Here is a 60,948-nt window from a genome sequence, read left to right as displayed (position 1 = left end):
TCTACCCCATCAGCAATGCTAGTATCCAGATGGCACAGACAGAATCCACAGAGATCACAGATCATTCCCTCAAAAGATTCAGTTGTTGTTCTGGCAATCATCCAGCCATGAACCCTGAGGTTCAAAAGTAAGAAAGCTGCATTACATATTCAGGCAAGTGAGCTGCTGTATTCTATTTACTCCACATCTCATCATTAGACTACTCATATATTCAGCAGACAGATTTGATACATCCAACAAACTGGTACTCTGTTGAAAGAAAGAAATCCAGGTCTGAATTGTAAGAAGGCAAAATGATGTGTGTGCGTGCTCTCAGTTCCCATAAAAGCTATGGACAATCTTTACTATTTTGTTCCTCAAGTACAATGCAGGGTTGCCCCAGAAACCTCCAAACACTTGAGTTACGCTGTACTGTTTTATGTTAAAGTGGAACCTGACATTTGTTTTGTACTTTCTATCTCATATCCCTGATGGAATAGCATGTCCTGCCCTACTTCCTCTGCTAAATAGGTCACTCTCGCCTTTACCTAAAGTTTGACTAACAGAATACAGCAGTTTCATGGAAGCAAATGCCCTCCCTGACTGGTACCCTTCAAACAGACTGTAATACAATGCCTATCATTCCCATGGAACCTTGGGGCAGATCTGGAAGGCACAGATTAAGGAAGCTTGTTGTATTAAAGTCAGATAAGGAACATGAAGAGTGCCAGATCTGGCCACCAAAAATGGCCTAGTGCCCTACCTAAGAACCTGATCCAAGATCTCCTGGCCGGTAGTGTAGCTTTGTCCTTGCTCTCAATCTGATAAACGGCAAATCGGTCTTTCAAGTGACTTCTGCCATGGTATGAATAGCAAGGGAGGATTGGGAGAGCTCTCCACACTGGGGTTTTATACTCCAGCCAAGTGAGCAATGGAAAGGTCAACTAGGAAGACTTTGCCTGTTGTTATTGACATGACTGGGGGAGAGCAAAAGAAGTTAAAAAGCCTGGTGTGATTAAGTTAATTCTCCATGTCTTTCAGTTCTTACTTAGTTCAAAGTCGGTCTCAAGTCGGTCTCAATTTGCTTAAAATGCTGAAGGAGATCTCATTCAGCAAAGGGAATATGAACCTCGCATTTATATTCAGCTGTATCAAAAAAAGCTTAAGATAACATTGCAGCATAAATTTCACAAACAGGATCTGGTGTCCTTCAAGATAAACAATAAACAATAATAAATGCTTCACCTCAGAGTAGCAACGTTCAACACACATAAAATACAATACATTTTTAGGAAAGCATCTTTTATCATATAGAAACGAATCATGCATCAAAAACTTCCTAGATACCCCCCCCCCAATATTTGGTCACATTTGCTGCAGAGTAGATCCATTTCCTTTTAAAATACTAAAGGTAGCGCTCTAGACTTTGTCATGGGTAATGCTTTCTTACAAAATTCACCTACTAAAGCTGAACTAAAATGGAGCTGAAGGGAGCTAAGGGGAAAGTTATAACCAAATTACTCAGAAAATATATTACAATATAAGAAGTAGACCAAGCTAAGACTGTAGCACAATGCACATACCTCAAAAAGTCCACTGAGTTTATCTTCCAGATATACCATTACAGCCTTAAGAATCCCCCAAACTAACTGAAATCTCAAAAGCAACCCTTCCTTTTGTATTTTTATGCTTATTTTTACATTGTTCATTAAAACTACTATCTTTATCTTTCTTTTTCAGAGTGGAGCCATATATAAAATCAGATCGAGTTAGTCTCAAAAACTTTTTAATGGGTTCCATTTTATTCAAGACAAAAAAAAATCAGACAATTTTACTTCTAAAAACAGTGGATGTAACATAAATTAGTAGGCATACAATTTAACGTTATGGACTTCTTTGTCTTCACATTCTCTTTCCTTATCATAATAGTAGAAAGTATTGTCCCTTCTTTGAAGCTTCTTCACAAATCCAGTTTCTGGCCACCTTTCCACCTGCATGCAAACAAGAAGAGGGAAACTGCCCATGTACTTTTTGAATGGCTGAGCACGCATTTATCTACAGGCCTTGCAAGTGAAACTACATATATGATGAAGAAAAGGTTATGTGTACCATACCACATATATGTGAATAGGGGACCAGGCATGCAAATGGATGCTGAGCATAGGATCCCAGCCCAATCCAAAGTTGACAATGCCAATAGAAGAAATCCAGGATTTCACAATCTCTCCTTTCCACATTCTCTGCCAAAGAGTTGGTTAGCAGCATTCCAACTAATTCTATTGGTATGGAATTCTGTTACTTTTGATTCTGTTGAACTGGGAACATTTTGAGTTTCTGGGCTCAGGTGAAGATGCTAATTTAAAGCTGGGTTTAAGCAAGAATTCTCCTATCCCAACTCCTATACAAACTGGTCAAGTACTATGATTCCTCAACAGTCTCTCTGAGTGCCCTTCCACCCCACACCCCCCGCCCTGAGTTTAAGGCATAGGGTGAGCTATGATCATTGTTTATTCAGTTGGAGTGTCCCAGTCCTGGCCTGCAGATGTATCTTCAATACCACATGAAGGTCTTTTAGATTGTGTTATTTTAATCTGCTATTTCATGCTGCTTAATGTTTTAATTTCATAGGAGTTCCTATCTGCGATGCAGGTTACAAATCCCCATAATCAAGTAATAAATTATAGTCTGCCTGTATATTAAATAGCCAACTCATTATCCGAGTGTAGAGCTTTATGCAACCCAGTAATAACTAATAATACTGACACAGGAGAATAAGCATTAGATAAAAAACAAACAAGAGGAAGGGAAACCAACACTGGAAAAAGATTGACTGTATTTTAACAAGGAATGTTAACTATTGAAAAGGAAGTTGGGACCCTGGTCTAACTTGTATTTTATTAATACTTGGGTAGATTTAATAAAATTACTTAATCTAACAAGCCATGCCATCAATCCAGTGCTAACTTCCTGATTAGATATGTCTATAAACCTTCTCATATTTGGGTCTTATTTATAAAATGACAGTTAAAATCTGTGTCTCTTCCTTTATAAAACCTTAGTTGTGTCACAAATTCTTGTAAAGGTTCAAACGATTCTAAGAATCTTGTATTACACAGTGTTTTATTGTTTTTATCAGTAGCTTCCATTCAAAAGACTTGGTGGCCACTGGTCTCAGTAAGCAATACTTTTAAGTGTTTTCAAAAGTAAATTTGAATGTTTTTCATGCTCTAAAAATCACACTGATCAGATAGGAAGAATTTGAGGATTCTATCAAATTTACCAGCATTGCAGGTTTGGCTGAAGGCAAGAACACAAAAAAGTAAAGTTTTCATTATGGTTGAAAACAGGAGGAAAAAAGCTTTTGGAGTAAGCGAAAAGGACCAACTCAGTCCTTATTTAAACCTCATCTTCAGCATTAAGTGATGGCAATTCCAGGGACTCCACTGATTGGGAAAAGAGCACCCACAAAAAATATGCTGCTTCAGAATAAAATGACCACCAGGGTGAATCTAGGTTTTCTGGAGCATTATTATATTCTCAGGAGAAAATATTTTCATTGCTCCCTCTGAATGAGGTAACAAAAACATAATCTCAGCAGCCTGATCAACCTCAAAACATCCTAATAATTGCCTCTTTGTAGGAAGACTGCCGCAGGCCCCCTCTGGAAGGAATCTCCGCCAGCAATCCTCTGGCTCAAAGCCATGTTGTGCTTACCCAGCCAGAGCATACAGGAGATGCAGCTGTAATCCCCAAATGCTCCTTTTTGTTATGTATGCAAGACCTATTGATTAGTCAAGGGTAGCATAACCCATTTGTTCTGTCCACAAATGCGTTATTCAGTATTCTTTAAGAGGCCAAGAACATCTATTTCTCACGGGTCCACTACACAAGGAATCACTTTTGCACTTTCTTATCATGATGGCTGAGATCCAATTCTTCCCAAGGCTTGGGCATAATGTAGTGGGATTCATGACTTTTGTTTCTTTGAACAGCTGATCACCATCCAACGCTGCCTGCCCATACCATGCCACCAACTGCTTCGGAAAGTTCAGAGAGATCAAAAAGTGGACTTGCTATGAGGTAGGTAGGTTGGCTGGGTTTCAGAAGCTCTGATCCAATACACAAATATACTGAATTAGCTATGCAGTCCTTTGGATCCCAGCCAATCACTGTACAAGTCATGCATTTCTTTACCCAAGTCAAGATCTGAAAAACAGTATGAGTGGTCAGATGGACACCTGCAGCCTGAATTTTTTTTTTGCCCCTCCCTCCCCCTGGACATACCAAATGTGCTTGGAAGGTGTTCCTCCTAAAATCTCCAGCAACGCCATGGCATACTTTCACCAATTTCAATGTTTTTCAATCCCTCACTTATATTTGCCACTGATGTACATATCTACATAATGGAAATCCAACTTTCCACTCTCTACTCCCACACAGCTCTCTACAACCATAAAATCACTACTCTGAAGATCAAGGAACTAACAGGAGATAACCCACCTCTCCCCTTGTGCTTCTTTCCATGGAAGCAGAGGGCAAAGAATAAACAGAGAACAGCTCTTTTGATGCCAGCACTCCAGTCCCATGAAGTAACCATGGAGTTAAGACAGGGACTATAGAGAGATGGCCAGGAGTAAAAGTTAGCTCAACTGTGTTTGCAGTCCCCCCAAATTTTTTCTATGTACATGAAATTAACATTAATGTTACTGTTATACAATTGGTTTAAAAGTTACGTATTTGTTTGATGGAATCAAGCCAGAGTTCAACCAACTCAGGGATTCCCTCCAGGCCTAAAGCAACATTTTGCTAATGCTGTTCAACTTTAACTTACAGTAATACTGAAATTGTTTATTTGCTGATTCTTTCAGAAACTAGGAGACAAGAGGGCTCTTCCACATATCTTGCTTGCCCTGGCATAAAGACAGCCCACAGTTTGTTGAGGATATGAACACACGTCACCCTCAACTGGGCCACAGCTGACTGCCAAGTCGGCCTCTGCCCGTCTTTCTTTGTTCCACTTTTAAATGTAGCGTTGTTCAGCTTCTGCCACAAGCCACATCTGTGGTAAATCTTTCTAAGGCAGGTCTATGGGTGGGCACCTAAATTCAGGAGGTCACCCAAAGCTTCTGTGGACAACCCCTCTCTGAACCCTGGCCATTGACTTTAGAGCCTTTTGCCAGAGAAAAGTCAGGGCTCTCCCACTGTGCAAAAAAACATTTCTACCACTTATTTTGCCAAACTGTTTTGGGCCAAGGGGAGGACCAAGTAGGAAAAGTGGGTCTGACTGCCAATTCTTCCAATACCCCAAAGGCCCACTCCTCCCAATGGAAGGGAGAAGGGAGGGAAGCGGATCATCTGTTGGTCAATATCTGCATTACGCAATTGACAAGGTTACTCTACCCCAATCAGGCTCTGGGCTGTTTCCATATAAGAGTAATTCATTCTGTGTTAGTTTCCAGGTTGACTGGGCTATGGAATTCACTCTCAACCTTCCCACCCAAATTCCACTAAACATATCATGTTAATAGAACAAAACTATTATTTTGTCTCTTCATGATCAACTGGCAAAACTGCAAATCTTTGTAAATTACCTGAAGACCTTTAAGGGCTATGTGATTGTTTTCAGAAGCCGTAGGCACAAGGTACAGCAAACATACAGTATCCTTCTGAAGGAATGATATCCTGTAGATCAGTTCTAAATTGATTTAAATGTTAATTTGCCAATTTTAAGGCAAGATAAAAGAGGACAGATGAAGCCATTTCAAAAACAAAACAGCATGAGAGAGTAAATCCTAATGTAATGTTTTTCTATTCGTTTGAAAACAATGTGATTATTTCCATAATAAGCCCAACTGTATGTCAATTCCAGCCAAACCAACACCAAATTATAAAGCCCTGTCATCACACATTTATGTAAAATTGTGTTTACAGGTAACAACTTTGAGATATGAACAACACATAGCTTTGCACACATTTTTTTTTCCAATAGAAGAATAAGCAAATCATTGTTCACTGCAGGCCATAAATTGTATTTCAGTGAGCGCTGAGATATAGTTCAGAAGCTAATGGACTGTAATAATTTGGCATTTCATTTAGACATAGGATTAGTATTTTATGGATCTTATGCAAGTTTATTAGGCAGCATGTCCAACATTGCTCATCAGGATTCACAGAAATCGTTTATAGGGATGCATTCCAAAATATTTGAATGGATTTTCATACACCCAATTATGTTAACAACTGGAAGGCTTCCTATCCCCACGTTAGTTAATCAAGTGCTACAATATTATGTCTTTGTTTGGAGTGCGGGACTGGGACTGGGGCAATCAGATCATAAATTGTGGACCAAAAACAATAGCTTACTGGAGATATTTAACGTTAGCAATGAAAATCTTTCTAGATAAACAGATATGCTAAAAGCAAACCTGGCCGAAAGATAGCTATGTCAGCTTTTTAAACAAACAACCATCTGGAGCCCAGCATGGTATAGTTAAGGTTCATATCCACCATTAGTACTGAAACTGACAGGTATCTTTCAGTCATTCACTCTCAGCTGAACCTACTTCACAGAATTGATGCTGAACTCTTGGAGAAAAGGTGGGATACAAACCTCATGGATGCCCAAGTTGCAAACTGTCCAACAGTGTCATGTTGCTGACAGAGCAGTACCCACCAGTGGAACACGTTGCCCATTCTCTGAAAGAAGTTTTATTTTTTTGAGGGAGGAATAAAGGGAATGTTATTAAAAGAGGAGGGTTTATTTCCTAGCTAATTTGCAATGGCAAGCTGTCCAGGGTGTGTCACAAAATCCCTTTATATCACTCTGGCACTGTGTCAGAACCTGTCACCACAAGGTTAGCCTATGTTATTGCTTACTGATAATGTGATGTCTCATGGAACTACATCCTGCCTCCTATGCTGTTCCACATCTACATCAAACCACTGACAGAGGTCATCTCAAACATGGACTGAATGAGAGTGAAAGAACTAGAATTAATAACAGGCAAGACACAGATGCTGTTAGTCAACTAACAGACTAAATTTCAGACCATTCCTGATAGGGGGACGCTCCATATGGAAGAGCAGGTCTGCAGTCTGGGAATGCCTCGTGAACCCCTTTGTCTCTGGATTCCCCATTGGCAATTTTGGGAAGCATTTGCACAATCACATCTAATATACCACCTAGAAACATTCCTGAGTCAGTCAGACCTAACAGCAGTTGCCCAGGCCTTGGCTACATCCCCACTTGACTTCTGCAATGCATTATATGTGGGCCTATCCTTTGAGGAATGTCTGAAAGCTTTTATTGGTATAAACTAGAACAGTGAGACTTCAAAGCAGTGCACAGTACTGGAGGAGTTGAATGACCTACACTAGGTACCAGTTATTTTCTGAACCCAAATGCAAGTTTAAAGCTCTAAATGGCTTGGGACTTAACTAGTGACATCACTGAATCAACATAAAAGCATTTGGCATAAGCAAACGAACTGACTGCAGGGCCATCTAGTTCAATATGAATGCATCTGGACATCAGAACCAGCAAGATACTCTCACTTTCCAAAGTCCACTTTTCGGCTGCACAGAAAAAGTATCTTCTGTGTTGTTCCTAAGCTATGAAATGTGCTCAGCCTGTTTTCTGATTTTGTCTTTCACCAGGTCTTTTCAGTCTGAATTCACTGACAGTGGTTTTAACTGTTCTTATTCAGATTTTGTGTAGTGTAGTTTGTCTTCTTAGCCATCGCAAAAGCCCTCTGAGCTAAAAGACATCATGTAAATTAAATAAATGATCATCATCCCCTCCGGTGATCAATAGTAAAAAGGAAAACAAAAGTAACGTAATGCCTAATATATGTTGCAATAGGTTTCTATTAATTATCAGACATGAATTCAGCTACTATTATTATTAGCAAAATACCCTGGAACTGGACAGCAAAGGGAAGCACATCCTGAACTCTACAAGAACTATTACCCTGCCAGATTTCCAGAAGGACATCAGGACAACAACTGGAGAGGGCAAAGGGCTGAGCGTTTGTTTCCCAGCCAGCTCTCCCTTTCCAAATGTAACACGCCTCATCGGTTACTCTAGGAAAGCAAAGTCAAAGAAAACCTGCTTAGTTAATCAGACTAAGGCCTACAATCCTGTGTGCATGTGTCTCGTACAGTATTGGTGAGTTTGGATTGCTATTATTTTTAAGTGAATTTCTCTGCAACTTTTCAGTTCCTTCAAAAATCAGGCAGCTTATTATGTAGACACACACACACACATTCACAAAATTTAAACTAAAACAACATTAGTATACTTAGAATTAAACACAGAAATCACAACGCATGCTGGTTGCCTGACAGGTAAACATACATGTGTGATAGTGGCACTTCAGTTAAGTGCTAAACGTATGACCAGGAAATGCTTTTGAGAGAAGTGTCTGTGCGAAATAGTCTTCCCCCCTCATTGGGGGTGGGGACAGCTTTTATTGGCTTAAGGATACACCGGGCACTGCAGGGCATTTGAAAGGCCCCCACCACGCCCAATGGGAACCAGAGGAGGACCCAAAAATGTGCAAGTTTAGCCATCTGGATTTATAACCGATGTTTGCCATGTTGCACAAACTGAGTTACTTATAATTTATTTGTGAAACCCTCACTAAACAAATCGTGGCTTTGTGAAATGTGAATTTTATTCCATTCTCTGATGGTGCATTTTTCACCAACGGTAGCAAATCATTCCAGGAGACAAGACAGATGAAAAAGTACCGCAAATCTAAGGAGGTTATTATACAGAATGGTGTTAATCTTTAAAATACGCAGTTCTTAAAAATTATGAAGTCTTACCACATCAACATGCTTTACTTGTTTATATTCAATTTCATCCCTGTAGCCAGCTTGCTGAAATCTGTATAGATTTTCAACTTCATCTGACCATGTTTTGGCCCGTTGTATGAACTTTGGCTTCATGCTGGCTGCTGCTCCAGAGACATCACCGCTTAATTTGCTGAAAGTGCTTTTTTAATTGCAATGACATGCATAAAAAATGGTAACAGAAGAAATGTCAGCAAAATATTCAAACAATTTACTTTCTCGAATGAATAAAATTCTTAATCAACAGGCTGTTACCCTGAAGGCCCTGCATGGTCACCACTTACGTGTCTTCAGGTCTATCTGCTTCTCTACTGAAGGACGTACCAGGCTTATCTGTCACATGTCCTTCTCCAGAGGAGAAAGATGCACAAGCTATATCCTTACTGTCCATGAACAAAGCTGAATTTTCCATAAGAGCTTCTGCAAAAACAACAAACATGATATCAGGAATATAAAAGGCAGTCTAGCTAAAAAATGCCTTAAAATCGTCATGGTTTTGCTTATGTTCATATGCAGTTTTTACTAGACCTTATTTTTTTCATTCCACTGAGGAAGAAGGTATACATAGGCTTTCTGTACTAGTTGTGAATAAATATATACTGTTGCCTGCACTTTTCATCGACCACCACCATCTGTAATTTGAAGTCATCATTTAAGCTAATTAGAGGAGACAAGTCAAGTTTAGTTATCAAAACATTAATTTGTGAATGATCTGGAATAGAAAAGATAATCCGAATATTTTACAAATTTCTTAGGACAGGTGAAAATGGTAAGGCCATCTTCAAATGGCATTACCAACAGCAATTGATTGGATGTTCATAAAAATGCTTTCTGTTAGATGAACTGGGAAAATTTCTATACATCAAATCTAGACAAACTATGGGTCACATGCAACATATAGCAACCCTAATACATATACCCATTTGCCCTTCAAAAGCCCTAAAAGGCCCCATCAAAAGTCTGAAATGTTTGGTCCCATTCACTACAATGACAGGAAATGTCAATGGCCACCCGCTCTGAGGCCTCCACATAGCTCAGAGAACGTACAGCTCTGAAACCAAAACATCCGCCACTTGGATATCTTCATTGTCAGTTCTAAGGCTGGTTGTTCTATCTGATGTCATTAGTAAACTGGAAATGGTTTCAGAAAGGGATGGCTTTGTTCCATCTTGGATGAATTATCTAATAATCCATTTCCATATCTGTGCTTCCTAAATAATTTTATTTTTATTTTATTTATGATTTCAATTTCTATGGCTGCCCACACATACAAGATTCTGGATGGCTTACACAGATTTGAAAACCAACAGTACAGTCAATCATCCTGGCCCAGTGCCTGGAGGCCCCACAAAATAGAACATTTAATACCAAAAGAACACTTTTCCCTTTCATACGTCACTTTCATATAGTGAAGGGGCTTGTGCATCCCAGTGACGCATGCCAGGATGGGGGAAGATATTTTCAATGTCTGTGTCTCCCACCTTTTCTTCTCCTCTGATCTGACCCCTCTTTTTCTTTCCTCTAGAATAGTGTTTCTCAATCTTGGCAACTTTTATGAGGTGTGGACTTCAACTTCCAGAATTATCCCAACCAGCATGGGAGGCATTTTGAGAGGTGAAGTCTACCCCTCTTAAAGTTACCCAGGTTGAGAAACATTGCTCCAGAAACACCAGGCAGCGTGCACAGCACTTCTTCCTGTAATGACCCTTCCACAACCGGGCAGGTTGGGCTGAGAGATGGGATTCCTCCCTGCGCCCACTCCCAGGTTAGATTTCCTCCAAAGGGCAGGGAGAAAGACCACAATCCACCTCCTTCAAATCAAGCAGGTCCAGAGAAGGGCCAACCTGCTAAGCTGGTGCATATCATTCCTTCAATTTAACATCCATTGTCCTCGCTCTCCTCCACAACAGCCCCGCGAGGTAGGCTGAACGGGGAGAGAGCTTTTGGCCCGAAGCCACTCTCCATGCCTGAACCCGGGTTTCTCCGCTCCTTCCACTACCGCAGAGTTTCTCAACCTTGGCCATTTTAAGAAGGGTGGACATGAACTCCCAGAATTCCCTAGCCAGCCATCTTAACACTGCCAAGATTGAGAAAAACCGCACTAACAGGTGGCCAAACACGTGCAACCCTTATTCCCGCCACGCCAGTTCAAATATCGCGATAATCCGTCACGGGAGCGGAGTTGCCACCCAAAAGGGGCGGAGCTTCTGTACCAGCCAATCACAAAGGCTGTTTCTGAGGGAAGGGAAGGTGAGGGAAACTCCTTATTTACCTATATCTCCATCCTCGATCTCCTCCCCCAGCGGGCCTGTAGCGCTTTGCTCCGCCAAAGGGGAGCTTCGCCTCACCTCACCCCACCGCCGCACGACGGTCCTGACTTACCGCCGAGAACAGTTCCTCCTCGCACGCCGCGGACAAGCCCCGCCCCCGCAGCGGTTACGCGGTTGCTGAGCAACCCCGACGTTCCGCGGCGTTGAGCCAATCGGAGCTGCGGGTGGGAAGTAGTCACCGTCTCCAGGAAGGCGGGCTCTTCGTCTCTCCTGGCCAATCAGCAGGATATAATCTCTAGGTCAAAGGAATACAGCTCCCAGAAGCTCAGGCAGGCGTGAGCAACGCTATGGAATTCTGGAAATTGTAGTCCAAAACAGTCTGGACTGCGTAGTTCCTTCATAGGTTTATCATCATTACCACTGAGGGCTTCAGGTTGGGGAAGGCCGGATCGAGAGCCCCATCCAGCAATTGTTGCATACAAGCAAAGGGGAACGAAGACACGCGTCTTGTACATGAAGGCACCTTTGGCTGGGGCAGCCTTCCCCTTCTTTGTTTTTCAGAGGTGGGCTAATTTTCAGTCAGAATAGAAGGAGAGAGCGCTAGGATACTAAAGCTCCACACACCTGAGAAAGGCTGTGCCAGGAGCCAACCGGTGGCAGACCCGCAGCACATGTGAAGCTATACCTACCCTCTCCCTCTGTGATCAAGACGGCTCCACCCCCAACCGAGCGCCACGCCCCCCCGCGTTCCGTGGGCGCATGCGTCTACCGAGGCTTCCTTGTGATTGGGCGTCGCCTCAGCCAATGAGAGGGCGGCGGGAAGGGCCTGGCGGAAGTCTGGGCGCGTCGCCGGGGCGGAAGGGTGGCCGGGCTCCGCGGGCGGCGGCGGCGGCGGCATGAGCCGCTTCGGCGGGGTGATGCGGGAGTACCCGCTCCTCTCCATCGACCGCTTCGACCGGGAGAACCTGCGCGCCCGCGCGTATTTCCTCTCCCACTGCCATAAGGGTGAGCCGGGGGCCCGGTGCCTTTTCAAGCGGTCCTGGTTGGGGAGGGTGCCTGTCGTGGCTGGACGGGAGACCACCAGGAAATCCCTAGCTAGAGCGGCAAAAACTCCCAAAGAAGGCAAGCCCGATGGGGTGGGCTCTCCATAGCGCGAAATAAACGCATAAAGAAGGCTACCAAGAAGACTGTTGGTTTGAAATCATCCGAGAAGGGGAAAAACTGCCTTTGAAGCAAATCTGATCCTAACAGGGTCCTCCTGTGTCCTGTTGCTGCGAAGTCACCAGCAGTCGAGCTCAACTTGGAAGAGGCTGTTTTTGGTTATTTTTTAAATGAGAAATTTTAAATTTAAGTTTAAATTTTCCTGACTAGTAAAAAATGTTCACGCAGTCTGGTACAGACCTAGCAGATGCTAATCCCTGCTTTTCAGACTGGTACTGATATCTTACAAGAGGAAAACTTGTTGAAGGCTGTATTTAATGTGACAAATTTATATTTTTTATTTTAATTTTAATTTATCATCACATTGTTTTATGCATTTAGATCACATGCAAGGCCTCAGAGCCTCTTCTATGAAAAAACGGCTGGAGTGTAGGTAAATAACTGTTTCTGTTAAATTTTGCTAAAATGACAGACTTAGTAATGCCTTGCAAGAGCATCAAATTGCATTTACCTCTTTTCAAGCTTCTTTGAAAAGCGTATTATTTTCTTTGACCCATTTCTTTGACTTACTGTCTTGTCTCTACGTGTTTTTTTTTCCTTTGTACAAAAATCTTCCTCCAGAAGTGCCAGTTCCACTCAGTTCGTTGGGACGTTGTATTTGACTGGGGTTGTTGAAACTTTAAATGCAGTGGACGGAAGAGAAGAATATTGTGAAATAAAAAGTAATCAGAGCATATTCCTGCAGGCTTGTTGGAAAAATAAATTTGTGGTCCTGAAATGTATTTTTGAATGATAAACTATTAACAGCAGCAGTTTGTAGAAGAGATTGGGAATATTTTAGTAAAGTCCTTAATTATTTCACTAGTATGTCTGTATGTCTGATACTAATAGCAATTAATCTAAAAACATTGTGACTAAATAACTTTTATACAGTATGTATTTCTAAAAATAAATCTACTCTCTGCATAGTATAGAAAGCATGCTCAGTTACATCAAAATAGTTTTTTTTACTAGAATTTTCCTGACTAGTAACTAAATTGTGACTTAAATCTTTAAGCTGAATCTCCCTGGCTGATCATTTAAATGAAATTTATCCTGCTTGCAAATCACAGAGACCGAGTTCCCATGATATTTTAAGCCAAATCAAGCAAGTCACATTAGGGTGTAGCTCAGGCTGTGAACATGGTCTAAGTGTAGTTTAAAGAATCTGCAAGAAGCCTGAGATTTACTAAGGCTTATTTTGAGAGTTCAAATTCTGCAATGCCCAGTTTGACATATTTAGCAATTAGATGCAATCTTCTAATTTCTCTTGCCATTGTGGAGGACATTAGCTTTCATATCTTGGGAAATAAATAACTTGGATAAGAACTGACTAAGGTGTTGGAAAATTCTTTAAGAAGATGGAAATAGTTCTTCTGGATCAACCCAAGGCCCTTTCTCATCTATACAGTTCCTCTGAGTTGCTCACAAGCAAGAAATGAAGACATTTCCCATTATTGTTCCTTGTGACTGATCTATCCTCCCTGAATTTATCCAATCTCCTTTTAAAACCATCCAAATTAGTGGTCATCACTACACCTTGTGGTGATGTTACCTTTTATTCTCTATAGCAGTGTTTCTCAACCTTGGCAACTTTGGCATGGCTGGCTGGGGATGAAGTCTGGGAGATGAAGTCTGCCTGTCTTAAAGTTGCCAAGGTTGAGAAACACTGCTATAGAGAGCAGAAATGTTGAATACCTGCAACAAATGATATCTGGAATCCAAAATCCTACCTTAGTAGGATTTTTGAGTTTTAAATAACAGAACCTATGTCATATTCCAAAGGGCCGAATGCTGTGGAGGGAAGGCTATATTCTGGGACACTAATCCAAAGATTCTTGGGAAGTAGAATAAATGGTTAAGTTCTTTGGACCCTCTTCCCTGTAATTGCATTGTATATTTGTATTTTTTTTCTTCTATCTTGCAAGCTTGAAGGTTCGCCTGTATTGTTCACCTGTGACAAAAGAATTGCTACTGTCTAGTCAGCGATACAAATTTTGGGAAAATTACACTGTAAGTTACCCATTTCTTGCACATGTTTAATGCCTATAAGCACTACAGTGGCAATAATAAACTAGTAATTAACAAGGTATACTGAAGTATAAGAATAATAGTCTTAAGAGGTAGTTTTTGTCTTTTGGGGTTTTTTTAATTGAATTTTCTTAAATACAGCATTGAGAATTAGATGGCCAGGAACACAAAGGCATGATTGGGAAAAGAGAGTTTCTATTAAAAATATGGGATTAGAGCCTTCCTTGCTAATCAGGCAGACCGGACCTGTTCATTCTTTTACAAAAACAGAATGTTGGTTTTGTACCTTAATGGCATGGTATCCATACATCTGTGTTCTCCCCTAAATCATTCTGGTATAAAAATACGCATACTGGGGATGGCATAAATATATCTCATTTCTCAGAATTAATCTGTCTGTTGTGGTCTGTCTGGTTTAGGTTGCTCTGGAAGTTGAAACCCCGACTCAGATTTCCCTCATTGAGGAAGCATCAGGCGAGGTACTCAGCTGAAACTGAATGCTTAACCTTTTTGATCCAAATATTTGCCTATATGTATTCACTTTCTAATGTGAACCCACCCTCAATTCTTGCAAAGGCAATGGATTGTTGTTTGGTTTGTTTTTTTTTTGTAATTCCTTTTCTATTCACACTACTGAATATCTTGATTAATGAGAGGATGCAATTGCTTCTCTCCTCCTCCTTATGGCTGTTCCAACCATTAGCAGAAGGGATTGAACAAAAAACACTCAATTGAGAGGTCATGTTATTGTTGAGAAATTTGGAACCTCCCTGATAAGATCAGAAGGGGACATTTGGAAGGTGTTGACCTCAAATTGTTTTGCACACCTCTGTTTCCAACAAATGTGTGAATAATCCTAAATTGGTGACTCCGGTTATTTTATCCGTGACTGATAATTGGAGACCAGATTCTGGAATAAAAATAAAGGGCTTCCCATATTGTTTTCCACGTGTGTGTTATCTAATTCATTTGAATCTCTTTTCTCTCCTTTCCTTTCCAGAAGGAAGATATAGTGGTAACGCTTCTGCCGGCCGGCCATTGTCCAGGATCAGTTATGTATGCAGTTTCTTTTCCTATCAGATGGTTAATGGCAGTGATGAAATGTGTATATTTTGGGGTGTTTTTTTTTTTTTTTGGCCATAATTATTTTACATTTGTTGAGGATCTAAGTGTAGTTAGCCTAATTCATTCACATGTTTATGCTTTCTTCCTCTGATTCCTTTGTCTAATTCTGCTTAGGGGCATTAACACTGGAGAATTGAAGGCAGCCTGCTTGCCTTGTATATCTCTATGAAAAACATGTCTTAAAGTTGCCAAGGTTGAGAAATCCTAGAGGAGTCGAGCAGCAGTGAACGGAATGAATATGAATCATATATTGCATAATGGCATATAATAATATGAATGCATATGAATGACTTAAAATGTTCCCACCCAGGTTTCTCTTCCAAGGTGAAAATGGGACTGTGCTGTACACGGGGGATTTCAGACTCGCGAGAGGAGAAGTGGCTCGAATGGAGCTTTTGCATTCAGGAAGCAGGTGAGGCGAGCAAGCACATTCTTAATCTTGGAGCACCCATCGTAGGCCAATGAAGACACTGCGGACATTGGCCCTACTTTGGTCCTTGGCAACATGCATGGGAGCAATATTGATGAATGCTCTCAGCTCTTTAGCCCATTGGGAATTCAGGAACGTAGCAGGTGGACCTTGCTTGAAGATGCTACTTCCCCCCAATCCTATGATATGAGAAACCCAAAGCCCCTTTGCACCTTGCTGGCTGGGGAATTCTGGGAGTTGAAGTCCACACATCTTCAAGTTGCCAAGGTTGAGAAACACTGGTCTATTCCAATAACAAGGGACAAGTGGCAGCTGTCCCTCCTGCCCACAAGCATGAGGTGTGCAACCTGTTGCTTCAGGAAGGGGAGAAAGATGTGGGAGAAAGATATGTGAGAATGGACAATTGATTTTCCTATAAATAAGGCTAGCATTTTATAGTAGAATTCTTTCTTAATGGCTTTCCTGGGTCTTGCAATAAATTACTTATTAGAGATCTGTATCCTTCAACCAAGGTCCACATAGCTTTCAGTTCTCATCTCAGCTGAGAGCAGTTTGAAAATAAATGTCCTGCTTTTCCTCGCTAGGAAATGAAATTATTCTGTAAAAGCAAATAGAGTATTCCAGATCCTGACATCAGCCTTAACAATTAGCATGCAGCTGACATAATTATGCCAGATGCAATACCAATACTGCCATTCTCTTTTCAGGGTGAAAGACATCCAGAGTGTCTATTTAGATACCACATTCTGTGATCCCAAATTTTATCAAATACCAAGCCGGGTAAGTAACATGAAAAAATAAAATCACAGTTCTTTGCCGATGTGTATGTAATATGCAAATGAAAACATTCTACCAACTACTTATGCAGATAAAAGTAGGTGTACCTTGAAGCATGAATGTAGAAACCTTATGAAATAAATAAAATGGACACATTTTGTTCTAGCTATCATGGATCGCAATAAAGTTTTATCTGTCTTCCCATTTATGGTGTAGTTTTGCTTGTCTTGCGGCTAATTCTGAGAATTCCACTTGGAACTGCTGGCAATTCATACATTGTTTCAGCTACAAAAATTAATGATTTGGGCAGCCATATAGTCAGTTAAGAGCTTTTCTCCAATGTAACATAACTTATTCAGGCTTATTCTGTGTTAGATTGCTGGGTGTTCTAAGCAAGAAGTTTCTGAATTATGATTATAGTTTAATTTTGCTTTATTCTAGATCCTAGATTCTGCATTCTGTTCACATATCTTATTCTTTATTAACCACTTGGAAATTTCCCAGTAGATGTCAGGCTGTTTTTGCCTGCCCCTAGTTTAAAAGAAAGTTTTTACTGTTATCAAGTCATCAAAGGAGATTTTACTTATGTCCATGTTAAAGTGATTTCATATTAGAGAAGTAGGCATGCAGTGCTGATCTACATTAATGCAATGAAAAAAATAAGAGCTTGGACCAAAGGCAGGAAGAGGAAAAAAACAGACAATGACAGATCCTTACAGAGGCCAACACAGCCTGTACAAATCCGCCCCCCACGCCACAAGACTGCTTTGATCTCAGAGTGTTGCTTATTTCAAAACTTCATCTACTACTCCTTTTTACCTTGTTTAACTGGGAGCATCTGCTGTTTTCCTTGCAAGTTGAACACAAATCTTAGCAGGGTCTGTTGCAAACACTAGATGCCATAAATTAAGAGAACCCCCCTGGCTGAGGCTGAATCCAACAATTATTCAACCCACGCATGATCACATTTAAGTGAAAATCATCACATGTACTCATTTCCATATTAGGAAGAATGTATGAAGGGGATAATGGAATTAGTGCGAAGCTGGGTGGTTCAGAGTCCCTATCACGTGGTCTGGTTGACCTGCAAAGCAGCTTATGGATACGAGTATTTATTCACAAATCTCAGTGAAGAGCTTGGAATCAAGGTAAGATTGCATTCTTACGTAATTCTTTTCTGAACAGGAGTCAGATGCAGTTAAAATTTCTGAATTGGGAAAGGTCTGTTCTGCGGACTTGAAAGTTCTTCAGGGTTCAGCTGCCAATCAGGTCCCATCATTCCAACAATCTATTTAAGGATGTGGGATTGGGAAGCGAATCTGGAGGCAGAAATAGCCCAGGCAGGGGAGAATGAGCAGCAAGAGAGCACCAAGACCATTTCCTTTTGATCTTCCTTTGGCCATGCAGTTAATTCCTTAGATGCTATCCAGTCAAGCATAACTCCTGTGAATATGTGCCAAATGCACACCGTCTTTACCTGTCTTCCATCGTTTACTGAGCTCTTCCAAGGACATTCCTGTAATCTTGTTGAACCCATCTGCCTTGTCCATTGTCTTTTCCTTCTTCTGCCCTGAGCCTTGCCAAGCATCATCACTTTTTCTTTGTCCTTGCATCATGTGCCAGAAATAGGTGAGTTTCTGTTCGCTTTGTATGGGAAAATTTGAACAATTTTGACTTCTTGCTTTTGAAATAATAGAAAGTGTCCTGAGAAGCAGGAGAATTGTTGCCATTAGAAGGTCTCAACTGAGGTCTGGCTAACAGCATAACTGGTCTTGCTTCTTATACCCTACATGGTCAATCCGAGGCAGTCTTGAAACTCCCATGTAGAATATGAACACAGCAATCGTATTCCATGCTTTCTGCCTAGCAGTTGCTTTTTAAGGCATACTTCCTCTCTTCCTATGTGTTTTCCTCAAGTGTTCAAGGTGGCAATATTCTTCTTGGCATTAATGTGTCAGCACACCTTTTGCCTTGCAAGGATGAAGCCCTTAGCTTAAAGAACGGTCTGGATCAAGCTCACTTGCATTGGCCTGTATCACACATGGCAACGACCGTGAGATTGCTTGTTTTCTGAGTCAGTGGGATGAGAACAAAGTTGCGGCTGGTTCAGTAACCTGGCTGAGAGTTCTCCGTGACTCCAGCCATTAAGAGGTGGAGCCAGGGGATGTCTTGCAGGTGATGGACTTTTCAAAGGTTAATAAAAGAACTCCAAGCAGCTAACAGCAATCTTGCAGAGTAGAAGCGTGAACCAAAAAAGGAACTTGCACAATAAGCTTAATTATGTTCAGAAATAAATTCAGTCTTCACAATGTAGTTAGATGAAGAAAATAGAGATAGCTTACTTTTATTCAGTAGATCTGGATACAAGTAGGTTCACAGTAGAAAGCACTTAATCATCACTGCTTCTTGGTAGCAGAGGATGGTTGGAGGAGGGCTGCATTCCTGCAGCACCTCCTGCTTGCAGGTCTGCCAGAAGGGTAATGGAGATTGATAAACCCCAGGCCCAAGGAGGAGGAAGAAGTGGAAATCAGGTGACCCACGTGACATCCCACAAGCACATAGAGATGTGTTTGCTAGAGAGACCCCACTATGCTTATGAGACAATGCTGAGTTGACCCCTGATAATTCCAACAGCAGGGAGGGGCAGGAAGCACGACTTCATCCTCTTCCATGATTTTGCTGAAATTTACAAGCTTTTGTCTCTTTTCTGAGTTGTCTAAAATACTTTTTGTTGGCCCAGGTGCATGTCAACAAGTTGGACATGTTTAAAAACATGCCAGAAATCCTCTGCCATGTTACCACAAATCAGCACACCCAGATTCATGCATGTCGCCATCCAAGGGTATGTATCTTCTTTAAAAAGAATGTGGGTTGTTTTCGTATTGTTTTACTAAAGTGGTTCCTCTGGTTGAATATAACGTGCTAAAGTAAGATGAAATGAAAACCGTGCAGGACAGAATAATTAACAATAGCTATTAGGCTATTATTGTTGTAATAATACCTATCTGAATAAATAGGTGGAAGGCTTAGATTCTCTCTCTCTCTCTCTCTCTCTTTCTTTCCATTCAATCCAATGGTGTCTGATTCTTGGAGACTGCCTGGACTAGTCCCTGCAGTTTTCTTGGCAAGGTTTTTCAGAAGTGGTTTGCCATTGCCTCCTTCCTAGGGCTCAGAGGGAGGGGCTGGCCCAAGGTCACCCTAGCGGGACTAGAACTCACAGTCTCCCAGTTTCTAGCCTGGTGCCTTAACCACTACACCAAACTGGCTCTCATTAGATCTTTATAGGAAAGAGCTTTCACTAAGTGGATGCCAGACCAGGAAGAATCTGCTCTGAATTTCAGCTGGTCATACTGCTAAGGAAGAGGGGGCTGGTCTTGAAACACTGAGCAAGTTTAGGCCTGGCTAGTACTTGGATGAGAGACCATCAGAAAATCCCAGGGCTATAGGCTATACTCAGTTTGATGTGGTGGTTAAGGCACCAGGCTAGAATCCAGGAGTCTGAGAGATCTAGTCCTGCCTTAGGCACAAAGCCAGCTGGTGGACCTTGGGCCAGTCACCCTCTCTCAGCCCCAAGAAGAAGGTGGCGAGGACAATCCACTTCTGAAAGGGTTGCCCAAAAAAACGTAGGGACTTGTCCAGGCGGTCGCCAGGAGTCAAACCTGCCTCAAAGGAAGGCACGTGCACACACATACAGAAACAGCCATACTAAGGTGTTGAGAAATGTCCTAGAAAAGAACTGTGGCAAATCACTTCCCTATTGTGCTAAGAAAAATTATATGGAAAGGTCCATGAAATCAAGGGTAAAGCATGTCTCAAGGGCATCCTTAGCTTGATCTGCCTCGTGGGTCAAAAGTAATGCACACCTAGAGAGTGCCAGATGAGGGAAGGCTGCTTCCGATCTCAGGAAATATGTAACAAGTTCTCCTTTCCATTTGGAGCCATGCCTCCTAGCTTCAAGGATCAAGATGAATAATTTTTTTCCTGCATTTCTGCTGCCAAGTACATGTTGTCAGGGCCTTCTTCAGGCACATTCATTCAAGACAGGCCTCCAGCATTAAGCAACTGCTGTATTTCAGTGCCAGATGCTAATGTAGGTACCAGCATCCAGGCAACCTTGGCTAATCCTGAAGAGGCTTAGCAGGATCAGATCCAATTAGGACTTGGATGTCAGAGCTGCAGGGAAGTCCAGAATGGGAAGTCCAGAAACAAAACCAGAATCCCAGAGGAAGGAAGGAAATGGGCAACCACATCTGTCGTCTTCTTAGAAAATTACAGGGATGGAAGCTCACACAACTCACAAGTTGATTTATTTTACAGACATCCAAAATTTGTACTAGGCAATTCAAGGTTAAAAACTCCTTTGTTGCAATGAAAAAAACTACACATAGGTAGTCCTTGTTTAGCAACCACAATTGGGACCGGCAGCTTGGTCGTTAAGTGAAGGGTTCGCTAAGTGAAACTGGGACTTTGTTTATGATCTTACTTCAGCTGTCCTTTGCTTTACTGATCTGTGAAGGTTGTAAATACGAGGACTGGTCGCAAAGTTACTTTTTCATCACTGTTGTACCTGCAAACAGTTGCCAAATGAGACAATCGCTAAATGAGGACTACCTGTAGTCCACTTTCATACATACGAAAGGAGTTGTAGGCCAAAAAACTTGGAAGCAAATTCACATATTAAAATAAGGCCAGTATGTATGATCTGACAGGATGTTATCTGTCCATTAGGATGACGAAATGTTCCGAGGGAACCGATTGCCTTGTGGAATGACTTCCCAGAACGGAAATCAGCTTCGTGTTATTAGCATCAAGCCATCCACCATCTGGTTTGGAGAAAGGACACGGAAAACGAATGTAATCATGAGGTGAGGATAGGGTACGTTTTACTTTTCTAAAAATCATCATTTTATCTCTATTTTTGCCTCACTGGTTCTTTTCATAGCTTGCTCCCACAACTTAGAAACATTCATTTGGCACTTCTTTTAATGCATAAATTAATCTAATTAAGGTCTAGTTGAGATGATTGGGCCTGATTACCAGCTAATTTCCTTCAGTACTCCAGGATACAGTTCAGGGGGTCCCAGAAATTTAAACTGATTCAAAGTGAAAAGGTCTTCTGTGTTTTTCTTCTTTCATCCTGACCTTCACAATATATGCATAGATTTTTGCGTGCTGATTTTTTATTTCTGGAGAAGACGGAATGTAAAAGGGGATTCTTTGAATGAGTCACTTATATGAGTATTAATGTCTAGGGGCTTTATAGAATACTAACCATAAAAATTACCTTAATAAAGCAGAGTTTAGTCAAAAGATTAAAAAGATTCCAAGTGCAGGCAAGTGATGGATATTTTGCGTTGTCCGTCCTCTGCATCTTCTTGTTAGAAGCGCAGGATCCCTGACAGGGTTAAGCCTGTGAAAGACTTTTTCATCCAGAATCAAGTTCCTTTCGCTTGTGAAGGTCATAGATTGAGTAAGACTCCTTTAAAAGGTTGAGGTTTTAGAAGAACTTTCCCTAGCCTTGTGCCTTCCAGATGTGTTCAACTATCATGGTCTTCAGAGGACACCACATTCCTTCAGAAGGGCACTGGGTTCAGGGAGATGGCTGTAAAGAACGTTCTCTTATTCCTTACCACAGATTTGTCTCCGTGATTTGCAGCTTTTGTTTTTAAGCTGATGATGGTCTTGTTTTGATCAACAGCAGAGGAAATGAATTTAATTTATGCTTTGTGTTTAGGACTGGAATGAGTTCCTACAGGGCTTGCTTTTCATTTCACTCTTCTTATAGTGAGGTATGTAGCTCCAATTTGTTTTGTTAAATTAAACAATCACTTTTGGCACAGGTGTGAATACTTCTTTGAGATTTTTTGCCTGGTTGGTCATAGGAGCATTGGGATGGAAAGATTTTGGTAATAGATATTCAAAGCAGTTCATGCTTGCTGGGAAAGGAGCCATCTTTAATTCCACATTGCCACTGACAGGGCAAGGCAGGCTTAAGAAAACTGGTCTTTTTTGGATGACTGGTTTTATATAGGGTAACTGCAGCGAGGTTATTATATGCACAAAGGTGGAAGACTACGGAAACACCAACAACGGAGGAATGGATTGTGAAGATGGCTGAGTTTGCAGAAATGGCTAAATTGACTTGTTTGATTAAGGAGGGAACCACAATTACTTTTATAAAAGACTGGAAACCCTTTACAGACTTTTTACTGAAAATGGATTAAAATGAACTGCTGACTTCGGGATTTATTGATTAAAAGGTTGGTTTATGGGAAGAAGGGGACTATGATACGCAATATGGGAGGGTGGAGATGGTAATTGCTATGTTTGTTAACTGCTGCAAAGAAGATCGGAAGTCGCTCCTTTAGAGATCTTTCTTGCTTTTTTGTTACTCACTTTTTCTTTTACCCTTTTATAATCTTGTTCTGCTTCTATTTCTTTTTCTATGTTTCTGTAGTTTTTAAATCTTTGTAAAATCTTCTTTTAATGAAAAATATTTTTTTAAAAATTGGTCTTTTTAAATAAAAGAATTAAAAATATGAGGAAAAAAAATAAAATGGTGCTTTTCATGCCACAGTTGAATCATGAATATTATGGTTTGCTGCTCATTTTTTTACTTGAACATTCACTGATGGAACAAAGTGGAAAAAAACCAAAGGAAATATCCATGGATTTAATTTGTTCCCAGGATGGTGGTTTCTCTTTTCCAAGGTCTCCTGACTGGAATGTTCATCCTTCTTTTTTTATAGTATTGGGTGTTGGTGCCAATAATTTTATTGAGTATGCTTTGTGTAAGGCTGGGTTAATTCATTTTACTGAAAGAGATAGACAAAAAAAATTTAGCCCTGTAGAAAAGCATTATGTGCAAACTGTGAACTACTTACTTCTCAAGCTGTTGCAAATCATGATACAAGAAATTAAGGTGAGGCATTAAATACTAGCAATTAATAAATCTTTTTTTCCAATCTGCTATTCCAGATCCAAGATTTCTTGAGCTATATCTGTCCAGTGAATGTGTACCCCAATGTAGTTCCAGTGGGTACAGCGGAGGACAGAGTTAAAGAAACGTAAGCATCCATCTTTTTTCCTTTATGGTAATGGAATCAAAATCAAGCTGACCTTCGCTAAACTCTTAATTGGTTAGCTTTAGCAAAAATATTTTGATCATGGTTTGCCATCTTTGAACACAGGGTTAGAGAGTGTCTTCCAAGCCAAGTGGCTGGACTCCAAAGATTGGAGTATTCAGACAAAACCTAAATCTGATTTTGTTCACATTTTAATTTAACTAAAATAAAGTAAGGCAATGTGATCCGTTTCCAGTTCAGCATTTCATATTTTTCCTTTCCACCTCTTTAAGAATGACAATTGGTAAAGTTGTGCCATTTTTTACTCTCCTCAGCTTGAAGCCATTCTGCAGAAAGTACAGGAAGAATAACAGGCCAGCTTATAAACCACTTGGAGTGCTGAAGAGAGCAAGAACTTTGGACACAAGTAAGACAAAGCAATTCCCTCCTAATTTTTGGACCAGATAAAGGTGAAGATAGAAATCACTGTGGTTTGGGAGCAGTCAGTCATGCTGAGCGCCTCATGATATAATCTCCATTACTAAATTGAAGAAAACATTTAAGAAGGGACTGGCAAATTATTTCCAACTTGCGGCCATGAAAGCTGCGTGTCATGCGCTGCCTACCTCTGAATAATGCTCAGACACTGGTTTGGTGGAACAGGCTCTGGTTTATTCACAGCGCAGGTACAGCATCGGAAAAAAGCTGAGAGTGACAGGAGCGCGCCGGTGCGGGGTTTAAATACCCCGCGCCGGTCAGCGCCCCCTCACTCGCGGTCACATCACCCCCCTTTGTCCAATACGTTGACTTGCCGGTGGGTGAGAGGTTGCGAGGCCCCGCTGGCGTTCCGGGATCGCCCATCATCGGTTTCTCTATTCCTCCGGTGATTGCTGTCAGCTGGGCGATCTCCGTTGTATTAGCACTAATGGCTTGGGTGTGCTCCGCGATCCGTTTAGCTATTGTTTCTTGACCTTCGATCGTTGTGAGTTGATGGCTACTTATCTTGAGCCCCTTCCCCTGTTTCCTTGCTATTGTCATGTGTGCCATTGCGCTGATGACTTCAGCTCAACGGCACTCATGATACTGCGTCAGATTGCCAGGAGTTGAATTCTACTTGAAGGAGACCAACTATTTTCTCTTCAACAAACATTGTCTTCTGTAATTACTAATTACCACTTCCAGCCTGGAATTAAGAAATCAGCCTTCCTCTCATCAGCAGCCAACTGGAGAAGATTAATGTCTTTTACCATCCCCTCTTTCCTAGAACAAGCATACATGGCAAACAGTCCTTGTCTTCCCCATATTTCTTAGTGCCATATGACTCAGCCTCTGTCACCCTAGTCCAACGCGCTGCTCTAAACACTAACCGGTGTTGGCCTATCTGCTACCTCCTACGCATTTAATTAAGCATCGCATCTTCCATACAGTAGTTTCAAGCCTGTGAACTGGATAGACTATGAATTGTCTGAAGCAACTGCAGTTTCTGCAATAAAAGTAGCTTCCAAGATCTTGTGGCTTTTGGGGGGAAGTAGGATGGCTCCGTATATGATCGTGAGTTGTCTGGAGTCAGCTGAAAATTAATAGTCCATTTGTAGAATCAGTCATTCTGCTTGTGGCTTAGTTAGGACCAATGGAAGATGAGTTGATAAAAAGTGTCCAGACTGCATTGAGACTTCAGGTGATCAGTCGTGCTTCATAGAATATTCACCCAATAAAAAACAAACTTCTCCTCTGGGGAAAGGATTTTTACCTAGCTTTATTGGGACGAGGAAACCAATATAAAATATTGAAGTTTGTATACCTAGAATATTTCATTATCAACCTCCCTCCCCCATGCCATTTGATATGGTCTAGTCCAGTGTTTTTCAACCTTGGCAACTTTAAGATGTGTGGGCTTCAACTCCCAGAATTCCCCAGCCAGCATGCTGGCTGGGGAATTTTGGGAGCTGAAGTCCACACATCTTAAAGTTGCTAAGGTCGAAAAACACTGTTCTGAACTTATTTATTTCTTAGATTTTTGCCCCCACCTTTTCTCCAAGAGTTCAGAGTTCATACCAAGCACTCCAACTTCCACTTTTACCCCAACAACCCTGTCTGATGGAGCTAGGCTGAAATAGTGACTGGCCCGAAATCATCTAGTGAGTTTCGATAGCAGAGGCTGGACTAGAAACTGGGTTTCCCCAAGTCTTAAACCAATATTTTAGCTACCATGCCACCCATTACCAGATATCCAGGAGAATCCTGAGCTGTTGAATACAGAAAATTTGCAAACTGGAAAATTCCCTCCATGCAGAAAACTAACACACCTGAATGAGGGTTTTGAGCAACCTCTTCTCCAAGGTGTGGTTCTCTGCCTGAAAGGAGTTAATTTTTTTTTCAGATTAATTCGCCATTTTGTCTTGACAGATGGTGGTGGTGGTGATGATGATGATGATCTCTTTGATACTGAATTGATTCCTACAAAGTACAAGATTCCAAAGTTACTGTCAGAGATTGGACCATCAGAGAACAAACCTCTTCCCCCAAATCCTCAAGAAGATAACAGTTGTAAGGCATCTTCTATGCCTACCTCTTTAAAGCTTGATTTTGTGGAGTGTGAAGAATCTAATGGTGAGGATGAGGAAGAGGAAGAAGAGGAGGAGGAGACAGTTCTTCCTCAAATTCCATTACCGAGGACAGACTCCACTCCAAAGTTGCAGAATCCCAACAGCCTTGTCTGTTCAACAGGTACGGGAAAGCAAAATGAGGACCAACAGCAGTCTAACTTGGAACTGCCCAAATGGGATAATTTCTTTCGACGACACACAGAAGATTCAGAGACTTCTGACCACGAGGACCACCACCTGCCATACACAGACTCAACTGAGCAGCGTTCTCCCTACCTCGATGACGATCTTAGTGACTCAACTCATATCTCCTCTCAAAATTCTTCTCAGTCCACCCACATATCTGAACAGGGTAGCCAAGGATGGGACAGTCAAGCTGATACCGTACTTATTTCCTCACAAGAGCGAAGGAATTTTGAGCTTAGCCCTTTCATCAAGGGGGCAGCAGAAAGAATAATGACCTACGTGCCTCATCTCCTTGCAGGAGAAAAGAAAACGGACTTGCCAAGTAGCAAGCCTTTGGATCATGGTGCGCCTTCTACAGACAAAGTTAAGTTTGAATGCAAAACCAAAGATTGGGGCACAGCAGCTCCCAATCAAACTGAATCAGCCGATGAGAGGAGCAAACAAGAAGGAAGGTCAGAAAAGCTCAGTCCCGAGGTCCAAATTGACTCCCAGGGCTCTTCTGACTTTGAAGTCCCACCTACACCTGAGGCTGAGATTCCTAAGCCTGAGCAACTGTGCAGTCTGTACCAAAAGCTGGCAGCTGGAGAAACTCTACACTGACTGAGGAAACAACAGGAACTACATGCTCTTGTGGTATAGCGACATCAGCCTCCCTAAATATTGGTCCAGACTGTTGATTCGTGTCCAATTTTAAGTTTTAGCTTTTGAAAAACTGGCTGCAGTTGCAAATGCATAAAGTGCCTCTTTTTTGGTATTGTTTGCAATTAAACACTGAACAGGGGAAAGCATCAGTGCAATCAATAGATTACAACACCTATCCACTTGGAAATACCGAAAGCAAGTGGAAATCTAATGATAAAACGGGCTTTGTGTTTTGAGTTCCAAATTATGGAGACGTCATGGTGGTTTTTCTTCAGCTTATTAAAAAAGGAAGATCTGCAGGAGTGCCGACGTGAAGCGTTTGGGCGTATCTCAAGCCCGGCTTGTTGCAACCGCGAGGAAAGAAATGAGGTCAAGTGGACATTCTTGTTATTCCATCCTTTCATGGCACTTACAGAAGTATTTTTTTTTCCATTGCAAGAGGAGGATAAGCATTGTTTTTAAATTTTAATTAAAATTTTAATTATTACAACTTTTTAAAAACTATTTTTTAAATTTTATTGTAACTTTAATTTTCCTCCTGCAGAGTTGGAGCCCACCAGCCTGGGGCTAGAAACCCACCAATTTGATTAGCCTTGAACATACTGTTTTAGCTGTCCGCAGTTGTTGGGAGTCAGTTTTATCCCACTATGGATTTTGGGGTTTAGTTCCACGAGGTCTAATTATTTAGATTCTGTTCTTGACATACCTAAAAGTGTATCTTCCAGAGCTCTCCTCTTAGTTTGGTTTTTCTCCCACTGGCTGTTGGACTGCAGCTTTCAGATCCTGACTGAAGGTTGAATCCCAGGTTCCTCTTTGTGAGTGACCCCTGGCCTGCTGCCTTCCCCTCAGAATTGCTATGCTTAGGCCTTGGGGTTGAGTTCCTTCACCTGCAAGCAGGACTCGCTGTTTTAGTTCCACACAATGGATACTGTTTCCCAGTATTCCTTTGTTGTGGCTCATGAGACTGTTCTGTGTTCCTTTGGGGTCTTTAATAGTGGAAAAAGGATGTGCCTGCTGAATGGCTTCCCATACTTAATTTTCACTATGGTTTTTAAAGAGCTGGTTCTCTCCCTTCTGCTTCACTGATGGGTCAGGGAATACCATGATGATTCTCTCTGCCTGTGCTAGGTAGAAACTGGAATTGCTGCATTTTTGTTTTGCAGCTTCTATCACCTCAAAATTTGCTTCTCCTGCTCTTAAATCGCCGCACCAGACTGGGATCGAACTTCCCTATTAGCCAATGTTAACAGAAGCGTGACTCTGATTGCTGCCAAATTCTTTTGTACAGTGCTCTTACGTTTATCCATAAAAGGACTGTTAAGTTCTCTTCTTTGGGTTTTGTAGGCTTTTTACAGTTTTCATTTTTCCCTATCTTTCCTATTGAAGATTAACATCGTGTGGTTCCTATTGCTGTATAAAGGGAGACTGAGTGAACAAGCTCCTTGGGGCGTCCCTATAAAAAACTGGAAGGGAAGTGATTCTTAAGCTTATGAATAACCTTTTAACATACTGTACCAAGGGGCTTAATCATGCCCAAAACCCTAGTAACAAGGTGGGTGCAGTTCAGCCTATCTTCATGACTAATAGGCACTCAGGATACATAATGTCTGATTAGTTGTTTTTAACTTCAATTTCAGTCGCTGATGAAGGCTTCCTATTAAGTATGATGAATATAAAAACGTAATGTTTATTATTCACAAATAAGAGGTTAGATTCTCCAATATACATGGTTCACAAAACTGAAGCCAATTTGCCAAGTTTAATGCAACACGGTGAAGCCTCCCAGACTGATTTATGGGTCTGTGTGCACGTGTAGATCTCCAATGCACTAAACATTTTTTACAGTTCGTGCACATGCACAACTATTATCAGCTGCCTCTGAAGAATGAAACTCTCTCACTTATTTCAAAGCTGTATATGAAAATATTTACTGTAACTGAGAAAACAGGCTTTCAGACGATGCCTACGAGGCCACTTCCACAGTAATGGCTTCGGATTTTCCGGTATCTTGATCTGTGCAGGTTACGTGTAGTGACCCATCCCTGAGGGGAGAGAGAGAGATTTTATCGTTTCCTAATGTTTAGATGTTAGTGGCAGAAACGGTGTGTGATCAGCCTATGGGGCCTGAACCAACTATGGTGTCCCAGAAATTGGGGTGAGGGGGGTTAAAGAGTGAAGCTATATTCTACATATCTGTTTTATATGTTAATTCAGCAAGGGCCTTGCTGTTATTTCTTTCTTGGCTTGTAGTATAAGAAAAGACCCTCCTAGGAACTGTTCTTCCATTCAAGGACGCTACAGCTGACGGGAGGGCCACTACTGACTATTGTCAGTGTTTCTCAGCCTTGGCAGCTTAAAGATGGGTGGACTTCAACTCAGGGAATTCTGGGAGTCGAAGTCCACCCATCTTAGGGCGGTCAAGGTTGAGAAACGCTGCTCCAGACAGTAACGGCACTCAGGTACCCAACTGATGCAAGGCGGCTGCCTCCTTAAGGAAATTATTCAAAGGAACCTTTTTAATGAGGAACAATGAAAAGCTCCCAACAGACCCTTCAGACTGGAAGGAATGGGCAGCAGCACAGTGTAAATGGGTGGGAAGTGAAGGGGAGGGCAGGGATGTACAAAATTACGCAGATGAAAAGGAAGCTCCCCCCATCCTCCCTGTTACTGCAATCTGAAACCATCCAATGAAGCTGAACAGGGCAGAAGGACAAACACTGTTCAAAATCCTTCTTGGCCTCCAAGTCAAACTCAACTGCTGGTGGTTTCCTGGGTAAGTCCGTGCGGTTTTCTTGACAAGAAGGAAGCAGTCTGAGGCTGCCGCAGCCTTCTAGAAGCCTTTGTGGCTTCCCAGTCTGGTCCGTGCCTCCTAGACTTACTTGTTTTCCATTCATACATACTAGCCAGGTCTGTTCTTGTTCTGCTTTCTTCTGGATCAGCCAAAGTCTAATGGGTGCGGCTAACTTAGGCAGCTTGAATGGAGTTTTTAGAGAAATTCATGGTGGAAATAGCTATCAGTTATTCCTAGTTATGGCAGTTGTGTGCTACTTCTCAATACCCAATTCCTGGGTGGGGGGAGATTGACCAGTATCTAGATTAGTATCCATCCAACCTTTCCACAGGGGAAAAGAACTGCCATTCTAAATATAAGAGGAAGTGAAATCTGGAAAGAAAAAATAGAATTGCCCCATAAATCTATCCTACACTGTCCATAATATGTATGTGTAGAATCTGGTATCTTCCCCCCAAAATGCCAATATGATAATTATCAAGTTCTGAGATGTGAATTTCATATACAGTCACGGTTCTGACCCAAAGAATAAGATTTTGGTTTTCAGTACCTCTTCATCGTAAGGATGGTTAGTATATGATGCAGACCATCTTCTTTAACATCTAAATCCTGGAGTACAATCTGTTAAGAACAAGCAACCAAACATATAAAATTCAACTACAATGAAGTTTCAAGATTACTGTTAGGGAAACATTCTAAGGACGATGTTTGCTTTAATCTTGTTCGGACTAAATAACAAAAGACATCAGTTCTTTTCATACAGATATTAGATCAACAGTAATGGAATCTTAGCACCCTGTGGAGGAAAATCCCAGACCCCCCCTTTTTTTTTAATTTGGGGGGATTTGAGAAATTAAGAGTCAAATCCTAGCAGAAGGTTATGGTACACATGGCAAGCCTTAAAAATCCTCTTAATTTCTAAAAATCAGGCTATTTTTTTTCAAGACATATTTTACACCTTAAATTCTTTCCCCCAAAGTGGAAAAACAGCCTAAAATGTAAATCCGGACCTTCCTACTGTGATATAACAAGATTTCAACCTTTAAAAAAAACCTCTGCAACTAAACCCTAAACAGTAATGCTGAAATGTAAATAAATTTGAAGGACCCAAGCATGGATTTTTGTGTAGAATAGTTGTGAAGAGCACCCATTTCCTGAGCACACTTGTTTTCATTCTAAGTTGTGCCTTTTATACCAGATTCCTCAGGTTTCTAGTAAAAAAAAAACGACAAACATACCCAAGCATGAAGCCTGCCCATTTCTAACAGGTTCTATCAATAAAATGTTCACAGGCCTGCAATCTCAAAGTGAGCTATGCTGAAAACAGGAATTTCCCTCTGAACAGACATACAGATGATTGCACTGTAAGAATTAACAGCTTTTGGCTTACCTGTGCAAATCTGCCATTTTCTTTTACTGGGCTTTTTTCCAGAGACTCATATAATTCCAGACAGACAGAGGAAATTTCTCCTGGGGCCTGCAAAGTGTGTTGCCTTCGAGCTGGCAAAGGAGTTCCTGATGGGAACACCACCATGAATTTGTCATCCCCTGACTCATCCACTGCCTGGAAAACGAGAAATATTTTGCAGAAGTTCCATCACTGCTACTCATTTCAGGTGAATTTACTGCAACCAGAGACAGAAGTGGCAGCACCCAGCCGATCTTGGCAAATCTCAACAAACTGTGGATGGAGACAACCTGGATATCATTAAGAAGTCAAAAAGATCCTAGAAGGTGGCAGTGGCAGAGTTCCATATTTCTGCCAAGAAAGTTACACGGATCTGTCCATGAAGCTACCAGAAGTTCAACAAGGCTTGTTTACTTTTATTAAATTTTATTTAGTTATTAAAAAGGAGGTAACATTCTGATTAAGTATGCAGTATATACAGACTCGTGACACAATGATTCAACATTGCCTGTGCCCAAGTCCCTTGGAGGAAACAACCAACATCACACGTCCACCTTAGTTGCCTCTTTTATTCAAACTGCCACAAAGACTTCATTGCACCTCTTTTAACAACCTGTCATGGCAAAGCGGATGCCAATCTTATTCTCTCCCTCCAAGCAGATGCTTCTGAGATAACCACCATGCAAGTAGCTGAATTCATGTTAATTCCATTGCTATTTATTGCAGCAACATTTAGTTTTTCCTGTTTAGAAAATGTTATATTATAACGGTCCCTTATCTTTGTATCCTAATCGTTTTCAAATAGTATTTAATTTTGGTCAGGAACTGTGATGATCTTGGATTAGGGATGTGGAATTAGTACTGCAGACATTTCTGTAACCATCTTACCTTGACTAATATGTCCTTGGCAGAACATTCAACGGACAGCAGGTCGTCATCTGAAAAAGTGTGCTCTCTTCCTAGCAGGATCCCTGCTTCTATGGCCGCTCCAATAGGGATGACCTCATCTGGAGGGATGGAGTTTAGCAATTCAACAGTAGGGAAAAGTTCTCTGATCAGCTGTTGTAATTTTGGAATACGGGCTGATCCACCACAGAGGACCACCTAGAAGATATTGAAGCATTTCTTTAAGGGTACGAAGGTCAAGTGGGAAATAGATAGTTGTTAGACAAGGGCTAAGACTACCTTATCTGGGCAGCAAAAATTAGTTGGTACCAAAGAGGGGTTTTTTTCTGTATCACTTTGCTGCCATGTAGTGTTTGTCTAGATTTCTGCAATGCTGATACAGTAGCCCAACCATAAACATAAGTAGTCCATTTGCCAAGATATAAATACATGATTAAGTGATATATATTAGAAGCATCAAACCGAAACAGAAAACAACCACTTGTCTTGTAGATGTTGCTTGGTCATACAAAGATAATGTTTCACCAAGACAATCATGCAACAGTTACTGTATGAACATGTTACTCAATATTGTAATATTCCTCATTCTAATGACATTTACAGGTTCAGAAGGACAAATCCCTACACTTGTCTCTTATTTCAAAGTCGTACATTTTATAAACATTAGTTATTTATGCATAACAGCACAGCTTCAGCTATGAATGCAGAACTCTGCAAACAGTGGCCCAGTTTTGACATCTGTTCACCACCTGAAATTCAGCTGCTTATCAACTCTGGAACAAGTGTTAAGTCCAAAAACTTTTCTTTGGCTTTGATGTTAAATTCTACTTTATATTAAGCCAGAATTCCTCATTACATCCAAACCAAGGAACCCTGACTTCCCCAAACTGTTCAAGACTTAGAAATTAAATTAGAAAAAAATGAATAAAAGGACACCCTTACCTTACTAATATCATCCGTTGCAAGTCCAACGTGTTGCAACAATATTTTGATTGCTTCAATGCACTTACCAAAAAGTGCAGCACAGATAAGTTCAAATCTGGCCCTGTTACATAATACAAAATCCTAAGTAATAAAAGGAACATCCACACTCCTTTTTGCTCTCGTGCAGAGAAAGTTGGAGTACCAAATAGCATAGCACAATGCAACCGGTCCTGTGCCAAGTAAGTGAACGAGATCATTCTTCTCTACTCAGAATTAAAATTCAAATACCACTACAAAAAATGTTAGCGTGACATATATATCCTTCCTTCTCAAATGCTTCACAAAAGAATGCTTAAGATTGTGTTTATACTCGGTATATGCTGAATATAAGCACAATGCTGGCTGGGGAATTCTGGGAGTTGAAGTCCATGTATCTTAAAGTTGCCAAGGTTGAGAAACACTGCCCTAGATGGTTTGGTGCCTAGTTATCTGCAGGAATGCACCTTCCATTCCAGTTCAATCTACCTGGGAGAAATTGGAGTGATGCCCCAGTTTAGGGAGGTGAGGGGGCCAAGACTTGGGAACTGCTTTTCATGGCTGTGACAGCGCCCCCCCCCCCCAGGGACATTTGGTCAGCTCCCACCCTGACCACCTTCTGGGGGTCATTTGGGCCTAAACTGCATCTTGGTTGAGTTCTAGGTTGGTTTGGTTAGTCACCTATCTTTTCATTAGTTTGTTGAACTTTTCTTACACGCTTTCTTTTCATGTATATTGTTTCTTGTTTATTTTACCTAGTTAACCCCTAAATGTTCTTTAGGGATTCAGCAGTCTAGAAATGCAATTAATAAATAAATAAGACGAACCATCTGCAGGGGATAAGGAGTACTGTGTCCTATAGGTACTACTAACTCCTACCTAACCACGTGCCCTGTGTTCTGTAGGACCTAATGTTGAAAAATAGGGATGTGCAAAATATTTTGAACATTGGAAGAGTTTTGAATTTCAAAGACCATATTTTGAGTTCAAAACAGCCTTTCCTGACAATTCTAGAAGTGCCTCAACCTTGAAATAGCCATGCTTCCAGTTCAAAGCACTAACAAAATGATTGAAAAGGCCTGGTTTGAATGTCAACATGCTTCAAATTCAAGACATTTTACATGTGCCTGCTGAAAAGTTTCCTCAGTGAAAATGGAGGAGGAGGAGGATACACATCTAGAGAGTTGAACGTATTACCTGGAAACATTACAGTCAAAATCCAGACCATCGTAGAGGGAGTCAACAAAACAATTTGCCGTTCCCAGTGTGGATAACGAATGTTTTGCAACTTCAGCACTGTTCATTAACTTCATCATAGCCCTGGGATTTCCTCTCACATCATTTTTATAAGATCTGTTTTTTTAAAAAATAATCTAGTTATTAATCACAACAAAACATACACCGTGATGCCAGCAGCTATTTATTCTGGATGTTATGAAAATATATTGGTTCCAATCACTGCCTGAAATTCAATATAACTAAATGAAGTATGTTGCTTATATTGAAAGCTGAATAGATGTGCTTGTAAAGGGGAAAAAAAAGGTTCCACCTATCATACAAAGCCAAATATTAAGGAACTGAAAATTCCAAATTATCTTTCTCTTCAGTCTGTACTCCTGAAATGGACAGTTTCACATACGTGGCTAAGAACAGCTATAAAACACCTTTAATGTTCTCACAGAGGGGCACATGAGAAAATACAGGCTCTTTCAAGAATCCAAAATGAAACAAAGGAACTTTATCCTCCTGAGACCATTAAAGGCAATACTACTTAAACACATTCTTAGCTGACATGTTCTCCCGCGGTGATCTGAACAGTAAGAATGACAACAAAACCACCTCTAGGAAAAAATTCTGCCCGACTGCATGGAGGCAGTTTTTACACAAGCAAGTGGTTCTTTATAAAATTCAGATTTTTCTTCAGGGTGAATTAATAACCACCCTCAATTTGCAGTAATAACCTTTTCTTCTCCACAGTAATATTTTGACTCTATGTTGATGAGTCAATCGTTGAAATTTACCTTGCTCATGTCATTCCAAAAGGTCAGATGCTGTCAGTTTTGCTGATAACTGTATAAAACCTTATTTATTAGATTTATATCCCATCTTCCATTCAGGAGTTCAAGGTGACACACAAAGCATTCTCTCCTCCTAGCTGGGCTGAGAGTTACTGCCCCAAGTCACCCAGTGATCTTCCATGGCTGAGGACAGACTAGAACCTCTGTTTCCTGCTTCTAGTCTGACATGGTAACTGCTGCACCAAACTTTGTTCTAGATTCTATAGCACCTACCTCTGAAATTCCGAAGCCAAGTGTTGTGCTAATGCTTCAGTGAAACAGGTCCCACCTATGCTGTCATCGGTGTTGGTAGAAAGGACACGATACAGTCCACTGTTGACTACTATAACCGTGATGGAAAGCGACGTACCTCCAAGTTTATACACTAGGACGTTGCTTCCATTGGCAAAACAAAAATGAAAAATCATTATTTCTCAAAGGGTTAACAGCATACTCTCATAATGATACTGGTTCTGTTATGCATGCCATTAGAAATGCAATATAAAAGACAGGTTGAAGTGTGACCATTTCTGACCAGAGTTAGTTGCAGAGAAGCCTTACTTCATTTATTTGCAACATACAGAAAAAGATCAGAAGACAGCAGAACAAAGTATTGTATTTATTGATTTAAAATATTTGTATGCCACTTTGCTACCAAGCACCCAAAGCGGCTACTGTAACAATGTAATTTTTAACCAGCTGTTCCTACACACAAATCAGGAGCATTATCAAAATCAAACAAATTGAGAAGGCCAGAGTCATCCCCAGCCCCAGGAAATTCTTTGCGCATCTAGCAGCCAGAACCCGTGGCGGCAAACTCCTTCTGTACTCTGCTGGCACATCACCCCCGGCAGCCAAATCCAGAATCGGCAGGGCCTTGCTATTACGCTTTATTCAGGGGTGTTCCGTGGTCAGAAAGAGCTGGCTAGACGCAGACGCTCATTCCTGGTTTAGTACTGTGTCTATCCAGGGAACATGCTAAGTTCTTGCTCAGGACTACTGAAATGGTTTTTACGCAAAACACAACACATCACAGTCGCCTCTGGACTCCAGAAGTGGGGGGAATCTGCAAGCCCGAAACTACAGTATCCATGAAGTACTTAGTCTTTCCACAGCCAAACCGTTTAGAAAGGATATTACTATGGGTGTGCAGTAGATGTGCCCCCATCCCTGTGCTGTTTTTGCCATTTACAAATGAAAAGCTGTTAACCAAGGGTGTATTTTTATAATAAGGAAGCTGTTATTACTAAGCAGAAGAATGAGTTCCATTAAGTCTTACTTCAGTGTGAAAATTACCACAATTCCTGTAGTTGAGAAACGCTTAATCACCTTTTTCCGCTGGGTGAATCTTGTCCGATTCCATAGGCAAGCAGAGCTGCAGATGGTTCGTGAATTAGTCTAAGAACATTAAGTCCAGCTGCCTTAGCGGCTTCTCTGTAACAGACATGACAATAGAAATCAGTTTGTCAACATAACCCTAACAACCTTTTTCAGCAGAAAACAGCCAAGGTAGTTCTCATATAGGTAATAATTAAATCTATAGGTATACAGTAGGTAAATCTAAGCCAGCAGATTCCCAATCTTGAAAAGTTCTAAATGTATAAACTTCAGCTTCAGAGCTGCTGAGTGAGTGGAACGGCTATACACATTTAGTACAACAAACAAACAAACAATAAACTTCCAGAATTTCACAACCAACATAGCCATAGCTGAGAAGTCTGGGATTTGAAGTTCACAGAGCTTCATGTTACCAAGGTTGGGAAACACCATTCTGAACCACTCCAGGTATAAGTTGCCTAAATATCACCTTGCTGTAATATTATGCAATTAGGAGAATATTTCAAAAGTTACATCGGCTTGTAATAGAAAAAGAGGGGTAGCATAAATTTTGGGTTTATATTCACTTCTACATCAAGGCCAAGAAATTTCAAATTTGCATCTACTTTCAATACATTTGTATTTCAGTAATGTCATGACCGCTACAATAATGGCAGTATTTGAACACCAAATATGGAGAGCAGAAGTTGCTTTAGCAATAGATGAAAATGGGAATTTTAATGGTGTATCCATACTTGAAAATGATAGCCCAGCCAGGTGGAATATGCCCTTTGGGCTTCATTACAGGAAGCCAAGGGACGCGGTGGCACTGCGGGTTAAACCGCTGAGCTGTCGATCGGAAGGTTGGCGGTTCGAAACCGCGCGGCGGGGTGAGCTCCCGTTGTTAATCCCAGCTCCTGCTCACCTAGCAGTTCGAAAACATGCAAATGTGAGTAGATCAATAGGTACCGCTTCGGCGGGAAGGTAACGGTGTTCCGAGTCGTCATGCCGGCCACATGACCCGGAAGTGTCTATGACAATGCCGGCTCCAAGGCTTAGAAACGGAGATGAGCACCGCCCCCTAGAGTCGGACACGACTGGACTTTATGTCAAGGGAAACCTTTACCTTTACCTTTACTACAGGAAGCCAAGAAACTCAGTTTTTTGGCTTCCTGCAATGAACAGGAAGTACAGGGGTAGCTTATAGTGATGGGTGTAAAATAGTTTGGCATTTCTGTTTTTCTCATGGAAAAATTCAAGATGATCTGTTGCTTTATGTTTGTGCCTTCTGTTCCCAAGATGCAAAGAACTGAAGAGAAACCAGAGTTATCACCTCTTGACATTTTGTGTGGCTGAGCTGGGGTTTTGAACCGAAATATGGTCCAGGCAAAATACCCAGTCCCCAGGATCTCACATCACTGACTTCTGCAAATGTATCCAGGGCAAGCAAGCAAAAGGAACTGTACTCACCCAAGGGCATTTTTCTGCTTCTCTCCAAAATCAAATGGCACGGTAATAACGGTGTCATTGACATCAGTACCCAAAGCAAACTGAGCAGTTTCTAGATAAACATATAATCCATGATGAGTGAAAGCTAGTTCATTTTCTAGAACTTAACTTTTGTTTTTCAACTGAAGCACGTTTGAATACGGTACCTTTCATTTTCCTGAAGATTAACTTCGCCACATCTTCTGGAGAAACAAACTTGCCATCTATTTCATAATTCAGTTTTCCATTCTTGTCAATGACCTACAAATGAATCAACACACCAAGTATTTCTCAGCTCAGTTGTATTATCAGAGATTATCAATGCTTCCTTTGCTTAAGAAAACAATCATGGCATTTCTGATCCAAGCAATTATGCCAGTTATTTTATATTATAAAGACACCAAGAAGTCACTTTACAGTAGCCTTTCTGAACTAGCATCTCCAAGTGTTGGCCACAAGGCTAGGAATTAAGAAAACTGAAGTCCACATGGCTGGACCACAACAACCATGTGAAAAATCTACAAACATCACTACTCCAACAAAACAAAACAGTGAGCATTCCTCTGAAAATTTTGCAACTCAATCTCATGTATTATTTTTTTACCATATGGAAAATTTTCTCATTCATCCACTTCATTGCTTGATTGCAGAAGAATGTTGCGCAGTGATAGCTAAAGATAACATAACATCTGCATTTTGATCCCACAGTGAAAAACTCCCATTCTAGGGAGGCTCCTCATTGTACACTTAACATTATCTCCATTCTATCAAACTTCTGAAGTTAAGAAAACAGTGATTGTTTTGTTTAACTTGGCTTTACTGATGTGCTAGTTCACTTGCCCATGCCCTGAATACTGGGTTTCTGGAACACGAATCAAATAAGTGGAGGGGGGAAATACTGCTCTGGGAATACTCCCTTTGCCCTTGTTAATGGTCTTGTATCATCCAAACGGGTATATAAATCAAATACAAGGCAGAAACATTGGTAGTCTTAAAAAATGTGCCTCTTTGGCATGTATTTGTATCCTTTGTATAGCACATATTTGTAAGAAGTGGATTGTAAAATTGTAGTAGATGACTTCATAAATACAGGCGAACATCCTTAGAGGAAAAAATTGCAAAGCATGCTCCTACTTACTGGACATTTACTTTCTGCAATGTACTTCTCAGCCTGTGGTTCTCCAGAGCTGAGAAAACAAGCAAATTGGAAGGTACTTTAAATATTTAGTTTAAATATTAAACTAAAAAAAATGCATTATTTATGTTTTCATTGTATGGGAGTCAAGTTCCATGAATTCAATTTTCATTCCTGGTTTAAGCAGTATAATAATTTCTGTACTTCTTTTAATAATGGGGAAAAACCAAACAGGTGAAAAACCAAATCAAAATCTGCTACTTTCTACACAGCAGCACTGGCAGTTTGTAATGTGCTTAACAGCACCGCCAAAGAAAGATCAGCTCATAATTACATTTTAAAAGGTAAGATGTTTATTCAGATTTACACTAATAGCTTACAAAACTAATCTTTAACACAACATTTTATGGCATAATCCATACCTTCTTCCAAGAATCTGTTTCACTTTCACTACAGTATTTGAGAGATTTCTTACTCGGTTTTGCTTTGCTGCCAGACCAACAACCTGAGAAAAACATTTAAAAGCTTTTTAGGAAAAAAAATAACATGGCTCTGGCTTGAAATGTTTACTGAAAAAGGAAATTTACCTCTTCCTTTTCTGAAAACGCAACAACAGCAGGAGTTACTCGGTCACCAGCATCATTAGCCACAACATCTGCACGGCCATCCTGCAACACAACCACACTCATTACGAAGACCAGAAACAGATCCTTACATTGTGTAAACTTACAAAAGAAAGCTCAGTGGTATATCCAGGTTTTTCATATCTTTAAAAATAGACATAAGGTATAAGGGAACAAATTTAGATCTCTGTTCAAAAAGACACTGAGACTGAAGTTTTTACTTTGGCAGGGGAAAAAAGTAAGAGATCCTTACAGACCATTCTGATTCAAATTTAGTAAGTCAATCTTGGATTTAATGAGTACATATAAGATCCTACAAGTCTAACTCAATGTAGCAGAAATAAACTCAGTGAGCACAGATGCAGTAAAGTGGCATCACTTCAGTTAGTAATTGTCCAATACTCTCTATTCTTCAATCATAAAAAAATATAGTTTATGTTAACTGATAATAGGCTGTTTTGTAACAAAGAGACTAAATATTTTCTTTTCTGGAAAGCGTTTTACACACAGTTCCCAAGAAAACCCACCAGAAATCAGATTTTTTCCCCCCGACTTAAAACAATTCCTAGGATAGGCCTCATTTTTTTTATCTTAATAAGAGAAACAATCTCCGAGGTGCTGAAGGATGAAAGGAAAGCAGCATCCACATCAAAGCATAGCAAAGATTGAACAATATTCCAGGCGCATTAAAACCGGATTAAAAATATGCACCCTTCCCTAAAAAGCTGACTTGAATTATGAACCATCTCACACTAAGTGTGTGTGGACATGTGTGGACAATTTGTAAGTTGTACTTTTATTGGTTTTCTGCTTTTAATCACTTTAAAATGTACAGATTAAAAGTATTATAATAAATATTTTTATTTTTATGGGATTTTAATGTTTATTGTTGTAGCTTGATTTTATTGTAAGCCGCTCACAGTCCCTCTTTTGGGGGAGATGGGCAGTAATAAAATTTGAATAATAAATAAATAAAATATAATGAAAGAGGGTGCAGTTCACCAAAGTGGGGCAAATTACCAAAAAGCATAGTTGCAACCCCCCCCAAACCCCAAACTTTACCTAATCAATTTATGAGATCTCATAAAACCGAATTCAAAGCCTCCAGCTTCAAAATGCAACGCCCCCCTCCCAGCGAAAGATCTCCCCCGAGGCAGAAAACTAGCATCTCAGCCTAACCCTCTGCTAACGCTGCCGCTCTTCTTGCAAGACGTACTCTCCTTATTCGCTTTGACGCAGAGGAGCCATGCGCATCCCCAGGAGAGAGCCCGCATCCCAGGGGCCTGGGTCGCTTCCTGCCCCTTTCGCGTAGAAAGCTAGCATCTCACGGTCTCTGCTCCGAGGACCCTCCTTCTCCTTGCAAACAAGGTTCTGGCCCCGTTTCATTCTCTTTTAGGAAAACGAGCCTCCAGAGGCGCCCCCCCACTCCGTCCCCAGGCGACCGGGAAGCCCCCTCCCCACCTTAAAAACGGCCGCGCAGGCGCAGCTGCTCCCCAAGTGGATCCCAATCGCCGCCATGGCTGCCGCGCTCGCCTACCCACAGTGCACCGGGAGAGCCCCGTCTTCTCCTCCTCCTCTGGCTCCCGGGCCCTCCGTGGCCAATCGAAATCGAGCTGGGCGTGACGTCACCCCTCCCGCCCGCTGGCACGGCAGCTGCTAGTTTTCCCTCGCGAGGAGGCGGCGCGGCGCTGCCTCGCGAGCATGTGGCGGCGAGGGGGGCTCGGCCGGGCGCCGCGCGGTTGCCTCTTAGCAGCCCTGCTGGTGGCGGCGCTCTGCGTAAGCCCCGGGGCTGCGGGGGCGCCTCCTGCGGCCGGGGGCGCCGAAGCTCGGTGCGAAGGTGAGGACGACCCTGGCGCGGGTAGCGCCGCGTGCTGTGCGCAAGATGGCCTCCCTTCTGCTGCTATAATTAGCCGGCCGGCGTGTGGTTAATTAGCGCATGGCATGCATGCACCCGCCGCCTCCTGTGCTGGAGGTCCCGGGTCCGCCTGTGTGCACGGGGGCTCCTCTCCCCAGCTGAAGACGAGAGGCCGTTTTTGCAAATTGCGTGGAAGTGTAGTGTGTGGTGTTGGGTTTTTAATTTAACCTTGCATACGCATTCACACGATAAATTGCTGTCTTGCAGAGGTAGTTATTCGTACAGCCTTTGTTTCCTGCGCACTTGCAAATACTGATTCACGTAATCTTTGTATGCAGCGCCCGGCCCTCTAGATCAGTCTTCTTCAAACTTGGCAACTTCAAAGATGCGTGGACTTCAACTCCCAGAATTCCACTGGCTAGGGAATTCTGGGAGTTGAAGTCCACGCATCTTAAAAGTTGCCAAGTTTGAAAAACACTGCTCTAGCTTGCTGCACTAACGCTTATTTGCACAATAAGGGATTCTCACCAGACAGCCCTTCGCGCAGTACTTTTTCAAAACTAGTCCAGTATTCCTTCCACAAATAACTCACAATCTTGAAGGCATATTTACTCACACGCAGCCGTTCTTCATCTTGCAAAGCTTACGGCTCACACAACAGTTCTGTACCACAGGCAGCATTGCTTTTCATTGATCTTGGGAAAAACAGCTTCAGCCAGAGATGGCTGTAAATCTGAGCCCTCCTGACAGCTTCTTATTGCAAAATAGGTGTATTTCAGTGTCTTTCAAACTTGGCAACTTTTAAGATAGGTGGACTTTCTGAGTTAACGTAGATTTTACATTCTCTTCAAGGTCACAGAAGATAGCTGGGATTCCTTGGCTTGTCTGAGAATCAGTAGTTACCCATCTGAAAGTTGCTGAGGTTGAGAAACACTGCTGCAGGCACTGAGGCAGAATCTCATCCGCATCTCCTGTTCAGCCTAGAGTCAAGATACCTACTGGAATCAGCATGCCATGCTGGTGAATGGCATTCATGGTGGCTGTTAATTCATTGGAGAGCATGCCATGGCTGGCTCTTGCTGGAAGTCGCATTTGGATCATCTTTTGTTACCCCAAACTTCTTTGATACCCTGACAGAGCAAGAAGCTTTAGAAAGACGTGGAAAGGCACTTTTGGTGGGGCTTTGTGCCCATTTCCTAAATCCCTCTGTCGTGCTTTCTTGAGGAAAAGGGGGGGAACTCTCGTTACAGTTCTGTTTGGCAACATCATAAACCACCAACCAACTAAAATCACATCTTAATTTTGTGTATGATGCAGACTGAGTCCATGTACTTGGCTTAGGGTTCAGGAGTAGTGCAAACCCAGTTACGTCATGACTCTAGTAACCATGGATAAATGTATTACACAAACAATCTGCAAAGACGATGGGCCTGGGGGAAAGTTACTGTTATTAAAAAGTTTCCTTCTAAAGACAAGCTGAATCCAGTGACCTTAATGGCACGTCATACTAAGCCATGGCTTCTAGAATAAACCACAGTTACCTGAGTTCACCACTTTAATTGATAAACCATGGTTTGCAAGCCATAATTGCTGGATTCAGACAGCACATCAAGTCCAAAATGTAGGGGGCTTAGGGTAGTGTGTGAATCTAGTTCAATGCTAACCCAAGTTGCAAGGAAGGAACCCATTAAGACAGACTATTGAGAAAACATGCATGACCATGGATCAAGGAACTGTATTTTAGAAACACTAAGCCATAATGTGCATTGCTTGATGCCTGAGCCAGCTCTGCCAACTATTTATAACTACAAGCTTTGCAGTTCCAAAGAGCAATTGCATGCAACAATTAACCATTAACTATCAATTAACTATTGTATTTGGAAACGGGACAAGTGAAACTGTTTTGCATTTAAAAGCAGCCTGATTCACCAGGAAGTCCCTGCGTGCAGTGCCTGATGCAGAGGGGTTGGGTGACAAGAGGGCCCAGTGGGTGGTTCCCTGGAAAGCTGGAGAACCCCGACACAGTCTCCCCACATGCCTGCTGACACACCTTGTGGAGAATCTGGGAGGGCAGTGTAAGTGACTTCAAGCAGTCATATTCTCCCTTCCTAGGTGACCCACCCACCAGCCACTACCACCCACATGCAATCAGAAAAGGAAGGGGTGAGGTCCCTGCACCACCAAAAGTGCCCAATAGAAGCTAGGCAGATGCCACCCCTGTTCCCATTTTGCCCACCAATGAGTTTTGTTGGGTTCCTTTTTTGCCCTCCGTAATCACAACGAGGCTATCTTCAGTTGTGTTCTACATATCTCTGCAATATACATGTGATTGAGTTCTTGGTTAATAACAGTTTGCAGAACCTGCTCATGTTCTTCATTGCCTGTAGCAGGCAAAACCATTTGGGGCATGAGACTTTATCACTGGTTGCAGGCCAAAGAGGAACAAGGGTCCCCACCCCTGTTGCATCATCACTATTGTTAACCCCTCCGAGAACCACTTGTTGTGCCAACAGCAAGATGGAAAACACCAGGGGGGTCCACAGAGTATGGTCAAAAAAGTCAGGACAGTGGCTCTGGCTGTGATTGAAGCTGCCATACAAAACAGGCAGTGCTTCAATCACAATGTCACACCCTTGTGGTCACCACCTTGACTTTTTTGACTACACCCTGTGGATACTCATGAAAATACTTTTTTGTTGTTTATTCGTTTAGTCGCTTCCGACTCTTCGTGACTTCATGGACCAGCCCACGCCAGAGCTTCCTGTCGGTTGTCAACACCCCCAGCTCCCCCAGGGATGAGTCCGTCACCTCTAGAATATCATCCATCCATCTTGCCCTTGGTCGACCCCTCTTCCTTTTGCCCTCCACTCTCCCTAGCATCAGCATCTTCTCCAGGGTGTCCTGTCTTCTCATTATGTGGCCAAAGTATTTCGGTTTTGCCTTTAATATCGTTCCCTCAAGTGAGCCGTCTGGTTTTATTCTCTGGAGTACGGACTGGTTTGATCTTCTTGCAGTCCAAGGCACTCTCAGAATTTTCCTCCAACACCACAGTTCCAAAGCATCTATCTTCCTTCGCTCAGCCTTCCTTATGGTCCAGCTCTCGCAGCCATATGTTACTACGGGGAACACCATTGCATCAACTATGCAATAGTTGGATTAAACAAAGTAAATAAATGTTTAGGTTGACTGTACTGCCAAGAGGTCTTCTGAGGTTGTTGTTTATTCGTTTAGTTGCTTCCAACTCTTCGTGACTTCATGGACCAGCCCACGCCAGAGCTTCCTGTTGGTCGTCAACAACCCCAGCTCCCCCAGAGACAAGTCCGTCACCTCTAGAATATCATCTATCCATCTTGCCCTTGGTTGGCCCCTCTTCCTTTTGCCTTCCACTTTCCCTAGCATCCGTATCTTCTCCAGGGTGTCCTGTCTTCTCATTATGTGGCCAAAGTATTTCAGTTTTGCCTTTAATACATTCCCTCAAGTGAGCAGTCTGGCTTTATTTCCTGGAGTATGGACTGGTTTAATCTTCTTGCAGTCCAAGGAGCCCTCAGAATTTTCCTCCAACACCACAGTTCCAAAGCATCTATCTTCCTTCGCTCAACCTTCCTTATGGTCCAGCTCTTGCATCCATATGTTACTACTGGGAATACCATTGCTTTAACTATGCGGTGTAATGAATGCCTATTCTAAAACACTCTCAGTGAGCAGGAATGCAAAGATATCTGATTTATTAAAGAATAGTATGCAGGATCACAAAGAAAGCTGAGAATGATAAAAGCGCGCCAAATGCAAACTAAAAACCCTCGGTACAAATGAGATCCCTTCCCCCGTATAATCTTCCCAAGCTCACAATCCCAGGTGCTCCTAACGGCTTCTGATGGTCTGTGGGAAAAGTCCTTGAACAGAGCACATAACCCAAACATGTTCCATTGAAATGAACATAGATAACAGAGCTTGGTACAAGGTTTCACAGCAGCTCCCTCCCAAACAGAAACGTGCGTCAGCGCCATGGCATGTGAAACGTTACGATGTACAGTGCACATTGAAACAGTGAACATGACATACTGCCCCCCCCCCCAAAGAAAACACTAAACAGCAGGCTTTAAAGGGTACGCCAAATGGAAACGGCAAATTAAATCAGGGGCATTAACGTGGCGAGCAGGCACCCATTCAGGATGAGGAAAGTGTTTCCATCGGACCAGATACTGGAGGGTGCCGCGAAGCTTGCGAGAATCAACGACTTCCTTGACCTCAAAGTGCTGTTGGCCGTCAATCATGATCGGAGCAGGCGAAGGAGGTTGGGGATGCCAGCAGGAAGAGTGGTGGACAAGCTTGAGCAAGCTCCAATGGAAAACAGGGTGCAAGCGTTTCAAATTGTGAGGCAGATCCAACTTAACAGTAACTGGATTGATAAGACCAACAATAGGGAAAGGACCAATGAACTTGGGAGCAAGTTTTTTAGAGGGTTGTGGGGACTTGATGAATTTGGTAGATAGATACACTTGATCCCCAATCTTGAAATCGTGTTGCAAAGAACGATGCTTATCGGCTTGAAACTTGTAGGCAGCCTGGGCATCAGCCAAAGTCTGTTGAATCACCGGCCAGGAATCAGCAAGCTTAACAGCCCAGTCAGAGGCAGAACATGTTTGGGGAGCGGGTTGTGGCAGTTCAGGGATGGGAACAAAGTCGTGACCAGAAACCACACGAAAAAGGGTCTGCCCGGTGTTCTGATGGACAGCATTGTTGTAAGCCACCTCAGCAAAAGGCAGCAAGTCCACCCAATTGTCCTGATGGTAGTTAATGTATGCTCTAAGAAATTGTTCAAGGGCGGAGTTCAAAATCTCAGTATATCCGTCAGTCTCAGGATGGGATGAGGTGGACAGCGCCTGTTTGGTGCCAATCAATTTTAAGAATGATTTCCCAAACTGGGAAGTAAACTGTGTCCCGTGGTCGCTGACCAAACGGGAGGGGCTACCGTGGAGACGGTAGATGTGGATGAGAAATAGGCGCGCCAATTGCGGGGCCGATGGAATGGACACACATGGAATAAAATGGGCTTGTTTGGAAAAAAAATCTTTTACAACCCAAATGACAGTTTTCTTCTGATTGGGAGGAAGATCCACAAATCTAGATAAAATAGTTAAGAGCAGAGACATCACACTGACAACAAAGGTCCGCATGTCATGTTCACTGTTTCAATGTGCACTGTACATCGTAACGTTTCACATGCCATGGCGCTGACGCGCATTTCTGTTTGGGAGGGAGCTGCTGTGAAACCTTTGTTGTCAGTGTGATGTCTCTGCTCTTAACTATTTTATCTAGATTTGTCATTGCTCTTCTCCAAAGGATTAAACATCTTCTGATTTCCTGCCTGCAGTCAGCATCTGCAGTAATCTTTGCCCCTAGAAATACAAAGTCTTTCACTGCCTCTACATTTTCTCCCTCTATTTGCCAGTTATCAGTCAAGCTGGTTGCCATAATCTTGGTTTTTTTAGCTGCAAGCCAGCTTTTGCACTTTCTTCTTTCACCATCATAAGGCTCCTCAGTTCCTCTTCGCTTTCAGCTATCAAAGTGGTATCATCTGCATGAAAATACTACTTCAGCTTTAGTTCAGAAAAACATGAAGTTAGCTCGCCTTAGTTACAGGCAGAGGGAGCGAGAGGAAGGCTCTGATAAGCAGAGGTGGCCTTCAAGAATGGTTAGCTGGGCATCCCCAAACTGAAGTTAGGAGATATGTAAAGGTGGTCTCCCTGTTGTATCCTGAACTTTAAAATACATTTGTGTTTCCTGTGGGTGGGATAAAGGCATCATAACATTACCAGATTAAGAATGATAGCCTTGCACTTTTACTGCAAAAATTATTAGCATGGGTAGGAAAAGTCTGGGTCTTGAACAGCTCTCATGGAGCTGCTGTTTCTGATTACAGCAAGAATACACCAAATTGCCATGCCTCCAAATGTATATTATTGTATATCGTCTTTGAATATACATCTATTTGGGGTATGGGATCTGATTTCAGTCTCATGATTGCAGGAAATGCAACCATGTTCTGGGGTGTCTAAACATCTAAAAATATCTTGCAGCATAAATATGGCATTGAGCTCACTTTGGGAGATGGATAAATAAATAGTGACGGACATAAGTATGGACACCTGGAGAAAGAGAATTAGAGGAAGTTGATCACCTTTTTAGGTGGGCACTCATCTCCAGCTGGCTTGCCCACCTATTTCTCCATCTTCCCAGCCACTTCTTCTCATTGCAGTATCACTCTTGGCTACAGCTGATGGCCTTGCCTTATTCCCACTCTCCCCACAAAAGGCTTTTCCCAGGAAATGCCTGTTTAGATACATCGATGGATCTTCTGAAACTGCCCTGTGCATAGGACAGTTTGTGGCAGTTCTAATATTGTGGCCAAGAATACTGCAAGGACATGCCCATGAAGGTCACCAGAATTCCAACTCACTTTGAAGGAGCCCTTACTGTATAATATTTGAATATATTGCATCAAATTAAACAAATGATAACAGTGCAAGGCTTTCCCAGTATTTCTTCTGAAACTTAGCAGCTGCCACTGTCAATTGGTGACAGGCTCATGGACACCTTCCAAGGGAAACCATCCTCATTCCACTGTGAACCAGAACCCAACCAGCTTCTCCAGCTTTGTTAACTTATAACGAAAAGTCACCAACTGACTAGAAAGTTATTGCAAGGTATTTAAAAGACTCTTGCATTATGGATTTTGGGATTTTTGGTTGTTTTTGGTCTTCACCATGGGAGGAATGGAAATGTCTAATCACTGAGATCTCTCACATTTATGAAGAAAATGCTGAACTCAGTAGAGAGTTGATGGGATTAAACCATAATTTTAAAGAAAAAGGTTTATACGTGCTGGAAGACTGGAGTCATGTCATTTTATGAGGAACTGCATCCTTTTGACCATATTCCACAAACTGCTTTGAAAGGCTGGCCTTCAGTGGAACAACCACCTGTAAATATAAATACATTTTTAAAAAGGATTTCAGCCACTAAAGCACTTAAACCTCTACGCCTTAAAGATAAACATTTTTCAGACAACTCCCTCACTTGTTCCAGGGTTCTAAGAAATCATTTGATTGATCGGTTGTTTGACTGATTGTTTGCTTTACTTAGGTTTCTAGACTGCTCCAGTCACACTCTTCAGTGGCTAAGCATGCCTCCATACAGCCATTCAGTTAAAAACATATTCGATAGATCATGACAGAGTAAACCATCATCATAACCTTTCATCCGCAGCCAATATCCTAGCACCACTTCCCCTTGGGACAATAGTTTCCACTTCACTCCATCCCCAAAACAGCCCTGCAGAAGAGCCAGGTCTTCACTGTCTTTCGGGATGCTAAGAGGGATGGGGCCATCTTATTTCTGAGGATGGGCTATTCCAGTGGGTGAGAGGACCACCACAGGAAAGGCGTATCTCAGGGTCTCTGGTGTTAGGACTCCTTTGGAGGTGGGACCTATAGCATACATCCTAGATTTCACGCAATGGCCAGAATCTACCTGGAGCAGGTAGTCCTGAAGATAGCCAAGTTATAAATACTAAAAGTCTCTAAAGGTAACAACCAATGCCTTTAACTGCATCCAGAAGCTTTTGAGTAACCAGTTCTCACAACAGTCGTGTTACATGGGCAAACTGAACTGAGCCTATTACTACCCAGGCCACTTCAGCTTCTAGATGGTCTTCAAGGACAGTCCCATTAGATGAATTGCAGTAGTCCAGATATGAGGTGACAAGAGCATAAATGACTATTAACAAAGCCTCCTGGTCCAGGAGCAGCCACAATTCATGCACAAGATGAAAGCTGTACAAAAGCAGCTTTCACTTGCTCTTCCAGACTCCAGATTGTGAATTTGTTCTGTGCAGTGGAGCACAACCCTGACCAGAGCCAAAGATGGACTTTCTCCAGAATTTGCCCATTTGCCTATTTGGTTGTAGATTCATCAATTAGTATTACTGAAAGCAATGTTCAGTCTTGTCTCCCATGGTAATTGTAGAGTTGTCTCAAAGGAAAATAGACCCAGTTTCTACAGAGCTTTCCCCAGTGCTAAGGAGAAGTATTGTCCCCCAGCCTAGAAAATTATACTGGCATGAAACTTGCTGCTCCCACTGTCAATTCCTATCTTGCCTCTATTGTCTCTGTTTCAAGTCATTGCATTCAATCAACTTTCCTCCAAGGTCATGGGTGACAAGCTAAACATTTCTAGAAGCTGCCCTTGGAAGGTGCTGGAATAAGAGAGGAAGACTGCTGTGATCACCAGATGCAGCTATTATAAGCATGACTTATGCCTGTCTAATTCATGGACTCAGGAATGAGATGAAGGCAACATCTTGGGGACATGGCAGAAAAAGTTACCTGGATATCTTTGTGCTGCTGTTAGGTACAAATGGGGAAATGGCCTGTGCTTGTAGGTGTGTGATATAATACAACTGCAAGCATATGATAGTGTCTTGCCTATACACAGGCATTGAAAAAATTCTAGGAAGGAAGGAGTTTTGACATAAAATGAGTTCAGAATTTTATTCTTTAGGTGTGAAAATAGTGGTTTTCATTTTATGGAATACGAATGAGTTCTATCCCTCAAGTCAATGTTGGAGGATTTTGGTGATCCATTTGTTTAACTTACACATTTTGTGTGTGATGTGTGTTTACTTTTTCACTTATTCTTCTTTTTACAGTGTGTCAAGATTTTTTGGAAAGATTTTACAGTTCTTTGAAAGAAAAACATTCTGATTTCTCCATGGCATCTATAGAGGAAGAATTAATTAAGACTTGCATGAATACAAAAGGCAAAGAAAACCGCTTGGTATGACCCTCTCTCTCCTTTCCATAAGCATAGTTTAGATAAATGTTTGTGTCCTTCAAGTCAATTTTGACCCCTAATAAATTAATTGACACAACCCTGTAGTTTTCTTGACAATACTACAGAACTGATCTGCAATTTCCTCCAGAGTGTGTGTGGGTTTTTTTAACCCAATATTTTTGTTCGAACTCACACCCCTGGTCTTCCTAGTCTTCTGAAGTTGTCTCCTGTCCAACCACTAATAAGACTCATCCCTGTGTAGCTTCCAAGCACTTGAGATAATTTGGTTCAAAGACTTACAGCTATGAAACTTAGGGAAGAGAAGAGAGATGCTTTTGTCATGAAGCATTAACTTTACATTTGTGTTATTTTTCATAGTGCTATTACCTTGGGGCTACAGGAGACGCAGCCACCAAGATCATTAGTGAAGTCAGTCGTCCAATGAGTGGCCATGTCCCTGTGACAAAAATCTGCGAGAAGCTGAAGAAAGTAGATATTCAGATTTGTGAACTCAAACATGGTATGATGAAATCAACATGCAAAACAAATGTAGGCAGTTAAACATGTGATTAAGAACTTTTAAGCACTTTGCACAGTATTTGCTATTTGTTACTCCTCCTGGAAAGTCAGGGAATATCCTGATTTCCTAAAGACATGGGCTCTTACATGCACAGTCATGATTATATGTTTATGAGTAACACAGAGAACCATCATTTAATCATTCTTTGCCCTTTCTGGCCTGGACATGAGCCCAGAGAACTGCCAACTAAACAGTGTTCACAGGGATCTCCTCAAAAATGTTAACATGGTGGTCTCAACTGTGTGATCAATGCTCTACCTGTTTTTTTATGTGTGTCTAAGGCTTATCTTGCCCCTGTAAAGATAACTCTATCTTCATGAAGATCAATAGGATAATTTAAATGTTAATAACATGGTCAAACCATTAATAAGTAACAATAATTATTTACAGCAGTTCCTCTTTTAAACATTACCACTCTTTTCCAGCTGATACTAGCCGGATTCAAATTTCTAAATCCTTAAACAAACCACAAAACTTAGATCATTAGAGCCCCCTTGGATTCCACTGGGTTCATGCCTTCAACAACATCCCTTTCCCCTCACCCCATGGAAACAAAAACATTAATTACTAATGTCCCTTGTCTCCCATACTCCATATTTATAATTGTCCATTGTTTGGGAGGGGGGAAGAATGCCAGAGCTTGAATAGAAGGAGCATAAACAGAAGATCTGTTGTTTAAGAAAGGTGATCAAAGGCATTAAACACCCTTGAAAGTTTCCCACTTGCCATGGCAGTAGTTATGGCTTTCTGATCACCAGCAACCCATAAAGCTGCCACGCCACCAGTTCTCATTCAGGTACCTTCTAACTGGCATCATTACACATCCTTGCAATTGGAGCCCAGATGTCCCTAGGTAGGTAGCTAGATGTTATTCTAAGAGGGTGGGGATGGAACCAATGTAAAATCTGGTATGTTGGGGCATATTTTATTTATTTATCTATCTATTTATTTATCAGATTTGTCACCACCCATCTCCTCCCATCAGAGGGACTCTGGGTGGTTCACAATAATAAATAAAACAATAAATATACAATAAATTTACAATATATAAAAATACAATATTTAAAACATTTACCAATATACAATAATTATAGATAAAAACAGAGTCCAAATGGCAGATAATAACAGTCCTTGTATGCGATGAGTGCACTAGGGCACTAGCCATCCCCAAACATGATTACTCCCCTCCCCACCCCAAGCCCTGTGGCAGAGCCAGGTCTTCAAATTCCTCCAGAAGGCCAGGAGTGATGGGGCTAACCTCACCTCCAGGGGCAAGATGTTCCACAGGGCAGGAGCTACTGCAGAGAAGGCCTGCCTCTTGGACCCCACCAGATGGAATTCTCTTGCAGACAGGGTCCGCAGCATGCCCTCTCTGCACGATCGGGTGGGATGGGTTGACGTAACGGGGAAGAGGCAGTCCCTCAGGTAGCCTGGCCCCATGCCATGTAGGGCTTTAAAGGTGATAACCAACACCTTCAATTGGAACCGGAAGCAAACTGGTACCCAATGCAGCTCGCGAAGCAATGGTGTTATATGTGCCCTTCTAGAGGCACCAAAAATAGCCCACGCAGCTGCATTCTGGACCAGCTGTAGCTTCCGGATACTCTTCAAGGGTAGCCTTGAAGAGTAAAGTGCATTGCAATAGTCTATATGGGAGATGACCAGGGCATGAGTGAAGGGCCTCTCGCTCCAGGAAAGGGAGCACAACTGGCGCACAACACGAAGTTGTGCAAAGGCCCTCCTGGCCATGGCTGCCACCTGCTCTTCAAGCAGGAGCTGTGAGTCCAGGAGGACCCCCAGATTATGCACCAGGTCTGTCTGGGGCAGTGCAACCCCATCCAGAACCAAAGACGACAAGGTCCCAGATATGGAAGAGCCATTAACCCACAGCCACTCAGTCTTACCAGGGTTCAGCTGAAGCCTGTTGTTCCCCATCCAGACCCCTACAGCCCCCAGGCACCGAGAGAGGGCAGTCACTTACCTCATCTGGGATGGAGATGTACAATTGAGTATCATCAGCATCCCGTGGTGATGGATGATCTCACCCAGTGGTTTCATGTAGATGTTGAAAAGGAGTTGGGAGAGAACCAAATCCTGCAGCACCCCACAAAGGAGGGGCCGAGGGTCGGACCTCTCACTCCCTATCACCACCAATTGGGACTGGCCCTGGAGAAAGGAAGTGAACCAGTGCAAAACTACGCCTCCCACCCCCAACTCCCTGAGCCGCCCCAAAAGGATACCATGGTTGATGGTATCAAAGGCTGCTGAGAGGTCAAGAAGAGCCAGGGTGGATGCACTGCCACCATCCCGCTCCCACCAAAGATCATCCATAAGTGCAACCAATGCCGTTTCCGTCCCATATCCGGGCCATATCCCATATCATAAAGTAATGTCCATATCTCTTTGCTCTGAGAGCTTACAGGAAGATGGATTGTATAGACCAGTGTTTCTCAACCTCAGAAACATTAAGATGTGTGGACTTCGACTCCCAGAATTCTCCCAGCCATGCTGGCTAGGGGACTTCTGGGAGTCGAAGTCCACACACCTTAAAATGGTTAAGATGGAGAAACACTGGAATAGACCGTTCTGATAGTTGCATTCCTAACATTCCTTCCTTATTCAGCCACTAAACTACTCATGTAGATGGGCACTGTGGTTGCAAAGACACCATGACAGCATTATAAGACTGTGGTTGTGAAAGAGAGAACAGTGGCACACCTACATCACTGTCTGGGAGATTTCTATATCTGCTGTCACTGCGACCACATGGCAATCCTCAGCTGCCATGGATATGTTTCCTTTAGAAGCATACTATATATTTAGGACATCTTAGGTTTGCATTTTTTAGTGTGTGTGTGTGAGAGAGAGAGATTACTGATTCTACTTACTGTATTAGCAAAATTCTAAACAGCTGTACACAGCCTTGGGTCCAAATATTAGCCATGCTCACATTATCAGTCCAGAAACATAAACCTAAATAACTTTAAGGAGGGAATCCAAGTTTTCCACAGAATTTGGCATTTCACATTAAGAATGGTGACCAAACCGCATACAAAAAAGAAAAGGAGAATTAGAACAATTGGTGTGGCTGTGTGTCTATAGAGTCATATTATTAATTATTTCCATATTAGAAGACACCACATCATTTGAGGCTTTCTGCATTCAAAACATAGAAATGGAGTGACCAAAGGAAAAAAAGTTTACGAAGATGTGAACTAGTCAAAGAATGGGGACCAAAAAACTTTCTTCCCTATAATGCAAAAAGATACACAAAAAGAATTAGAAGCTGGGCCAATGAATTAAGGGAAGAAAACAGAATCTGTGCAGCCTTTTCCACTTGACCCTAAGGATGACACAAACATCCCCCAATTCCTTTTTTTCTGCTGTGTCCTCAGTCAATGTCCTCCAACCAGTCCATCAGTGTTGCTGTTAGGGGACCTCTGGGAGGGAGGGGTTGGTCATTGTAGGCCAATTCTTAAAGTTGGCTGGGGAATTCTGGGAGCTGAAGTCCACACATCTTAAAGTTGCCAAGGTTTTGAAACACTGCCCTAGGCTCATGCATCACCCCTCCCCCTTCCAACCTGATCACCAGCTGAGAGCCCTGATTCCTTGCTGATGAGTTCCTTGACTCAGTTGCTTTCTTGCAGATGGTTATTACCAGGCTAGGTAACCCCCTTAGCTGCAATGCACCATGATAACTAAGTGACACTTTTATGTTCAGAAAAAAATGTCAAATTCTGAGTGTGGGAAAAGTCCCCCACGGAATAAATTTGACAAAGTCTTGAGAAACAGCAAAAAAGTTTTATTAACGTTCTTGCAAGGATGGGTGCCCAGCCAAAATAGGCACACCCCTTCACACAAAGCATGCAGTTTTATTCCCTACCCCCGGCCGGTGGAATCCCTCCTCCTGTTCCCCATTGGATAGGTACTTGGGAGTTCACAGCCTATCCAAGATGCCTTAGATTTTGCAGGAAGTCCCTCCTTTGTTTATATCTCCCATTCCTCACTTTTTACCTCCCCCAGTTCCTTATTTATTCTTTTCCTTATAAGGCAGCTAACCCCCTTGGAGTAAGTAGGTCGGGGTTGTGTCTGACCACAAAGCTTGCTAGAACTGGTGTTGAGCATATTTTCAGCATCAGTTAGGCAGCTTCTTTCCTTAACACCTGTCAGCATAGAGGTATTATCTTCTGTTCCCCTGACCACATATTCCACATCCTTAATAATACGGTCAAGCAATTCTAGCTACTAGAAAGCAAGCTTCAGTTAGCAAGTTGCTGAGAAAGCAAGTCCCCCACCTGCAAAAACAACACCACTATCCCCACTTTCTCACATGAGGAAGTGCCATGGAGACTAGCTCCGTTGTTATCAGGCCTTGTGATATTCTCTGAGCATCTGTTGATCTCTACAGTATTCATGGCAGGCTGGTTTGGTATATAGATATAGATGTAGGTATATGACTTGGGTTGTCTGCTTTTACAGAAAGACAGCTTGATTTAACTTCGGTAGATCTATCCAAGATGAGAGTGGCTGAGTTGAGAAAGATCCTGGATAGCTGGGGAGAAATTTGCAGAGCTTGTGCTGAAAAAACAGACTTTGTGAACCTTATTAAGGAGCTTGCACCCAAACATACAGCTCCAGCTGCTAGAGCTGACCTTTGATGGATGCCACTTGCCGTGAGCACATGAATGCTTACTACACAGCCTAAAGAGTGACGTCATGACTGGATTTCATTCACTGGGACACTTCCGAAGAAACAGCTTTAAGAACTTGCTGCTAGAAGTTCACGGACCTCAAGGACCTCTGTAGTAAAGTAGAAGGAGAAAGAGTTCACTAGATGGAAAGATGGACATGATCAGTGACTAGACAAGAAAGACTTCCCAATCTTAAAAGCACAGAAAAAATTTGTAGAATCTTTTGCAGTTTGATTAACAGACCCAGACTTGAAGCACAGTAGAGGATTGCTGGGAGGGAAGCTCAAAATAAGAAGTGGTTTGTCTAGATTTCAGTCCCTGCCTCCACCTCGGCTAGGTGATGGCCTGGTGACCTGTTTGGATCGCAGTTAATGTGCCCCCGATTGGTGGAGTCCCCTGCTTACTTTCTCCTCCCATCCATGCAAGGAAATGGTGATCTTGGGGTGTCTGTGTGTGAGATCAAAATCATCAAGATGGCAGATGGTGCATTACAATGCAGGCCCTCCCCCTTTTGTGCATGTGTTGACATCACATGCATGTTTGAAGTGGGCAGGGCTTGCATCGTGACACTCCTTCTGCCACCTGGTTGATTTTGTCCCCTCCCCTGCAGGTGCCACTGCAGGAAAACAAGTGCCACCTGCTTTCCCTTCCATGGGTATGTCTTTTGTGGACTGGTAAAAAAGCAGTAACCACGACCACTGTTTTATAGTGCTTCCAGTCCCTTGGTCTCAAAGGGGAAACTTGGCAGAACTTTTTATCAGTTTCCCCCTGTATGAAAAAAGAAAACAGAGAAATGGCCAACATTTTACTTTTCAACGGCTGACTCTGTCAAAAGAGAAGGAAGCAAAGACCCAACCTTTCTGGGCAGGCAGCCAAGCTGCCCACTCTGAAATAGCCATCGAAGGCAAAGAGCAGGAGCGAGGGGGAATTGTGAATTTCTTCAGATCTTTGTCACTGAACATTATCCAGGTTTTCCATGAGTTCTACTAATACATAACTGAGGTCTGAACACCACAGTTGTGAAGATTTGGGGGCTACATGGATCTTTGGTCTGGTGGAAGCCAAACAGTGCATTCCACCACAAAACTCTCATGTCGTCAGGTGGGCTTTGGAGATCTGAATGATGATCCACTTTCTGATGCACATGACTCTCTTCATTTGCTTGCTCCGCTTTGGCCTCTTCTATGCGCAATCTCCAGGTGACTCTGCTGTTCAGTTTGATGCAGTTCTGTGACCATGCTTTGTGTCTGGGCGTTTAACATAGCTTGAAGCCTTCTAGCTTTGCTAAGTGCCTTGACTCATAGAAGGTTATCACTTGTTTTCCTTGTGGTTTGGTTTTCTGCCCACTTTCTCTGTTCTTTTGAGGTCCTTTTGATTTGGATTTATATAAGAGTTTTCTTTTCTTTTTCCCTTTGGGATTGGAAGCCCCCTGACCTAAAGGTTTAGATATACAGCCTCGTGACCCATGCCCATATGGGCTTGTGGAGAAGGCTCAACTCCTGAGCATATCCTAGTCTGTGTTTATCAGGACCTGAGCGGAACAGGTCATGCAAGAAGAATCTCCGGTATGATGCAGTTGAAGCAGTTTGCCACGAAGGAACGGGCCCTTAGCAGCGATGTGAAAGCCTGAAGCATTGGGCTGCAGTTAGTGAAGCTAAAGTTGGTACTGGGGTGTCTGCAGGAAGGGGGTCAAGATCAACATCAATCATTTGATCAAAGCCCCTGTTTTTACATGGATCACATTTATGTGTGTTAATGGGAAGGGGGTTGGCCGCGGCTTTACTCTGATGTATTCAGTCCATTTGTTCACACTAAAATTTTAATTGTACTTTCTCTTGTTTCAAAAACAACGTAAGTGGCTTTATGAGCATGCCTGTTGGAGTTGACATACCCCCTAATATATAAAGCAATAATTTTCCATTGTAAATAAATGTTTGACGTGTGTAGTTTTTTTATGTACATCCTACTCTACGGCTAAAATGCTCAAGGCAGCCTACGGTATGTGGTTCTTTTCCTGAGCCATTTTATTCTTTTTCAAAAATTCTACTGCAAGTTTTAAAAGAGAGATGTGAAGACAACTCTATACTGTGCCATTTTATTCTTTAAAAAATTCTATTTCAATTTTAAAAAGAGAAATCCAAGGAAAATAATATACCATGTGGTTTTATTCTGCCTACACACCTATGAGGTAAGTTAGGGAGCGTTCATGACTACTCAAAGCCGGGTGTTGACCACACAGTTGTAGTCACCAACTTGATTTTTTTCACCCCCTCCCCTAGTTACCCCTGTTTATGTCCAACATGGCCTCTGGGAACAGTAGTCCAACTTCTGAATGAACCCTGTGGAGTAATGTTCTGACCACTTGGTAGTACTGCTCCAGTAACTCTTAAAACAATCCAACTATATGAAATCAGGTTCAAAAGGTAATTTATTTATTTAACCCAGAGCATTCCCATGTGGATTTACCAGCCAACAAAGGAAAAAGTAGTCTTAAGCTTGCAAGTACGTTGCAAGAAGAAACTTGGGTCAAAGTGGGTTGGTGATGTGGCCATCAATTTTAATTTTCTAATGCTGCTTTAAAGACTTGAATTAATTTTCTGGGTGCTCCTTTGTTCAGATGTAAATAGAAATGTAAAAATGGCAGTGCCTGTGAGAAAAATTACCCCTGCGAAGGGTAATTTTTCAATCCTCTGACAAGCTGAGGGAAGTAATAATGTGCAAGTTTATTTTCTGTAGCCCAAAGTCAAAGATAATTAACCTGTACTTTATGAAAAGTTCACAGTTCTCAGAGAGACAGAGAATGATTTAAAAATCATTTGAAAAAGATTTGGAAGAAATTAACAGCTGTTAAAATCCGTCTTTGAGAGCATCAATCTTAGAATCCCAGTTTGTGATTTGCCAGCTGGTGAGAAAACCTGGGTGCACCTGCAGTTTGGTCAGAGTTGAGTACATCATAAAAACTGAACAAGGAACCTCAGTCGAAAGAGGGTAAAGTCCATTCAGATTGCAGTAAATTTGTCATCTGTTGTGTCATCCAGAAGAAATGGGGCAATGTCTCTCAGGAGGCCCACCAGGTCGAAACTAGCAAAATGTTTTCATTACTATTACATTACTATGATGTTACATTAAAGGTAGCCCTTGACTTATGACCATTCATTTAGTGACTGTTGAAAGTTACGACAGCATTGAAAAAAGTGACTTACAACTGGTTCTTGCATATCACAGCGTCCCTGTGGTCGCATGATCAAAATTCATGTGCTTGGCAACCAACGTGTATTTGTGATCGTTGCAGCATTTCAGGGTAACATGACCGTCATTTGCAACCTTCCCAGGCAGCTTCCAACAAGCAAAGTCAAAGGGGGAAGTTGGATTCACTTACTGACCATGTGATTCACTTAACGACCATGACAAAAAGGTTGTGACTCACTTAACAACTTCCTTGCTTAGCAGCAGAAATTTTGGTCCCAATTGTGGCCGTAAGTTGAGGAGAGGACTACCTGTACTATGATGGGAGGGGAGATTTGCTGCAGTAGGTCATCAAGCCAGTGGGAGGCTTTGCCATCAGTTTAGGTATCCCACGCACAGCTCTTTCATTTTTTCTACAGTGCACATCACAGAGCCAGGATGCTCACTCTGCACTAAAGGGGAAATTTTAAATACTAGCGTACATTAAAAAGAGCTGAGGGCACCTCTCCACAGAGCCAGGATGCTGCTCCTGAAGTCACATCTGACTCCTTTGCCCCCACAACAGCATCATCCTTGGGTCAGACCAGTTCTCTTCAGCAAAGTCTCTGATGTGCAGTTTGAGGAGCTGAGCTCCTGCCAATGATCAATGAATGAACCCTCCTCACCCAAACATCAACCACAGGGTGAAGGAAGGATAGGCAGGGGTGTTTGGCCCTGACCGGTGGACATTTTGCTCTCAGAAAGCAGCGCTCTGCTTTTATGACCAAGGGGAGGAAGCTCAGCCAGTGTTCTGAGGGGCTGCGGGCAGACAATGGTGAGGCATCCTGGGACTGTTTCTGAGAGTCAGGGAAGTATTTCGGGAGTGAAAATCCTGGTTGGTATGGTAGATTGAACTAGGTCTGATCTAGATCCCAGTAGCTTGGACAGCTGTCCCTAATTTGGGGACTTTCAGAAATATTGGATCTACAGTTCCCAGGAAGGCATTAGACTAAAGAAGGCTATTGTGTGATAATAACTAACCCTTACTGAAATCAAGGATACTTTATTGTTCTATAGACTTGCAAATGGGCATTCATCAAACCTCACATTTTAACAATGCTACAGCATCAGGGACTCTGGAATAATTCTCCAAGCTTGATTACCATGGCTAACTGTCAGCCCTTCCAGGTAAACCAGACAGGAAACACAACTACAGGTAGTCCTCACTTAATGACCACAATTGAGTCCAGAATTTTGGTTGCTAAGCGAAGTGGTCATTAAGTGAATCTGACCCAATTTTATGACCTTTTTTGTGGTAGTCATTAAACAAATCACCGTGGTCATTAAGGGAATCACGCAGTTCCCCTTTGCTTGTCTCAGGCTGGCCGGGAAGGTAAAAAAATGGCGATCTCATGACCACAGGTTGCTGTGACAGTCATACATATGAATCAGTTGCCAAGTGCCCCAGTCATGATCATGTGACTGCGGGGGACACTGCAATGGTCATAAGCGTGAGCACCGGTTGTAAGTTGGTTTTTTCAGCATCATCATAAGTCTGAACCATCACTAAACGAATGGTCATTAAGTGAGGACTACCTGTAGATGAACTAATTCTACTTTATTGTCAGGCTACGTTAACAGAATCTTGCAAGTCTGAAAGTACAAATCTCCTGTCCTCCCTATTTATCACTTGAGTGATCAGAGTGGGTCTTTCCTAAGTTTCTTCCTTAACCCGTTACCCTCTCTCAGACTCCCTTTCCTTTTATCTGATCATTCCCTAGGCAGCATCTCTTTTCCATGGTCACCCTCACATTCCATCACACTAACATCATGATGGATGCCTCCCCATTTTCTTCCTGGGCAGGTGAAGACAGAGACTCTGTTGAGCTTCCAGGCTCAGAGAGAGTAGAGCTGGAGGCAATCTAGACTCCTGCATCTCCCATGAGTGTGCCAGATCCTCATCTCAAGGCA

The 60,948-nt window shown here is 42.1% G+C and overlaps 4 protein-coding genes across 6 annotated transcripts; 2 read left to right on the top strand and 2 right to left on the bottom strand.

The window, feature by feature from the left end:
- Positions 1-1,349: 1,349 nt before the first annotated feature.
- MEIG1 (meiosis/spermiogenesis associated 1) lies at positions 1,350-11,415 on the bottom strand. 2 transcript variants are annotated; one of them, XM_063309103.1, is made up of 4 exons: positions 11,218-11,415; positions 9,120-9,255; positions 8,809-8,968; positions 1,350-1,970 (listed from the first exon to the last, which is right to left on the bottom strand). In XM_063309103.1, the coding sequence occupies exons 2-4, from the start codon at positions 9,245-9,247 to the stop codon at positions 1,842-1,844; spliced, it is 417 nt and encodes a 138-aa protein (XP_063165173.1). In that variant the 5' UTR covers positions 9,248-9,255; positions 11,218-11,415; the 3' UTR covers positions 1,350-1,841. The 2 variants fall into 2 exon arrangements, with proteins under 2 accessions (XP_063165173.1, XP_063165172.1); XM_063309102.1 differs by lacking the exon at positions 11,218-11,415 and having other exon boundaries at positions 9,120-9,672.
- Positions 11,416-11,941: 526 nt separating this feature from the next.
- Positions 11,942-28,493, top strand: DCLRE1C (DNA cross-link repair 1C). Its single transcript, XM_063308215.1, has 14 exons — positions 11,942-12,110; positions 12,648-12,699; positions 14,234-14,318; positions 14,756-14,815; positions 15,337-15,392; positions 15,772-15,873; positions 16,599-16,671; positions 17,676-17,816; positions 19,409-19,510; positions 21,397-21,533; positions 22,403-22,457; positions 23,647-23,735; positions 24,068-24,159; positions 26,139-28,493. The coding sequence occupies exons 1-14, from the start codon at positions 12,002-12,004 to the stop codon at positions 27,122-27,124; spliced, it is 2,139 nt and encodes a 712-aa protein (XP_063164285.1). The 5' UTR covers positions 11,942-12,001; the 3' UTR covers positions 27,125-28,493.
- Positions 28,494-28,839: 346 nt separating this feature from the next.
- Positions 28,840-41,429, bottom strand: HSPA14 (heat shock protein family A (Hsp70) member 14). The gene is made up of 14 exons (XM_063308214.1): positions 41,313-41,429; positions 39,816-39,896; positions 39,651-39,733; positions 39,232-39,280; positions 38,261-38,354; positions 38,076-38,166; positions 36,618-36,722; positions 35,523-35,684; positions 34,429-34,584; positions 33,214-33,316; positions 32,254-32,469; positions 31,348-31,521; positions 30,508-30,578; positions 28,840-29,208 (listed from the first exon to the last, which is right to left on the bottom strand). Exons 1-14 carry the CDS (start codon positions 41,367-41,369, stop codon positions 29,130-29,132), a joined length of 1,521 nt encoding a protein of 506 aa, XP_063164284.1. The 5' UTR covers positions 41,370-41,429; the 3' UTR covers positions 28,840-29,129.
- Positions 41,430-41,535: 106 nt separating this feature from the next.
- On the top strand, positions 41,536-57,890 carry CDNF (cerebral dopamine neurotrophic factor). 2 transcript variants are annotated; one of them, XM_063308208.1, is made up of 4 exons: positions 41,536-41,688; positions 50,417-50,544; positions 50,920-51,061; positions 55,601-57,890. In XM_063308208.1, the coding sequence occupies exons 1-4, from the start codon at positions 41,553-41,555 to the stop codon at positions 55,777-55,779; spliced, it is 585 nt and encodes a 194-aa protein (XP_063164278.1). In that variant the 5' UTR covers positions 41,536-41,552; the 3' UTR covers positions 55,780-57,890. The 2 variants fall into 2 exon arrangements, with proteins under 2 accessions (XP_063164278.1, XP_063164279.1); XM_063308209.1 differs by lacking the exon at positions 41,536-41,688 and adding an exon at positions 49,969-50,118.
- The last annotated feature ends 3,058 nt before the right edge of the window (positions 57,891-60,948 follow it).

The sequence above is a fragment of the Candoia aspera genome, chromosome 7 (genome assembly GCF_035149785.1).
Source record: "Candoia aspera isolate rCanAsp1 chromosome 7, rCanAsp1.hap2, whole genome shotgun sequence".
Classification (NCBI taxonomy): Eukaryota; Metazoa; Chordata; class Lepidosauria; order Squamata; family Boidae; genus Candoia; species Candoia aspera.
The sequence above is the reverse complement of the archived record's forward strand: the minus strand, read 5'-3'. Positions and strand labels throughout refer to the sequence as shown.

Excerpts from the sequence above, each read along its gene's own strand:
- DCLRE1C (XM_063308215.1), top strand. The coding sequence starts at position 12,002 with ATGAGCCGCTTCGGCGGGGTGATGCGGGAGTACCCGCTCCTCTCCATC. Across the intron at positions 14,816-15,336 it reads TTGAGGAAGCATCAGGCGAG|AAGGAAGATATAGTGGTAAC; the intron begins GTACTCAGCTGA and ends TTTCCTTTCCAG. Across the intron at positions 21,534-22,402 it reads AAAACGAATGTAATCATGAG|GACTGGAATGAGTTCCTACA; the intron begins GTGAGGATAGGG and ends CTTTGTGTTTAG.
- MEIG1 (XM_063309102.1), bottom strand. The coding sequence starts at position 9,274 with ATGTTTGTTGTTTTTGCAGAAGCTCTTATGGAAAATTCAGCTTTGTTC. Across the intron at positions 8,969-9,119 it reads GCAGATAGACCTGAAGACAC|CAAATTAAGCGGTGATGTCT; the intron begins GTAAGTGGTGAC and ends AAGCACTTTCAG. Across the intron at positions 1,971-8,808 it reads AAGTAAAGCATGTTGATGTG|GTGGAAAGGTGGCCAGAAAC; the intron begins GTAAGACTTCAT and ends GTTTGCATGCAG.
- HSPA14 (XM_063308214.1), bottom strand. The coding sequence starts at position 41,369 with ATGGCGGCGATTGGGATCCACTTGGGGAGCAGCTGCGCCTGCGCGGCC. Across the intron at positions 35,685-36,617 it reads GATTCACCCAGCGGAAAAAG|CAACGTCCTAGTGTATAAAC; the intron begins GTGATTAAGCGT and ends TGCCAATGGAAG. Across the intron at positions 33,317-34,428 it reads TTTGACTGTAATGTTTCCAG|GGCCAGATTTGAACTTATCT; the intron begins GTAATACGTTCA and ends ATTATGTAACAG.
- CDNF (XM_063308208.1), top strand. The coding sequence starts at position 41,553 with ATGTGGCGGCGAGGGGGGCTCGGCCGGGCGCCGCGCGGTTGCCTCTTA. Across the intron at positions 41,689-50,416 it reads CGCCGAAGCTCGGTGCGAAG|TGTGTCAAGATTTTTTGGAA; the intron begins GTGAGGACGACC and ends TTCTTTTTACAG. Across the intron at positions 51,062-55,600 it reads GATTTGTGAACTCAAACATG|AAAGACAGCTTGATTTAACT; the intron begins GTATGATGAAAT and ends CTGCTTTTACAG.